Genomic DNA, 72,089 nt, shown 5'->3' on the forward strand with positions numbered 1-72,089 from the left:
TTGATAGGAAACTGCATATTGATCACGGCGCAGACTGATCACACGGAAATTTTACTACATTATTGTATATACTTACAGTAATACAGTTTGGACAGCACAATTTGGCCGATGTACGATGTATTCAATAGTGCTCATGAGACACAGGTGATGAAAAAATATTTGAAGTTAGTGTTAGGCGGAATATTTTTGGGATAATACGAAAACGAGAGCTGAGTGAAAATACATTCATCCTCTTCTTTTAACAGATGTTAAAAATATACCTTACAGCCTGGATATATATTAATTATATTAATCATTTTGATTTTGATATATTTGCGCTTCCTGTTATTTCAAAAGCTACAATTTTCTATATGTCAAGTTAAAAGAAAAGGTATATTTTTAAAATACATTATTTTGTTCCCAATATTGCATTGATAAACGGATTAATGTATAAAGTTGAAACGAGGACATAATAAGAAAATGTGAACTTAGAAAATAACCAGGCGTCGTTTATTATAACAATAAATACCTAAAATGTTTACCATTAAGATCAATATGAAATTTAAAACAATTAGTATGAATACTTAAAACTTTTCTAATATATAATGTTTTTTGCTTCCGAACTATCGAAGAAACATAAGCATGTGTCCATGCGAGAATTCGAAAAAAAGTTTGTCCTCCTACATCAAAATTTCCACTCGCATTTTGCGTTTCAGACCTTTCCGAACTAATATGTTTCCGTGTCTTTCAGTCTGCCTGTCTGTGGCCAATTCTTTCTAATCAGTAAAACTCCGAAACCTTCAGACCAATTTTTATGAAATTTTCAAAGATTATGCGGGTTCGTTCCTATATGGCCCATATGATTTTCATCCCAATTGGATGGACGTTATCTCCTAGATGCGAACGTAAAATATATCACTGAAACCATTACAAGGTTCCAGGAAATTTGCCGAGATTTTGAATTTGATTCTCAACGGATTAGCATGTACATGCGCAAGCGCACAACTATGTACACAGCTATACATCTAAAACCATTTGTTGAATTCTTCTGCAATTTTCAGGGATTATGCGGATTATTCTATCTAAATGATCCCCGATGAATTTTATTACCAAACTGATAAGCATGTGCGCATGCACAAAATGTTATAACGCTTCACCGTTTGCTGACGTTATTTATTTCTCTGAAAGCGTTTTTTAATGATTCTGCATACCTTTTGAAGTGTAAAAGGTGAAAATAAAATTGCCATATTTTTATTTTACTAAAAAAGAAAAATCGGACAGATTTAAACTCAACGATATTTACCCTTTTACTTAAAAATCAGCCGTTTGACACATATAAATGTTTTTGACTGACAGAGGTCCTTTTATCTGGAGAAATGAACAATCAAATACATTACACAATTGGCAACATTATTCATATGAACTCAAGCGTTAATTAAATGTCATGATTCACGTACGTAGCGTAAAAATTATAAAAGATAAAACGAAAAATAAAGTACAAACAACCTTTTTAATAAAAACATAATTTCATATTTCTCAATATTAATTCAAAGTACCGTGCTTTCCTAATTGAATTTAAAAAAAAGGAAATATAAGAATGAAACTGACAAAAATAAATTTAAAAAAATTAACAATGCGTAGGTAATAATTGAAACTGCATTCCGCATCATAAAATATGAAATAATAATTCTAATAATCACAAATATCTTCGCTATTGGATCAAATAATGCAAAACGTTTAAAATAATACATGTGTACATTTGTTTGTCAATTTAGGCGTCCGTGAATTTTTTACAATATAGGTAATTTTCACATACCATATCTTTACACACACACATATATGTATATATATATATAGTTTTATAGTTTTTAGTACACGCGCGCAAAATCTCTCTCTCTCTTTCTCTTGCTCTCTCTCTCTCTCGCTCTCGCTCTCGCTCTCTCTCTCTCTCTCCCTCTCTATCTGTCTATCTATCTCTTTCGCGATATTATAAAGGAAAACTAACGCACTTTAATAATTCTGCCCAACTTTGTCAAGTCTCACTTATTGCCAAACAGCTCAATTCACCAATAAATTTGGATAATGGTCTCCATGGTGCTTGGAACTTAAGCAGACAACAGAATCCATCTAATGAGTTAGACATAGATTGACAAGGATAGCACAAGCAATTAAGTTAATCACCAAGACTTAGTTGAAAGTGGGAAGAATAGTTGAATTTGAAACAGCAATATTTTTATAAATTGCGATATTTTCTGAAGGACTAGGTACGAAAGCACTGTCATGATTTTAAAAGTTTCTTTTTGACGGCAGAAAGAAATTTATATTGTAGTATCAACTCCGAATATTAGGAAGTAGCGTTAACAATCGGTCCAAAACTTATTTGAGCACAATTTCTATCTTGCCGATGATGCCGTCAATTGCACTCGCCAACCACAGGGGTGAATAAATTTCGGTAGGAAAACCAGATTCGCCACGTAACCTGGGCTGAAATTGATTGCGTACAGCGTGACAAGGGAGTCCGTTTGTGAAGTCCTTTAAAGCGGTGTGTAATATCAAACCACGAAGTGCTTTCAATTATCTTAGCTTGATCGAAAGTGTCTCTTGAACGTGATCCTCGACAATGCATGATTGGCCGATGTAAACGTAAGTCTCGAGATCTAAGATGACACATATGTTCATGTACTGTATCACATAACTTTAGACTCGAGTCATGCAATATCGCATTAAAATATAATATAATAAAGAAAAGAGATTACAGAGATTTTATACCGTTCAATCTAGTGTAATTGTATAGTAAAACACAAGACATATAACATTTAAGGTGAAATCATTGTTAAAATATAAATGTGCAAAATGTAAGAACAAATAATATTCTGATTACTTGAATAACTTGTCTTCCTGCTCGCTTTCTATGAGGAGCGAAGGCATAATTATTTACCTATGAGAATACTCCCAACTATCAGGTATTACATCCTAGAAAGCCACGTGGGCTTTGGCCTAAAATAGGGGTGTTAACAGCGTATGGCCGATTCTGAGTGAAATTTACTGATACTTGTGATACGTGCTGTGCCGAAATGTCTAACCTATCAGATACTCAGACACAGGTGTTGCAAAGAACAGGGTAATTTTTCTTGAACTTACTATGGTAAAATATCAATATATGTTTTCGAAGTTCATTACAATACCCTTCATAGAAATAGTAAATTTATGCGTTTTGCAATCTTCAGTGGTAGATCTGTGTAATTTTGTTCTTAATCAGAGATGGTGGATGGTGTAAAGGATGTGTAGTTTAATAATTATGGGGATTTTGGTAATTCTTGGTTTCTTGGGTCTGTCGGACACGTTTGTTTATATTCAGATATGGATCTATGTTTTTTTTATTATTTTACTTAGATCCGTTTTATATTGTGACATGTTGTCGTGAGAGTTGCGGGGTAAGTAATGAACCTGAAACTTGGCCTCCGGTCACGCTGCGGTGATTGAACTGAGAGTCGATTCAGATCATTCTGGACTGCCTATCATCTCAATTTTGGTATGACGGACGAGTTTAACAATCCTCAGTCTAGGTCTGTGATAATTGAACTGTCAATTGGACATTCCTATCATCCTGGTCGTCCTATCTTTGATGTTATTTAGGTCTATCTGACGCGTTCCGCCATCTTCAGTGGTGGATTGGAGTGATTTATAGCCAGATTGCTTTCATATTTTAAGTTTCTTTTAATGCAGATCCCTTTTCTAATTTGAGCAGTGCTCGAGGTCTGCTGGATGATTGTCCAGAACCTTGGCATTTTCCGGTCAAGCTAGGGTAATTGAACTGGAAGTTGGTCTTCTGCTCACCACCCCAAGTAGTGGATCGGAGTGACTTTGTGTTAAGTTTGATATTTTTGTCGTGAGATGTCCTTGAGATTTGTGAGATTATGAACTTCTTGATTAATCCTTTCTGATCATTTTCGTCTTCTTATCATCCCTTATTTGGTCTGTTAAACGCGTTTCTTCACTATATTGTGGGTCTGTGTTTCTTTACATAGAATTTAAACCAATTGCTAGTTGTGTTCGAGGTGATTAAAGTAATTTTATTCCGTTATGTGTTAAATTTATTGGTTTTTTCTTTTTCTATTCCTGTTTGTTCCATGCACTTTTTCTGCAGTAGTACGTTATTGTTTATAATTGGTATTCTTTGCCAAGTGAGTTACTAGTAGTCTGGTCTATGTTACCTTTATTTTTTACTTTAGTACAGTTTTCAAGACTGATTTAGTATGTTTGGTTACTTCGGATGAGAAACTTAAAAAGTCGACTGGTTTTCGACTGTCACAACAATGTTGCATTTTTTTGAAGTGGTCATCAAGGTTGAGAGACCAGAAATTAGTTTCTATGTAGGTATCATATGTTTTTACACAGTATATTAATCTTTATACAAGGCATAGATTGAGTTAAAAAGCCAGTGTGTCAAGAGCGGGATCGAACCCATGACCCTCAGCTAAATACGCCGCTGCTCTACCACTTGAGGTATCGTGACTTCGATCCGCTCGGATACCAACTTCCCATCTAAACCCCACATTTCGAATTTTCCGTCCTTTTTGCTATTTTTATCTCAAGCATGCTTTGTATAAATTAATTGAAAAATGTTATTCGGTCAATCGGACCACGAACTCTAATGAATTTAATAAGTAAAATAAAGTATATCTTCACGAAAGCTCTCCGTGGCCATTTCAATTGTAGCCGAGAATCGAATAGATTACACGTCATTTGAAAAATGGCAAAAAGGAGGGAAAATACGAAAGGTGGGTTGAGACGGGAAGTTGGTTTCCGGGAGGATCGAAGTCACGATGGCTCAAGTGGTAGAGCAGCAGCGTATTTAGCCGAGGGTCGTGGGTTCGAATCCCGCTCGTGGCACTGTCTTCTTTATCTCAAGCAATCTTGTATAAAGATTAATTAATTGAAAAACGTAGGTTAGGCCTAAGAAGTTTTAGTTACGATCAAAATTTCTCCGTCTAGATAAACTCAGTTTTATTTTTTAGTTGCTTAGTCTAAAATGAAAAGTTGCGTTAAAAACCTAATTCGACTTAAGACAAATGTAGGATAGTAAATTAAGCGGTTAAATAATTTGTTTTTAATTGCCGTCAATTTGCCGTCCTTAGCAATCTGCGATTCAACGGCCCGATCTGGGAGCCGGTTTCAAGTCGTGTACAACCCAGATAGGTGCAGGTACTTTCAGCTAAAATGAAACTACGCCGCTTTAAAGCGGATGAGAAAGTGGTCGGCCGCCCTCTTCCATCCCAACTGAAAGAATTACGAGAGATCACTTGAATTTGAAGCACTTTGGTGCTTATGGTGCGCACGTCAATTAGACTTTCTCAAATTAGATCCTCCGTCGAATTTAGGAAGGGAATTATTAGTGTGTACGCCTGGGGTCGAGTGGTCCAGCTTGTTTTTTACCCCATTGGCCTTCCCTGTTCCCTCGCTAATGACCCTCCGGGGTTCGTTTGTAAGCTTTGAACCAAATCGTATAATTTATCGCCCTAGTCGAACAACAACACTTCTTGCGGAAGATATTTTGACAATAAACTTCAATGGACTCCGACTACTTAAGGATAGTAAATATGAAGATTACCCATTTTGTAAACAAACACCATTTCTCGCCTTTTCTTCATATTAATCCAGTTTTATTCTATACGATCCGTAATCGTTGGTGGGAAGTTGGCCTCACATCGTTTGCCTTTTTGAGACGACATGCAACAACAGCCCGCCACCAGCAACTCATGAGAATATGGTGCAGAGAGCGCTTAGAAGTGAATACCAATTGGAATGCTATTTATGTTTACTGATGAGTCGCGTTTCTGTCTGTATAGTGATAGCGCTGTAAAGTCTACCGAGAACATGGGAATCGTGTAATGCCGCAGTTCGTGTTCCCTTGTGCAATTCGGAGGAGGCCGCGTCTGGGCTGAGAACAATACTGGATGACGAACCGGACTTCAGATTATTGTAGGCAACCTCACCGCAGGATGTCATGTCCAAGAAATTATCGAGGACTACATCCCTCAAACCAGGGATCTCATAGCTAGGGATTTTCGATTTTTGAATGACAATGCCAGCCCCTTTATAGGCGTTGTTGTACATCAGTGTGTAGATACTTGGGAATTTCCCATCTGCCACTTCCCATTGACCACATGTGGGATGCGTTGCAGAGTTGACTTGCAACATATGGAGTGAAATTATGATATTAGTGACAACCTTATTAACATAATGCCTAACAGATGCACGAAGGTCATGGCTAAGTGAGGACTACACAGTTTTAATTATTTAAAAAAATTATTGTGTCGAATAACCAAAATTAAAGAACTAAAACTTTTCATTTTGTTATTTTTCAAAATCTCTTAATTTTTCTTTAGTAAAAACATAATAATTTCTAATAAATTTTATCAAAATTTATAATAAAAATAAAATAAAAATGCTAGAGAAGGTAAATACTACAAAATTTGCAATATCCTATATACCTCGTCTCATACAAATCCATCGTAAACCATTAACATTACGGAGAAGTGGAAAGGCAGCAGAAAAATATACAAAATTTAATAAATTGAAATAAACAATCAACTGATTTAACATGCTGAAACTTATGAACTTACAGATGAACAACTAAGTGCAGAATAGAAAAATAAAAGGAATTGACGAAAAACACCAAAGATTGGATTAAACAAAAACAGGCTTATACCGTCAATACATAACAGCGGTTAATGACGTAACGTTTTTACGAGCATATAAAAGCGAATGACCAACAAAATCTTATAAACCAATGTAGTAGAGACTGGTCAGTCTATACAAAATGTAATATGAGTAATATTAGCTTTGTACATTGAATTTATTTTGTACTTGTAGAAATGAATTTTTAATGAAAGCATTTAATTAAACAATCAGTTTTTAATTAGTTATTGTTTTATATTCAACAAGGAAATGATATATGTTTCTCCAATCTAATTATAACTTATGGTAAACATACTTTTTATAAACTGTAAATCGGTTTATACCTAACAAGTTGAAAGAATATAATTCTGTTTAGTAAAATATAATCCTTTTTTTATACAAAAAAAGAGCTGGGAGTTTTAAAGCTGCACTTTTAAATTTGTGGCGTTTTTAAAGAGGTTTACCAAGTTGATTTAAACTCTGTACTAGTTTAAAGTATGTTGAAATGGAGTTGTTAGGATTGTTTCAACGATTTTTTCCAAGCCTTGTCAACGAAGTACGGGTCCTGACATTTAATTATGTTAAGTTCCAACGAAGTGGTCGGGGTGATTGCCGGGGGGGCCCTCGGTCATCCCTCATGCCTAGCCATACGTGTCCTCAGTCCAACATTTTCTTCAGCGCCGGACGTTTTCTTTCAACAGGGCCATTACGATAGTTGCTGTAGTGTTGTTTGACTTCTCTTCGGGTCTTGGGAAAAAAGAATGAGAAATAAACTCCTAACTCCAACCGACAGTTACTTGTTTTTCACGTCCGATTGTTGTTATAATTTTGTTCTGTTTTTGAGCACCGGGGATTAAATGAAAAGTTGATTAATACTTCGGTAAGCATATTAAATTAAGGCTTAAATTTATGTGTAGTAATCCTTTCTCTAAAGTCATCGATTTACGTATTATTCAATACAGTTTCAGCCCTGACTAAACACCTCAATTTTCAAACTTCATTGGTAAGTTTATTCGAAAACCTTTTCACTTTCAAATTAGATATTGTAATACAAATACACACATTTAAGGGAATGGTGGAAGTAGTAAAAGTTCCGAAAATAAATTTTTCACGTTTTGAATTGTGCCCATCAAGAGATTCTAAATATTGTATACTATCGCAATTTTCCTTTATTTCTTCAGTAATTCGTCCCAAGAAATTAATACCTTAATTTTGATATGATTAATATTCAGTCCAAGTGCGATGATTTCCGCACCAAGCTCAATTGAAACATTCAGGGCAGTACTTTATGTTGCGCCATTAGCACAATCTAAAACTATTTCTAAGCCAATTAAACTTCTACGCGGATTTACACAAAAATAAATTGTTGATTTTCAGTTATGTTATATCTTATCTCAAGAAATATTCTCGAAGCTAAAACAAAAAAAGGATTAAACGATTATGTTTATTACAGTACTTATGATGAAAACGATGGCGTGGACCTTATAGGCAAACGAATTTGTTTAAATCTGATGGTTTAGGGCCACTGAATGTACCTGAATAGGCACAGTATTGGTCCTACACCATCAGATTTATACAAATTGGATTATGTATATTTTCATTAAAATTATTGTATTTAATTTAGATATCGGAGAGAGAGAGTGAGAGAGAAAAAAAAGAAGAAGAGAGAGAGAGAGAAAGAGAGAATGTGAGAGTGAGAAAGGGAGAGAGAGTGAGAGAGAGTGAGATAAAGAGAGAGAGTGAGAAAGAGAGGGAGGGAAAGAGAGAATGTGATAGTGAGAGAGAGAGAGAGGAGAGGAAGAGAGAAAGAAAGAGAGAATGTGAGAGTGAGAGAGAAAGAGTGAGAGGGAGAGAGAGAGCGAGAGCGAGTGAGAGAAAGAGAGAGAGTGTGAGAGAGGGAGAGAGCGAAAGAAAAGAAGAAGCGAGAGAGAAAGAGAGAATGTGAGAGGGAGAGAGGGAGAGAGAGAGCGAGAAAGAGAGAGAGTGAGAGAATTGGATTGAACATTTTATTTATAAAAGCTCGCAAAACTAATCTCATAGACCTTTCTTACATTTAAGGAGCATTCGTAAATAAAAATAAAGTTTACATCATTCAAAATAGTTATAGTTTTTCAGATTTAGGATAGTCATATTTTATGTAAATAATAGATTTTATATTAGTTGAAGTTTTATTGATTTGGAAAAGAATGAATTATAAAAACAGTGTGTACGACATAACGGCATTATAAATGTAGTTCGGGAACGTGTAAGGGGAGTGTTTTGTTTTTATTTTAAAATGAGAAACGATATCAAATAGGTATAATGGTTTTTGTATTGTTATTATAACATGGAAAATTGGCCAAATATATTTTAAAAAAATCATCAATTTTTAAAATGGATAAATTATAGTAATTGACTTAAATTCTAGAAACAAAGTGTAGACTACAGATATAGAGAATACACGTATATATGGTTTTTATTTTTATAGCTTAGTTTTTCTAGGAAAAATTAGAACTTACTGCAAGGCTATAAGTTATATTTGGAAGGATTAGTGCATCAAAAGGTTTTAGCTTCATGGACGTACTATTAATATTAAATAGTTTTTTTTAAATTGATATACAATGGAGAGAGAGAGAGAGAGAGAGAGAGAGAGAGAGAGAGAGAGTGAGAAAGAGAGTGAGTGAAGAAGAATGAATAACATTTTATTTATAGTTGCAGAATTTAGTCGAATGTGTAAAATGGTAAAGCGGTAGTGTAAGTTAGATAAGTAAATAGAGAGAAAGAGAGTGTGTCTGCGGGTGAGAACGAAAGAGAAAGAGTGACCGAGCGTTATATATTTCCATATATAATATTCCAATATCGGCCGTCTCACACAACACATTCACTCTTATGGGAAGCGTCGTTAGATAGCCAGATCGCGATGGTTAGTTCAGGTTGTGAAAAGTTTACAGGAATGTTTTAATATTATTTACTGAGATATGTGTGATGTGTTGAGGTTTCTGTTTGGTGCACAAACATATTATTTTTCTTCTCGACTTAACATAAAGCCTATATTTTAATATACATTTATCGTGTTATATTATGCTAATATAATCATAAATTCTAAGTATAAAGCTGGACTGATAATTTTTGCTTCTATCTGTAAATAAGTACTTGACCTATTCCTATCCATGAAACAAGCATAGAACGTACATTTTCAATTTTCTATATGATAAAAAAGAAGCCAAAATTTTAATACGTTGCATATAATTCCCAATTGTTGAGGAACAGCCGATTAAACCGATAAAGCGTGTTGAAGACTTGTAGTACAAAATAGTACACTTCTGATGGCCGTATGTAAAACAATGGCGATAAAATCCGCCATTACCTAACTTTACGGCGTCATTAATTATTTTGTCACGTAAAGATTATATCTAAAATTTGACTTGACTTAATTTCATTTTACGTCTATATTATTTCGTTCGGATTGATGGATCTGGGCCATTAATAATGCTGGTCTTTTGTCTCCTTTTTAATTTTTTCACAGGGGGAAAAATTATGTATGACAGTTCGAAAATGCATCCATCGACCATGTTCACTTTATGGATTGTTAAATTGCACTCTATTTTTTTATGGATTGTACACGTTGTTTCACATTTATTTATGTTTATTTCGTGATAAAGTCTTTAGTTGAAATGTCCAAGAAAACTTTTGTTGTGTGAAAACATAATTTAACCAATTTTAATATAATTACAGCATTTAATCAAATTAGCCTATCATCAATCGATAAATTGTTAATTAACACTAATTAGTTGGCAACATAGCAACCGACAACATCAAAGTGGAAGTACAGGGAATTCTAAAACCTTGCCAAGTAATATTAACCTAATCCGGCTCTCGTGATCATTATGTTGACAATATTCTGTTTTCCTCGTTAGAAATTAGAACATTAGAAAATTTTAAGTATGTACAGGCTTATAGACTGATGAAAATAAGATCACAACAGTCAAAATTTGAAACTAACCTAAATGCTTCACCATTTGTTCTACGCTTGGAGAGACCGGAAAAAACAGAGTATGGGCCAGAAGAGTTAACTAGTTATTTAGTCTAATTTTACGTCTGGAATCATATGTCTTAATAATTGAAATTTAGATAGGATTAAAAGAGGACTACCTTGTTTCTCCTTCTTTAATCTCAAGGCAAACAGAATCATTTTGAAAATAGCTACCAATGACTTATAATGATTTATTTATTACGAAAATGTGAATAAATGATGTTTCAACATGCACAAAGACAAACTTTAAGGCAGAAGTATGAAATATTACCAAACACTTTACAACATCGGAGATAAGGTAAATCAACATAGGTACAATACCAGTCAAACAACCATGGTACCGCAATCGCAACTCAGGAAATCGAAAACACGTGCATCGAACGTGCTCTATAGATTGGGATGCTAAGATTTTTGAAGTCTACAAAAGGAACCCGGTATAAATTGCAGTTTTCAAACTTTAAAAAACTAAAATTTCTAAAAATTTTAAGGGACGATAATATAAACCTAAGGGTATGTTTACAGCTGACAATTATTGCACGATATTTATGCCAGATAGAAACCGTGGCTAATGTAAACAGTGAAGAATTTATGTCAGAGATATATTTCAACCAGTATCTATTTGTGTCGCCATTCTATGCTGTAAAGAGCGGTTCGTTGCAAGTTCAAACTTGTTCGAAACTGTTCTACCATTGCAATAAGTGTCGCGTCAATATGTGTTACAAAAAAGAGTTACTTAAATCGGAAATATCTGAGTTAATTAATATGCACCACAGTAAAGCACATCTTTGGGACGTTAAATGCAACTTTTATAAACACAGGATGCCTAAAAGGAAATGACTAAAGATTTAACACAACAGTAGAAGAGATACAACGAAAACTTCACAACATGAGAAATCAATTTAATAGTGAATTAAAAAAATAAAAAATAAATAAATAAAAAAATAAAAATAAAAATAAAAATAAAAAGAGACCCGGCCAGATGACTGATGATTTGCAATTATTAATGACCGTATTAAAATTTGCTATTTTTCTTCAAGGAGGCTTAGCGTGCAGGCTGGCCATAAGAAATTTACCAATGGTAAATAAAAAAATTTTAAATTTATTTGCCAAAGTTTTATTGTTTAACAAAAATCTACTACCAACGAATTTCCTTTTGGCTGTTTATAAAATGTTCATATTGGTTGTAGGCTACCTGCTGCTAGATCTTCTTGTCGCCAGCTTCCATGCATTATTTCTCCAGTTTCTAAATTTTCTCGGTCGAATGTGCCTTCCTGAGTGTATATAATTTGCAGAATATTTTTCAGACAACCAATTATGTAAACTGCAAGCCGCTAAAACTACAGATTCCAAACGTTCTGCAGCAAGTAGAAAAGGTTTCCTTAGTACTCTACACTCGACATAATACCAAAGGCGTTTTATACTACTCTTCTTTCTCTAGAGAGTCGGTAGTCATAAATTCTCATGGACCCTTGACTATTAAATTTACTAGTTTTTGTGGTCCGTTTGAGCAATTAATATCATTCATTTAATTAAGGTTTTTAGTTGAGATAAAAAAGTCAGTGGCACGTGCGGGATTCGAACCCACGACCTTCGGTTTGATACGCTGCTAAGGAGTAGATCGAAGTGGTAGAGCAGCGGCGTATTTAGCCGAAGGTCGTGGGTTCGAATCCCGCTTGTGTCACTGACTTTTTTATCTCAACTAAAAACCTTAATTGCTTGACTATTAAATCGATATGGTTTTATATTGTGAGGTTGCAAAGGAAAAGCATCGACCCTACAAAAACATGTAGCACGCATAATCTTCTTCCTTGGAGAGGAGTGTTTTGAAGACCTGTTGCTGCATTTTCAGTGAAATCTGCTACTTCACGGCTCTGGAAGTTCCCACGTCTGATACACTCCCATTGCTGCCCACTGTGACGGTGAGAAATTTCGTAGGCGGCATCAACATTTGACATTAAGACAATATTATGCTGCCCTTTATATTTAAAATAATATCTACCACTGTTGTTCGGAGCTTGGATAAGTACATATTTACCGTCAATTGCGCCCAAACATTTAGGGAAGTTCCTTGTAACAAAAATGAAAAATAAATAAAATTTGTAACATGCTATACCTACCTTATTATATTTTGACTAGGATGCTGCAGCGGGAGAAGCCACATTTAAAGCAAAAATCCATTTGACAACTAAGATGCATCATTCGATCAGTATGGGGAAAGGAATCGTTCTGACTTCACACCGATATGGCAAAAAATGAAACTAATCTCAAGAAGAAGAGAAAAATGGAACTTTCAAAAAATGATTTACTCATGCAGAAAACTGTTTGTACAATGAACAAAGAAGAGGATTAGTTGATGTTTTTGGGAGCAGAAAAAGATTCTCTCTTCCGAATATTTACGTAAAAATAAAAGTAAAATTTCAGCAAGTCATACTGGTGATAAATGAAAAGGACTAGATACTATCAAATGCCGCTTCTCCAAGCTGCTAAGTACCTTTTCACCTATTTCCACACCTTGTCAACAATTACCTTAATGTAATCCTTTTTCACTGTTGATATAATTGCTCTGCATATTTCAGGAACAATGAGGCTTAAGGTACAATTTGGTATTCTGAAATAACTTAGGCTTGCGTAAGACTCACCTGTAAACATATTATATTCAATTTCAAACAGTATACTTCTTAATAAACATTTAATAAAATAAATTGTTTATTTAATAGCAGGTACCTACTTACCAGATGCTAAAAATCGCAAAATTATAGCAAGAAGTTCTGTTACACTATAGCTTTTCTGAATTTGGTATCTTGTTTTGGGGAGACCAGTTCTGACTGTTCTAGACAAGCATGCTTTTCAAAATCAGCAGGTTTCATTCTTCAAAAAGTCGAAACTGAACTGGAATTGATTTTAGGCACCGACTATTTCACGTCTCAAACCCACCTAAGAACCGATCTACAATGTATTTTTCTTCCTTTTCAACATTAGAAAGATCTGTGTGGTGATTAGTGACCGTTAATCGATAATTATTCAGAAATCGTGAGATGCGGTCTGGTGTGATGCAGGTTTCAGAAAAACATTTTTTTTATCGTGCCAACGTTTCGATCTTTATTGAGATCATCTTCAGGGCCTGGGATATACAAACATTGTTTACATTTAACAAATACATTTAGGATGTGGAAAAGTGAATTTATACAATGCCAAATATATTTTTTATATTCAATCAAAGTATTTCTAAACGTTGGCACGATAAAGAAAATGTTTTTCTGAAACCTACATCACACCACACCGACCATCTCACGATTTCTGAATAATTATAAAGATCACGATTTTGCGTTTCGATACCTTCCTCATGGCAACATAAAATCAATGTGCAGAAAGACAGAAGTATACTAGTGCATAGGACACAAGTGTACACAAAAATCTACAATTATTCAGAAATCGTGAGATGCGGTGTGGTGTGATGTAGGTTTCAGAAAAACATTTTCTTTATCGTGCCAACGTTTCGATCTTTATTGAGATCATCTTCAGCGCCTGGGATTTACAAACATTGTTTACATTTAACAAATACATTTAGGATGTGGAAAAGTGAATTTATACAATGCCAAATATATTTTTTATATTCAATCAAAGTATTTCTAAACGTTGGCACGATAAAGAAAATGTTTTTCTGAAACCTACATCACACCACACCGACCATCTCACGATTTCTGAATAATTATAAAGATCACGATTTTGCGTTTCGATACCTTCCTCATGGCAACATAAAATCAATGTGCAGAAAGACAGAAGTATACTAGTGCATAGGACACAAGTGTACACAAAAATCTACAATTATTCAGAAATCGTGAGATGCGGTGTGGTGTGATGTAGGTTTCAGAAAAACATTTTCTTTATGGTGCCAACGTTTCGATCTTTATTGAGATCATCTTCAGCGCCTGGGATTTATAAACACTTTGAGTGAGTACAAATACTTTGATTGAATCTAAAATTTTCTTGCATTGTATAAATTCATTTATTTCTTTTTAATCTAAAATTTTCTAGCATTTAAAAAAAATTAAAATTTTCTAGCAAAAAAGTTCTTTTTTTATCTACAATTTTCTACCATTGTATATCTTTTTTCACATCCTACATGTATTTATAAAATTTAAACAATGCTTATATATACCTTGACCTCAAAATAATCTTCAAGCAACGGTCACCAAACACCACACATTTTGTAATAGGTTCAGTATGATCAATTATTATAAAGATTAAGATTCGATCGTTTAGATCATTGTGCTGTTTCAAATTACGAATGGAAAAATCATTTCTAGGTAAAATGTGAACTAGTTTATTGTTTTCAACCAAAAGACCTGTTGCTTCGGCGAATAAATAGCTTGTGGCGAAATTGCGATGACGATAAATCTCGGCGCACCGATACGGTCTTCGTCCGAACTTTAACTCATATTATATCTCGCCCATGTCGGTTATACTTATGGCCCCCCTCCTAGCCAATTTATATAAATTGAAGATTTTCGATCCCGAATTGGTGAGGGCGGGCAAATTTAAATTGATGATACCGGGCTTTGTAACAAATGATGAGGGAGGGATGAACTCCCATCAACCGTGGGTGGAGGGTTAAAGGATGTGAAGGGCTTCTGTAATAGGAAAGGAGTGGAGGTGGAATTTCGGCCGCGCGACTTCGCACAAGCATTAATCAAAGTTGACCCTTTAACAGAAGCATTATTTCAAAGCTTAAAAAAATTACCGAGATTATCACTACAATATCGATTTAGATACTTTTTCCCAAAATATTGAATATTAACGTCAAACATTTACAATCATCGGCTTACATTTGCTAAGAGTGCAACACATGATGGAAAAATTGACGTGAATTTTTGAAGCAAGGTAGAAAAAAAAAAATTAATGATGTTTACATCATATATAAAAGCGACTAAAAAATTCTCTCTCCTGTTATTCCACTTCTGTCATTTTCACGTTACAGTGATTTGCCTTTTAGGCTTGAAATTCAAATACGGAAATCAGTTGCAAACAGAATACGTAAAATTCAAAATGTCTTTAATATCTAAACTCGTGTATTGTCTTTGTTGCATTGTAATTTATTTGCACTCATGTAAAAACACGATGGTTGGTTACATTTGGCAATTTGGTTTTTATTAATTTACTTTCTTTCTACCTTACACTGTAGGTTTACATTCACCTACTTATATACTAATTAACGCGTACAGTTCCATGGAGTCGATTAATTAATTATCTTACTTACTACTCCCTCATTCATGAATTCCCACCCTGAGCAACTCCATAATTCAATTTTCAATCTTTTACTCACCTACACTGACTTATTTATCAGTCAGCTCTGCTGCTGACTCAATTATCTTTTTACGTACTAACGTAAGTCAATTAGTCGTTTATTACCGAAGCAACCATTTAAGTCATTTTAGTAAAGCAAATTCTTGCTCCTTGATACAATCTCACAGTTACATAAATAATCATTCACAATACATTAAATAAACTAACTTTGTTGTTAAGTCACTCATTCGCACACTCACAGAAAAAAGGCTTTAATCTTGCATTGTGTTTTTCTATTACATTTATTCCTTAATGTCGGTCATTCACTCAACTTTAGTGACAATTCAGTTCATTGTACAATAATTTATTCGGTAATTCCCCACTCATTCAAATTGACAGTTAGTAACCTTTTTATTCCATTTGTTTGATAGATTTCTCACTTATGATCGCATAATGACTGTCATTTACTTACATGTAGACAAATTGTCACTTCTTTCATCCTTCCGTAAATAATTCATTCATTCTGTAAGTCGTTAGTCTGTCATTCTACATTTCCATTCGTTAGATCAATTTTTCAGTCACTATCATACGGTACTCATTCACTCCGTCACACTTTAATTAGTTAATGATTATTCGGAGATCGTGAGATGCGGTCAGACGTATTCTGAAGGACATCGCGAACAATGAGAAGAAACTTGCATCGGCTAGCAATCAGAGAACTTTTTTGTTGAAATACAGAAAACACAAGGTATATCCAATATTTCCAACTCACATCAAAACAAACCGCATCTCACGATCTCTGAATAATCATTTGTCATAAAAATTATTAAACTCCACATTTACCTATTAGATTATCACGTATGTAAATAAACATTCACTCTACTTAAAATAATATTAGATTTTTCTCCGATATATGAAAAATGCATGCAACTTTTTTCAAAAGTTGCAGTGATTGATGAAGGGATTGGTTGATTAATCGGATAAGCATGCATCCTTCCCCCCAAGTTTATACAATACACGTTTACGACTCGGGCTAAGTGCTTAAAACTTTAACGATCCGCAAAATCAGTCTTTATTCGGACTCCATCGTAACATTAATTGTATTACTTACAAAATTCATTTGGTGTAGTCAGAAGCGGTTGTCTCAAACAATATAGGTTATATGATGTTGAAAACACCAAGGAATTGCATAATGTGTTCTCCCTAAGTTAAGTGCATTGAAAAACATACACTGTTCTTTACGCATATCGCACTTGGAATAACATAACACCGTCTGCTTTACGGGTTAAATAAAAAATTAACTAGTAATTTTTGCATTATAAAATGAAAAATACATGTTTTTTTATGTATAGTTAAACGCATACATTTTCTATTCATTTCGCAAAAAAACGTCGTTTTTGTTATTAAATGGGATTTCCAGAATGTTTTTTCACCAACCACTGTATTTGACAAAGTTAACGTAATGACGATTATCGTCCAGTTTTTAATTGTTAGCAAACAAATGGCACAACTCGAAATTACACAGGGTATGTCAGGACGAGCCGTTCAACAATAAATTTCCAGCCACCTCCCCAAAATCCTATTTGATAAGTAAACGTGTCCTGCTCGTCAGTGGAATTGCTTTTAGTATTAAACCACAAAGTTATTATGTTTTCCTGAATCGGCCAGCCCCCATTCCAGTTCGTGGACAGAAAATAAATAGAAGACGACTGAGGGGAAAATAAATAGTATTATCGCCCTGTGGCGACTGAAATGTATTTCCCGGCGAATGGTGTGTTCCCAGGCGATAAGTAACTTAAACCCTTCAGATCTCTTTAGTTGCAGAGGAAAAATCCTGGTCCAGTCCACTCTGGACCATTTTTTCCCTTTTTTTTTTTGACAAAGGGAGATTTACAAAAAAAAGTAATGGAATTATTAATTTAATTAAAATAAAGTTTAATAAGCACCATTAGGCTGGTATTTAACGGAATCTTTATTCAGAGATGCATTTATAGATGATTAATTAATAAAACTTTTATAATATGTATAAAGTATTTACCTTAAAATACGAATTTGTAAAATAAAGCACTAAGTCTTATTAAAAAATCATTAATTTTCAAACAATGAATATTAAATACGTTAAACGTTCATTACGTTCGGTCATGTAAATTGATTTTATGATTTTTAAAAAATTAAAAACAAGTACAACATTCATTATTCAACAGACATGGTGATGTGAATAATTCAAAGATGGAGTTCTAGGAAAACGAATCGACTCATTATTATTTCACGCAAATAAAAGGTTCCGTTCAATTTAAAATTCTTTCTCTTTGAATAAATAAACAAGAACGGAAAAAATTTATATTTATCTGAGTTAAAATATTTCACGGCTATGAAAAAATACTAACCTGTGTATTGATAATATATTGGGTTATAAAATATGTCCGTAGTATTTTTCAACATAAGTTTATCCATGCTGTGTTGGAAAGCAGTTGTTATTTAGTTATTATTGTTTCCGTTCGAGATCTTGTATTTTTATTAGCAAGTTTTAATGTAGATAATAGAAATAAGGCATTTTTGTCTTTTACTTTTTTTTGTTTCACCGCAAAAAGAAAACCGCTTTAGATAGCTTGAAAAACGTGCGATGTTTATGGTGATGACACTTTAGGAGAAACCACTGTCCATGAGCTCGGTTTGCGTGAGCTGTTGATGAATAAGCACAGCTCTCAGGTTGTCCTTCAACCACAGAGTAAGTTGAAATTTAAGCTTTTGTCACAAATTATCTACACTCAACGACACCAGGCAATAGCGAAACATTTAAAATATCTCATACGAGCTTTTCAATGAATCTGATAGTTACATAGGTGCCATGTTGGCGGAAACCATGAACTTTATCTCCATCTGCAATTCTCCGTTAAGTAAGGACAAAATGTGAGTCCTTTAGAGCAATATTCAGTCAGGAAAATCTACGCAAGCCACTACCGTTAACAACTCCAAAAAAAAAAAATAAAAGAACTATAAGAACTAAAATGTGGAAAAATTGCAGCATTCAATATTATTTACTTAGATTACCCTTGAACTTCCTGTGCTCATGGGATATGTGGGGCATTGTCTTTTTATCATTAATATTTAACAAAATTTTTCGCCATAAGAGCTTTCAGATGAGTGAATTACGTAGTTATATCCCAAAAATTGATATTGCGCAAGTCGTGCGAATGCAAGAGTGGTTCGGTCATTCTTCCGACCAACAAAACCTCCAATTATAGAGCATTCTGCGGCCTTTTGGAGTAATTAAAGTTCATGACAAAAACGACCGTCATTGGCCAATTGCAAGGGATGCATCAACCAGGATGCTTGTCCCTGCGGGGTTTGTACACTCGCCAAAAATCGTTGGACGTTAGCTGGGAACTGCTACCCTTATTCTGCTAAATTGCCATTTCAGATTTAAGAATTTTGCTTATTCCGCTTTCCGGGAAAAAATAATAGTTTACTTGAGGACTGCAGAAACTCATCGAAGTGATCATTGATCAGAAACCTGAGAAAACGTAATCGAGAAATGATGGGATGAAAAGAGAGTCAACATCAACAAAGAGAAATTCATGAACAACCACTGTACTCTCTATAAACATGCTCTTCATTCTACTTCAAAAATAGTCATCTCCCTATGACAAAACAGGTGAGATATCGTTAACTTTAAAAATAATAACAGATAAAACGACGCAAAGCCCTATCGTAGACAGTTAGAAAAAGTCAAACATCAACAATGATTTACATGTACCTATTGTTTATAGCACAATTATGTCCAAATATTTTAATTCCATAAAACTGTGCCAGTCACCCTTAATTCACTCATCCGAAAACTCTCATCGCGCAGAATTTCGTTAAACACCAATGTTAAAAAGGTAATGCCCCAGATATCTCATGAGTAAATGAAGACGTTATCAGAAAATACATGGGTAATCTAAGAAAATAATATTGAATGATGACAGTTTTCCACACTTTAGTTCCCATAGTTCTTTTATTAATTGTTGTACAATTACCGTTACCAACAGTAAATGAATATTTGTAATATTCCATAAAAAACTAATTATCTTATAGAAAAGTAGGTAATATGTTAAAGAATTAGGTAAAATTGAGGAAATATATTGAATTGGAAATATTTGCAGAAAATTTTTTAAACTTAATATTTCAAAGATGAACTTTTGTATATGAAAATATAACCAAAAGATTTTATTATTCAATATTTCTTACAACGTTTATAAATGTTATTAAAACAATATTTCTTTTAAGCTTGTAAGTCATGCGGCGTAACTGTTATTTATTGAATTATTTTCCAAACCAATGGGCCGTTTTCAGTCGAATCGACCTTGCTACTCTTTGGTCACCGACCGAGTAATAGTTCGGCGATCTGGATGGTTTCACCGGCCTGGTCTTAGAAAAACCTTTCTGCAATAGGATAATTTCTTGTACTTTCTCCACCGATCATAATCGCATCACCTAATTGAGCGAATAACAAAGCAACATTTTTTATCTATTACGATGTGCGATTATTATGCTACTAAGAATCGAGGATTAAGCAACGTTAATATTGAACATCTTTATGATTTAATGTATTTATGGTTCAATTTAAATGAAAAAGTACCACGCAATGTATGTGATGTTTAATTTGAAATGTTTTTGTTTTGTTTGTTTGTAAAATTTTCACCAACAATCAAATGAGCTATGTGGCTCGAATCATCGTTAGATGGTTACTGTGGGGGAAGGCAAAATATCCTAATGTTCATTCCTTCAATACCGTTGTAAAATAAGTGGCAATCATCGCTTATTTAATCTGGGCGAAGTCGTAGCACGGGTGTGATATAATAGTTTATGTTTTATCAGATTAGGTCGGGAGATAGTATGGAATGGAGTTTAAGGCATTAGTTTTGGCAAAGTGTATTACATAGGATTAAGGGTGGCGTAGATTATTTGATTTAGAAAATAGAAGGAAAAATTTATTATCAGCTGGTCGACAATGATAATTTAACTGGGTATGTCCATTCTAGCACATCAGTTAAACATAGGTTCATTGAATCGCAGACCAAGAACCAGCATTTATTATTTTCGGAGGACTTTGGATTGGAAGGAATTGATGCGGCCGAAGTTGAAGTTTTTTCTTTCCCATTGCGTTCTAGTCTTTAAGTCAACACAGTGCAATTAGTGCTGGATAAACTGTTTTTTTTTTCCTTGTGACTCCCTAATATACGTTTGATCAATTTGTATCTCGCTATACCGTTTACACGTTTTAATCGATAATTTGGGGTAGAGTTTAGTTTAATCGTCTGGCTAGGTAAGATCCTAAGGTGAATTTGTAGTTTGTCGTGAGAATATAATATTGATGAAATATTAGGAAGGGTTTTGCAGTATAAGGTGAATCCTAAACGATCGCAATCGTTTCCTTTGACTTCGGACACTCCAAGTGAGAAGCCATGATTCAGGTTATAGAGCGTGTATTGGAGTGAATGGAATGAACATTGTCAGAAAGGGGGAAAACTGTTATATCAAGATTAATTTGAACAAATAATTAAGGTTTTTAGTTGAGATAAAAGAAGTCAATGGCACGAGCGGGATTCGAACCCACGAACTTCGGCTAGATACGCCGCTGCTCTACCACTTCAGCTATCGTGACCTCGATCCACTCGGACATCAACTTCCCATCTCAACAGCACGTTTTCAATTTTCCCTCCTTTTTGCTATTTTTCAAATGTCGTATAATCGGATTGGATTCTCGACGACAAATGAAATGGCCACGGAGAGCTTTAGTGAAGTTTAATGTGTGTAATTAGTGAATTTAATGATTTAAAATGAAATATACTTCACTAAAGCTCTCCGTGGCCATTTCATTGGTCGTCGCGAATCCAATCCGATTACACGATATTTGAAAAATGACAAAAAGGAGGGAAAATCGAAAAGGTGGGGTTGAGATGGGAAGTTGGTGTCCGGGTCCCGATAGCTCAAGTGGTAGAGCAGCGGCGTATCTAGCCGAAGATCGTGGGTTCGAATCCCGCTCGTGCCATTGACTTTTTTTATCTCAACTAAAAACCTTAATTAATTGTAATATATTAATTGGTCATATTGTGGCCAACTCTTTTCTTTCTTTATGACAAAAAATTGCTAAATTTGCACTTTATGCTTAAGACATAACGTTATATAGTTCGATCTGGAGGCCCGAAACAATTGTGAGGAAATTAACTCAAGCTGCTAACAGGGTGTCCCTTTTCCGTAACCTGTGCAAGCTCAAAATAAATGTTCCTAAAACTGAGGCAATATTTTTTACTATGTGACGCCCTATCGTTAGGGACACAGTTTCTGGAAACGACTTAGTGATTGTTTTGTACGAAAATATTAAATACTTAAGCGTTATTTTGGACATCAAGCTTAACTTCACTAGTCTTGTAAATGAAATTATAAAAAAAGGAAAGTTTGCTACGAGGATTCACTTTCCGCTTTTTCTCACAACATTTGGCATGAACATTTGAAATAGACTCCTCACCTCCTCTATGAGAGTACAAAATAAACGACCAATAGGCGAAAATATATCCAAACAAGTGAAACGTCTCACTGCTAACTTCTTTATATAAAATGGTGGAACGCAGAAATCCCACATGAAAACAATTGGATTGTACCCTACAAATACTACTTAGCAACATAGGAGAGTAAAACATATATTACATTAAATATTTAATCTCCAAAATCAGGCCTATTTATATGGCTATACCACCTTTATAACCTGGTGTTGCGCTGGGTATAATAAAAAAGTGTTATTTAACACATTATTTTGAGTATACATATTGCTATTGCTAGATAGGAGCACATATATACAAATTAAATGAACACAATTGAATGTTTGATATCAGTGATTATATTTAGCCATCGTAATAGATATTTATATTTTATCTTTATTTAACATTATATTGTATTTCAAATATTGTATTTATATTGTATATTGTATAAAATTGTCATTAATATTGTATTTCAGCGTTAAATTCATTGCAATGCTCTTCGATATACAATGCTTTTGGTGATTCCATTTGGCGTATATACAAACAACATATCCCCCATCCTGAAGCATGCATGTATAATTATCCATGAGAAAACCATGAATTCTCCAAATTCAATCTACATATTAGCAATGATTGAGCTTGTGATTTGTTTATCAGTATTGCAAAAGCCAGTTTAATTGGAAATTGCAATCATTTGAAGTGAAATGGCACTTCTGTTGGCATCATTGGTATATGTTGTATTAGCACTTCCTCTTCTTTGAATTAGTAAGAATATTAGCATTATTCTACGAACAATATGTTGTCATTTCGGTGAAATTTTAAACAACAGCAAAATGCAATTTCACAACAAAGAGTCAAAAAGTCAGAATATAAGATTAAAGATAATTCATACTACAGGAAAATCAGCTCAATTAATACTGAACTGTAAAAAACTTACAAAACTAAGATAATTTGGTACTTCATCTTGATCTATAACAGTACCTGATTGTTGATTTATATAAGCTTTAATCATCAGATGTTTGTGCATAAACACATACATGTGCACATTTGAGTCTATCACTTCTCGCACCTCGACTTAGACGGTGGTTCGTTTTCCTAGCTACAGCACAGCTGGCTATAGTCAAGGTACAACATCAACAAAACCCCTTCTGTAGTGTTTGCGACCATAACCGATTCTTACGACTACAGAGTGGATCACAGTTTTTGCGTCTATTGACTGTTAGCGCCTCTAAAACGGAATTCGAAAGACGCGGGGAAGGTGTATCACACCAGGAGCCGAATGCCTGATTGGATAGCTTACACTTGAGAAAACAAATGGGAAAATGGACGCCAAGAAATTCCTGATTTTTTTTTTTTTTTTTTGCAAATCCAGAGGCCCATTTTATATTCTCTCTGGGACGGACAAAGTGTGAAAGTTTCATCGAAATTGGTTAGTTTTCGTTTTTGTACATGAACGCACATACGAACATTCATCTTTTATTTCTTGCTTTTCTTTTTGTTGGATATAGATGAGTATCTGGATTATAAAAACTTCGTACGTTTTTCCAACTTGTTATTTTTTACGTAGATGCATTTCGAGGTTTTTTCCTAAGGAAGGAAAAAAATATGCAACCAATATCAGAATTTAATTAGCATATTTAGAGAAAATAATTGTAAAAAAGAACGTAAATGGAAAAAATGAAATAAATATGGCTTCCATATGAAAGAAATACACCAACCGTAGTTAAAAAAATTAATTAATTAACTAATTTAAAAAAAAATGCCAGTTGTTTGTGTTTTTAATTATTTTATTTTAAACGAGGGTTCGCAACAGCAGAGGTCATATAAACCCTCAGGGTGCCGTTGTTTTTGAAAAAAAGCCCAGTTGTAAGTATCTCGGATTCGAATGCAGGGCCTCTGGATTCGAACCCTGGACCTTTACCTTACAGTGATGAGCGCCGTGTCAACGCCTTAACCCTTGCGGCCACCGACGCCCCCAGTTGTCTGTTGACGCTCAAAATGTAAATGTATTTCTCAATTATTAATAAGGTTCAAAAATCTATTTTATTGTTGTTGATTTATACATATTTTAGAAAAATGTACTGAGGAGGAGGTGGAAAGAGCCTCGACATAAATCTACGTAAAAAAAAAAAATAAAACGTAAAACCTTAAGCAGTTTTTATAATTCAGATTCACACTTTATATCTACAGAGATTTGTTCATAGTTGCCTTATTAATTTAAATAATTTATGCATCTGTTTAAATTATTCACATTTCTTTACTATTTATTTGATTTGTTAATTGGTTATATATTGATTCTTAAACTTTGATTAACTAAATGTGGCTTGGTTATTTAAATTGTTAATTGTCATTATATTGGTATACATGTTTTTACAATTCCTGTGACATCGCCAAATTGACTTTACTTATATTCTACCTTATTCAAATTATTTTCATTTCAATAGTTGCGGTTTACTTAATTTGTCCACGACTTGAAATTAGAAGTCAATGAAATTGAGTCTGGGGTTTAAATAGAAATACATATGAAACGGGATATAATAGTGCCCCGCCACTTCCCCTGTAAATGGCAAATTATGTAGTATGTTTGCATATGTATGTAAATTGTGTCAAAATAAACTCTATTCTATTCTGAACATCCGTGTTAAACTATATTTGTATCGCTGTACACACATATTATATATTGGGAAATTACAATACAAAAAGGATGTAATATGCTCCTAAAAATTGAAGTTTGATTAATGAAGTGTACTTAATTGAGCTGAGTAAAGAAAGCACGAGGATACAAAGTATTTTTTAGTAGGTATAAATGGTATGCAATGAAATTATCACCATCAAATGGGAATTCTTCATAGGCTTACGGGATAGGTAGGTAAAAATCCCGTTGTAATGGAATCTTTGGAAAATGGCCCTCCAGAGAAATCCTTTCGTGCAAATTCCCTTTCGTTCGCTCGCTAATGCAACGCTAATATACGAGGGTCACAAATGGCTTTATCATTTCGAATACAACTGCGAAAGCGAAGAGGTTGCTATAAACTGGCCGAGCCGTTGGAAGGGGATTAGCCGGTGTCGGGTTAAGTAATAAAGTTGGACCCGTTCGCTTTCTCCGACCCGTTCGGAGATCGCCCTGGAGATTTTGAGACCTCTCACTCTCTCTCTCCACGTCCTTGGCCTTGAAAGGGAAAGCTCGGCAATCCCGTTTACCGTTCTCTCCGGGGGAACCGAAATCCTGCGTCCGCCGCAGCAAGGTGTGTACCTGGTCTTCCGCGCTTAATTGCTCCCTTTCACCACCATATACACCTTGTTAAAAAATGTTAGACATGATTTATTCATACGTGACATTTGGTTTTGGAAATTTATTATTTAAATTTATTCAAATAGATACTGCTCCTTACATTGTTTTCATTTTTATCCTGACATTTCATATATGGTACCTACATTATACTAAATTCTAGTATTTTTATATTTTACTAATTTTCCAAAATTCGGTCACCAGATTTTTATTTTTATCTCAATATTTTTTCCTGTTTTTCCGATAAACATTCAACTGATCAGCAATTTATTTATCTATTTAATTTATAGTAAATTACCGTTTCTTTAATTAAACTCGATTAACAGGACGCTTCAGATGTAGTCATTCAAGTCGATTCAGCCTGGTGAAAATTTCGGTCCTCAAATATAAACTTAAAGGCATTAATGTTTAACAAACAAAACGTAAACAAAAATTGTATCGTTCTTGCTTGAGGCTTTTTAATAATCCTAATATGATTAAAACGTTTTATTACATAAGTAACATTTATTTCAATTAAGATTCAATAGGGGCGTCGGTGGCCGCAATGGTTTAGGCGTTGACGCGGCGCTCATCACTGTAAGGTAAAGGTCCCGGGTTCCAATGCAGGGCCCTGGATACTTACAAACGGGCTTTTTTTCAAAAACACCAGCACCCTGAGGGTATATATACCCTCTGCTGTTGCCAACTCTCGTTAGAAGAAAAAAAAAATTCAATGCTAGCCCAATCCGAAGGTCTTGGGTTCGAATCCCGCTTTGACATTATTTGCCTATACTTTTTTCATCTCAACCAAGAACTTGGATAAAAAATAATTAATATGTTCAATTATGACCGCTAAAAACATATGGTTTATTTTTGACGTTTTTCGGCTTGCCGACAAAAAAAGTCTCCTACTTTAAAAGAAAAACTGAAGTTAATCTTGATATTTAAGAAAGCGGGCAATGTTTTTTTTCCATACCTTGAGCTATTACGTTCGTAACAAAATATGTATTACTATTTAACCAGGTAGGCCTCTTAAATTATAGTAACTCCTTAATAAAGTTGGCGTTGCGTCAATCTCCAATTAGAATAGGCTTAGGGTGTAGGTGTGGCTGTCGGTACAGAGGACTTGGGCAGACAAGTGTGACGGTGTGCGACGATACGAATATCTCCACAGCCTGGCCGGATCTTAAGAATATTAAGATATAAATGAATTCTATAAAAATTACTTCATCAACTAAGGCGACGGTGAACCCACCCAACGTTGGAGAAGGTGCTCCACATTTTTCTAGAAGCTGGGATTTTCAACATCGTCGCAATCGAGATGCATAGATGGACACTAGTTCTCAGAAAAGTTTAGTTCATTTTAAATTGTTGTTCGAAATCCAAATAACTGATTTCAATTAATTAATTTTTATGAACGGTATTGATTGAAATGAAAAGGCCAGTGTTATGAGCGGGATTAGAACCCACGACCTTCGGCTAAATACGCCGCTGCTACCACTTGAGCTATCGAATGTATTTGAAAAATGGCAAAATGGGTGGAAAATTCGAAAGGTAGTTTGAGATGGGGAGTTGGTGTCCGAATGGATCCAAGATACGATAGCTCAACTGGTGGAGCTGCGGCGTATTTAGCCGAAGGTCGTGGGTTCGAATCCCGCTCGTGACACGGGCTTTTTCATTTCAACCAATACCTTACATAAAGATTAATTAATTGAAAGAAGTTTTTTGATAAGGTTCATTTAGCCTGTAAATTTGTTCTCATTTTGTTATAGTGTTACTCGTAGAAAATTAAGTTATCGTTGTTAAATATGTCAGTTTCCGTAGTAATAAATGCGTCCTTTTGAGTATGTAAATGCTGTGTACTATTTACTTAGAATTTGTTAATTATCCGGTTAATTTGCTTTATGAAATTATTAAGTGTGAGAGATTGACACATCTAGACAGCTTAGTTGTTAGGACCACACAAACCTAGGCGATAATTAATTGAATATTTTTTTCATTGTTTCCATAGCAACTTTTTTCGTAAAATTATTTTACCCAGTTTAATTATTTATTTATTTTTGTTTAGCTATATTTTATCATTTTCTTTAAAAATATCTTGTAAATTACAAAAAAAAAAAAATATATATATAAGGATTGCAAGTAATTACTAAAATAACGAGGGTTGCCATTTGTTTTGCCCCACGGTGTATGTGAAAATTTTAACATATTAATAAAACAATTATTAATTTAATTGAAAATTAAGAGAAATTTATGTTTAATGATGCTAATATATACGTTCTTCGTATGTTTAATATTTAAATTAACAAAGTATTTCCAATTTGAAACATTGGCCATAAATTTATCCATTGGAAATTAAAAAAAAATATTAATAAATCTACTAGATTGATAAAAATGGAGAACTCTTATTTTAAGGCAACCGTAAATATTTAAATAATTTATATTAGATAAACATATATGAATCTATCTAAATTTTAATAAAAATATTGTATGTAAATATTGGAAAATTGTTTTGATCGGTTAAATTTATCAGAAGCTATGATAGCATTATTATTTAATACTCTTTTATAAATATATTTTCACAAATGAAATAAAAAGAAAACAATGTCAGGATCATTGTAGTTTTGTGTTCTTTTATGCTGGTGATGAAGGGAATTTATTGCTATACCATTAATCAACAACCGGTCGTAATGTGTTGAATTTAAACAAAAAACCAAAAGTGTGGAACAAAGAAACAATGTGTAAAAAAGAACAATTGTTTGCCGATCCTGATCCCAGTGAATGGGATGACGTCGAATCTGTTGATAACAAAACTTGAAAATAAAACCGACGATAAATTCAACTTTTCTTTTCAACCGTGTAATCGAATAATTAATTAAACTTCCTTTTTCTATTACAGCTGTGAAAGTGGATGATATTTACGTAAATGTAGACTAGTCGTACTTATATAATTACTAAATCCATTCGAGTTCGTTGTCCGATTGACAAAATAACTTCTTTCAATTAATTAATCTTTATGTAAGGTTTTGGTCGAGATAAAAAACTCAGTGTCACGAGCGGGATTCGAACCATCGACCTTCGGCTAAATACGCCGCTGTTCTAACACTTCGATCTACTCGGACACCAACTTCCCATCTCAACCCACCTTTCGAATTTTCTCTCCTTTTTGCCATTTTTCAAATGTCGTGTAATCTATTTGATTCTCGGCGACAAATGAAATGGCCACGGAGAGCTTTAGTGAAGATATACTTCATTTTATTTTAAATCCGTCAGAGTTCGAGGTCCGATTGACCAAATAACTTCTTTCAATTAATTAATCTTTATGTAAGGAATTGGCTGAGATAAAAGGCTTTTATATAATACCTTTATAAAGCTATGAGTTTAGTATTCGCTGTAAATTATTTTCGAACTGTTACAACAGAATGATTTAATGCACCGATGGACAAAGTAAACGCACCACTCAATTTATTCAGTTTACAAGTAAACCCATTATCTTCATACATGATTTACAGGTAAATAGAAGTTTTCGTAGTCAAAGTAGAGAGTAAACCCTGCAGTGGCAGCTTCGAATTATATAAAAGCAATGAATAAGCCGCATTTGAATATTTTCGAAACCTACAAGAAGTCGATGCCATCAAGTTCCGCGATAATTCCATCTATAGAAAACGTAACATTGGTAACATATGCCTGTTGGACGTCAAAGTTAGACATCTTACGCTGTTTATCGGTATATAATTAAAAGAACTACATTCAACGAGCTTGACAAAAATTATTCCTTAAACCTACCAGGCATCCTGCCGGTCATTTTTTTTTTTGAAGATTTCAAACAACCAGGACACAACAGCGACCTCGTTGACTTCGTGAAAAGTTGGTCTCAGCTACGTGCCTATAGTACACTGGGCACTATTGATCTTATGTTCACCAGACACAATAGTGGTGATATTTATAACTTATATTTTTTATTTTCATATCACAGTACAATGTTCGCAGAATCGTTGTCAGTTATTGGTCGAAGTAAAGTATCATGTACCATTCAATGTGTTCTATGTTAAAATAAAAATTGGTACGCCGTCAATATCTCATTTTTATTTCAATCCAATACGTTAAAAGCGGCTCACTGTTATAAACGATTCATCTTAAACCTACCCGTACGCCCGCACACATTTCTGCTCATTTATACGAGAAATTGTACGATGCTGTTCAATTATGTTCAATTTTTGTTTGAAAAAATTTATGAGTCTGTTTCAAAAGAACTTTATCATCGTTACAATCGTTTTGGACCGTCGAGCATTTTTCAAATAAGTTGTCGACTCAGACGGACTTCCACAATGACAGTCCTATTTTTATAATTATGAGCTTGTTAAATACAAATTAAAAACACGTTAACAAGATTAACGTAATCTTCCAGGGAAAGATTTCGATTTTTTAAATTCTCACGTTGGAAAGTGGGCCCATTTCGTATTCATTTAGCTGGTACAGAGGGGGGAAGATAAGGAGAGCAAAAAAGGTAATTTCACAGCAATCTGTATACTGTCATCGGCGCTCTTCTTAGTCTATTGGGCTGCGACGTGACAAAAGAGCACGGGAAGTTCTCCATTCCGTGAAAGCAACTGAGATACCGAATGGGATAATAGATGCGTCAAGATTAAAAAGAGATCCTCTGTCGGGAAGTGATAACCGGCTCAGAAGCTGTGAAGTGTGACAACCTGTAGATATAACAGGGTGGGAAGAGAGAGAGAAAAAAAACTAAATGAGATTAAAGAGCAATCCTGTAAAAATGAGTTCGCTTTTAGAGCTTGTAAACTGGCTTACGCTTTCAATTAAGATTACGTTTCTAACACCAACCCCTTCAGACTAATCTCCGGAAATCCACTCATTTACTTTCCAATCGCTCAGTGTTCATTAGAAATATTTTATAACGTCCTCTTTAAATTGTAAATACTGTAATTCCGTCCCTGTTTCAAAGCTGATCAAGTCTTTGTTAACATTTTTGATATATTTGTATTAATTGGATTACATTGACAGTGACATTTTAAAAACCGATTACACCTCGTTGATAAACAAATTCGATTAATTAAATATTGGAAAAATCAAAAGAGTAAAAGCTTTGAAAACCGTACATATATATTTTGGTATTTTGAAGCTGTAATGACAGGGAATGTAATCCTCATAATATTCAGAAATTGGGCACACGCGGTTGACACTCGGATTTTTTTAGTCAAAACTCGTATGTCTGCTCATCCATAAAAAAATGTCATTCGTTGGTAACAGACGTAATTAAATAATAATTTCTTGCCTCTTTAGGGAAAGCGTGTGGTGGAACGACATGACAGCTGCACCGCAATATAGCATTGATTTTTTAGTACCTTGTTCAGAGGTTTAGGTAATGTGATGGTATAGTTAGTAAACATTTTTTTGTTTCGGAATGTTTCCAACTTAATTGTAATATATAGTTATAACAGTAAAATTTAAGAAAAAAGAAAATAATTCCGGTTATATAGAAGAGTGCCTCGGACGAAAAGTTAAACAGTTTAGAGCAGCTTTTTCTAATTATTTTCAATCAAAAGTTCAAGTAGTTATATTAGTAGAAATATTTATAGTTATATGTAGTAGTAAAATATAAAAAGTATTATTCCTGCCATACAGAAGAGCTTATCGCCCAAATACCCTTTCGGTGTGCGTGAAATGAAGTTTCAATAATTTTATTTAAAAAGTTTTTAATAGTTTTTCTAATTAATCTAAATTAAAATTCCACGCAATTGTAGTAGTATAAATCACAACAAAAATCTATCAAAAAGCGCCAAGTTCTAGACCCCCTCCAGAAAATGGCTCTATCGTATAATGATACACTGTGGCCAAGTCCGTTCGTTTTTTAGTCCATAACCTGAGAGAACTCAAAAGAAAAAAGTCCCTCCAAAAAAAGTCCGGCTATTAGGGAAGTACCTTATAATTCTGGTAATCAATGATTCGGTCTGTAAAAAAAAAACGCACATGCTGAAATACTTTCATTTTGAAAAGGCTCAATATTCAGCGCTGAAATTTTTACAATATCCTAAGCGTCCTAAGCTTAATTTATGTTTCAAATTTCAAAAGCTCATCTTAAGAGGAAGCGGAGATATGAGAATGATAAAAACCGGTTGATGGATTCGAGAGCTGCTGGACCTTAGCCAGCTCATTGCCGAGAGTTCATATGTCATATGTAGTCATAGGAGTTAAAAAGAAAGTAAAAAGTAATAATAATAATTCCGGTTGTACATATGGCCTTAGATCTAAGTCGGGTGTCGCAGAAAATGGGTCCAAACAATATTAGAATATTTGTTCAAATTATTCGCCAATTACCTTAATTAAATTTCCATAAAGTCATATTAGTACAATATATCTTTATAATAGTGAAAAGATATTATAGATTATATTATGCTGACATAAACAAAAGCTTAACATTCCTGTTTGGTCAAACAACTTAACATTATATTTTACCTTAATATTCTACATTATTCTCAATTAAAATTGCACATAGTTATACTAACATCATTGTAATATATAGTAATAATATTAAAAATACAGTACAATTTAATAACAATTTTTTGTAATTGACTTCATTACCTCATTTGACATTTATCTAATTATATTAGTACAAATGTTAAATATAATTGTGATAGTAAAAAAAAGGTAAAAGCAAAGTGGCTTCTGTCATAAAGGAGGATTTTACAACCCACTACCCCTTGGATATCGCTGATGACGTCTTCAAGTTTTTTTTTAAATTATACTTAATTATTTTCTTTTAAATTTCTGTGTTGTTTACAAGACTAATTTAAATGTAAAATATATACGCAAAAACGGATTTGTGAACTAAGACGGAGTTGGACAGCATTGCTAAACTTTTTACATAGAATGGGTCGATATTAAATAATTAAATTATTCATTCCTTTGACGATTGTTGCCTGAATTGTAACCTCATAACCAGAATTGGTTGTTATTTATTAAGGCTAATAGGTTGCATGAAAGCAGACATAGAATAAATAATAATATTATCTCGTTATAATAGTATAATCACGTTCCATATCCATACGGATAATTATGCATTATTAATTAAGCTAGTTTCTTTTTTTTTCAGACACAAAGACGTAAGTTAACAAACTATAATATAAATAAAAATATTCGAAAGATACAAACGATTATTTATACGTCCGTATTTACGTAATAAAATCAATCCCTTATTGCTAAATTTGATTGATAATTCATCTATTGTATGTTTTTAGTTGGCTCAATTAAACAATAACTATAATTAATTTAATTATTATGCAAAGTATGGTAGGGTTGAAAAATTTTCTAATAAAAGAAAAGAAAAATAAATTTTATAATATTTCCTAAAAGACTGCCAATTTGGTTTTAGTCGTCACACTAATTTTTTAGCCTAATAATTTATTGATAATTTGTACTTGCTTTTGTAATTTTACACTTTTTATCGAGAAAGACATTTTCTTTAATGTTAGTCAGGAACTACGTTTTTATTTTTTTAAATCGAACCAATTTTTTTACTTTTTACTACTTTAGTTTACTTAGTCCTAAATGAAAAATAATCTTCATATTTTCAATGAATAATATATTGTGGTTATAAACCATTTACTTTAATTATCCAAGTTCTCTGAATTGTTGATTGTTTAAATATGTATCTGTGCACTACAATCTTCAACGATGAATTCTTGTCTGGTTCATGTAACAAATTTTGCCGCGTTAGCAACAGCTAACGTGTCAATATTTTTACCATTTTATGTGAGGGAATTTATCGCTTGCAAGTTGTTAAAAAATCATCTGGCATTTCTAACGGAAACGAACTTACATTTTGTGCTACTTTAAGCTTTGAAACCAGATCACAGTTATGCGAGTTCTTAAAGTTTTGTCGTTTAACGTGAATGCCACCCAGGGGGACAAGCATCTCAGCTATCTCTTAACTGTTGTTACACATACTTTAGATTAAAACTGAAAGACCTGAGCGAACTTTTTCCCCTGAAAATACCACCTAAAGATTTTTCCGCCAATTTTCTATTTTCTTTTATTCGATTATTTATATTCCGCCTACCCCAAAACACATTCCAAAACTATTTACGCTCCTTTTAAACAACTTGGCAAAGTTTTTTTTAAGAAACATTATAAAATTTATTCGAGTCAGAAATCATCGAGCAGAGTCCGTTTGTGTGGTTTCACATTTATTATATTATAACGGGTGTTTTTCCATGAGCATGTAGAAAAACATTGTTCCGACCGGTGAAATTCGCGGTCCTGGGTCACGAAATTCTCTACCGGATCTATTTCTTTCTCCTTAAGGATGCCATCTTTGACCAATAATATCTTTTCAACAAGAAATCGGTCAGCTCACCTGCTTCTTTCTTTTTTATTTTTCTATCTGGTCGTTTCATCTGGTGAGAAAGAAGTTTTACCGTTGTACATAAAGGAAAATAGGGCGACACGATGTAAACCTTATATTGTTACACAAATAAAATGCATTTTCTATAATATGCGTAATAAAGTTTAAAAACAAAAACAACAAATATTTCCTAAATTTTTTCTTACTCTCTACTTCTTTTCTTTATCTCTTATATATTTCCCGCACACAAATATAATCTAAAACTTCTTCCTGTAGCATATAACAATTAAACCTATTTTGAATACAAGGCAAATTAATAAGACTTAATGAAATTACCGTGAGTCTGTCTTTTCGGGGAAATAAACATTAATAATGCTCAGCAAACAGGTATATCATAAAATGGTACGCTAATCATAATCGCGACATGGTACTACGCCCAAAAAGTTTTGTTATGTTTCTGTAATATTATTTTATTTATAATTTTTTTGTTTATTTTAGGCGGTGGGAACAACAGCGGTGACGACCGATGATCCGACGACTGTTTATACAACACTTCAGAATCAACAGGTAATCACATTTTGCCCCTGATCCTAGTGTTTCAAAATATTTACCTTCAATTAGGTGTATGTAATTTATTAACTAATTACAATTTTTATTAAATGGTAATTAATCTGAAATGGAGAAATCTAGTGTTATCCGCAAAACGCACGAGAATTTAGGTGGGTCGGACATGTTGAAAAAAGGGGCAAGGATAAACAACCCATTGTTATTTGTTTACCCCATTAGAGTTGGCTGGTATATAAGGTTTAAGATAATTTATCTAAATGGTAGTGCGAGATGAGATATGGTAAAAAGTACTTCACTTCTATCAACTGGAATCTTTCTTCTTTTGCTAGGTCCTATCTTTCTTACACCACGCTATTTATACACAGATTAAACTACAAATGTTTACGAATCCGCAGGAATGTTAGTATTTGTTCATTAAACTTTAATATTTTAGTAATGTCGAGACTGAAACATCATCAGGAAAATGTTTAAAAATTCAATACCTCATGCTGTATTAGTATCTTATTATGTGTTTCAATTTCAAGAAGAAAATAAAATAGAAAATGTAGAAAAACAACAATTAGAAAAATGAAATTTATGCGATTTCATTCACTCCATTACATTTCGTGGTCCGATTGACCAAATAACTTTTTTCAATTAATTAATTTTTTGTAAGGTGTTGGTTGGGATAAAAAAGTCTGTGTCATGAGCGGGATTCGAACCCACGACCTTCGGCTAAATACGCCGCTGCTCTACTACTTGAGCCATCGGGACTTCGATCCTATCGGACACGAACTCTCCATCTCAACCTACAACCGTTCAAATTTTCTCTCTTTTTCATTTTCAAATGTCGTGTAATCAGGATTCGATTCTCGACGACAAATGATATTGCCACGGAGTTCTTTAGTGTATATATACTTCGTTTACTTATTAAATCCATTATATTTTGTGGTCCGGTTAACCAAATAACTTCTTTCAATTAATTGATCTTTATGTAAAGTATTGGTAGAAATAAAAAAGCTAGAAAAAGCGGGATTCGAACCCACGACCTTCGGCCACTGCTCTTGAGCCATCGTGACTTCCATCCACTCCTGATTACATCACATTTGAAAAATGGCAAAAAGGAGGGAAATTCGAAAGGTAGGTTGAGATGGGAAGTCGATGTCCGAGTGGATCGAATTCACGATAGCTCAACTGGTAGAGCAGCGGTGTATTCAGCCGAAGGCGTGTGTTCAAATCCCGCTCGTGACACTGCCTTTTTATGTCAACTAATACCTTGCATAAAGATTTCATTAATATTAATAATGTGTTGTTTATTTACATATTCGTTGTCGTGAAGTTACCGTTTTCGATTAAACACTTTTAGTGATACTACATCAAAAATATTAGTCAGGTGTTCAAGGGTACCGTCCAATGGGCTCACAACAAGTAAACAAATATTTTAGTTATAAAAACGATTAAAAATTTCGCCCACAAAACTGCCACTGCTCACAGCTCATTCAATTAAGTGAAGTGAAAGGGATTGTAGCAAATCGTAAAATGTTAGTACATAGAGAAAACCCCAGAAGCCAGTAATAAAATGTTTAATATTGTGGTGTACTCTGGCTTTGCAAAACGTTAAGAGTTAATTTCATTTGTGAATTCATAAAAAAGATTCCAAATCTATTTCCCTTACTATTTTTATTTCATAGTTCATTTCAATATGTATAAGGACATAAATTTCAATGAAAAATTCAGTACGGTCATAGGAAGCGACATCTGACCAGGATTATTGCTTATAAAAATGATAGAATTGTCAAACTACTTTGGCCAACTTGACATTTCCATGTCATGAGCATAACTTATTATTTATCTATTATCTAAAATTTATATTTGTATCGGTTCAAAACAAAAGGCAAAAAATATATACTTCATTTATTTATTATTGAGCCACGTAAAAGTTGTATGTTCCCTTCCAGCCTGTTGGAAAAGTTCTGAACAGAGTTTCGGACTGCTATATCAAAGTTGTCAAACTTCTCAAACCCAGCGTGACGACAAATACCATATAATACAATATATATAGTTGTAGTAATAATTAAAACACATTTATAATATTTTTTCCTTCATAATTTTATACACGAATTATGATTTCATTCGGGAAAAATGGCGAAATTCAGGGTTTTTTTCACAACTTCCTTTCCACGGGGAATAATAAAACTCAATTACCAATTTTCCATGTTTCACTTCTGGCCACTCGAAGGCTTACTGAAGAAGACGTGATTTACATTCGTTACTTTAACGTTTCCATCATTACTTTCATACGGCTCATTGCACACAAAATAAGGCACTTGATATCATATATCAAAGAGAGTATTTCACGATAGCTCTTCAAACTCTATTTACTTAATTGAATACTTCAAAGAACGCTCGCAATTAAATTGTAACTTTTTATTTAAATATTTCTTAAGTGGAATTAACTCATGAAAAATGGTTGCGGAACAAAAGTATAAAATTTGGTACCATAACTGAGCATTAATGTTGATGACATTATTGGGAAACTAAAAACCATGCAATGGATTTAATTATATTTGACTCGAAGTCGTACAACTCATTAAGTAATATAACTATTTTCTTACTCCAGAACATTTTTAATCAATTGGTTTGAGGATTTATTTTAGAAAAAGATTTATTTATAATTCTTATTCTGAAAAAGCATATATTTATTGATAGATAGATAATGTGTTTATAATTTAAGCTAAATACCTTTTTTTCACTTGTTATGACTAAACACTTATATCACGAGCATGTAGTCCGTTCAGACAAACATTTATATTTATGATAATTTTTAAATATAGGATTAGAAAACTGGTAATTATCCAACCAAAATGCATTAAAAATTATTTAAATACAAAATTTTTAAATGAACAATATTGAAAAACGTTAAGGTTTGTTTGTTTCAAATTATTACGTTTTGCTGTTTATGTTCTAAAATACGTACAGGTTATCCCATTGTACAAAATATAGACTTTTTTAAATTTAATCTTTATTTTCAAATTTTATGCGTTGAACATCTAGCAGGTGAACTGCTTCTACGTTTTCATGGCCTTTAGACTTTCGGTGGTAGACTAACGATTTGTTTATTTATCTAGACAAGAAAATAATAAGCAGGGTTCCATTCAACGATATTAGACAGTTGAAAGCTTATAAAAGCTAAAATGTTTCTTCTGTAGTAGACAAAAATCACCTCTTCCGAAGATCCTCTGAAAAGAACTTCTTGTATCCAGCAGGTCGATAATCTATTTTCATCGTTAAAAACCATTTGTTTGAAACATAAGAGCAATAAAAGAGTTAGCAATAAAAGTATACAGTTTGTACTGTATTACATAAGGGGAAATTTTTTATCTGATATCCTGTTTACCACAAATTAATAATTTATATAAAACTTAGTATCTGCATAAACTTAAAAATTAGTATCCAATTTTTTTTTAATTTCACGAATATCTACTTTGGTTTTTGCAAAACAATTTTTTTTAATATTTAGCTTTATAAATTCTTAATTTGTGAAATACCGATGCACTTCCGTACATAAATTAGAACCTGCAATAAAAATTAAATATTTAATGAGTTTTTGTTAGTTGATTATCACTTTCCTCACTTATAATGATAAAAAATCTTTTCCTTTCAAATGCCTCCTTGCGAAAATCACAGAAATGATATCGATGCTTTTTTTAGAACGAAAGTTTATATATACGTTTTTTAGTAAGTTTATTTGATATCTACAACTACAAATATTGCATTAATTATATATGCTTATGAACACTGAATTTGTCATCTGTGTCTCTTGTAGGAGAAGTTGCCCAGTGGTAACACTCATTCACACTGATAACTCATTAATCTTCCCTCAATCAGAAGGTCTTGAGGCCACTTTCGCTTCAATCTTCTACGAAGATTTGGAGGATTTTCAGGTTGGGTTGGAAGTGATAACTGTCGTACTAGAAGATTATTCTGGACGAGGGGTGATTCAAGAAATATTTAAAGAGGATTTTGATGAAGTCATGTACAAACGGGATTTGTAGGTCATAATGAATATGGAAAGAAAAACGAAGAACTAGTACGAAGAGGCATTTTTAAATTCCAACTAACAAAAATAACCAATCGATTTGATTAATACTAAATTTTTAATTATTTTTTTCAGTTTCTACTTAATTATATAAATACTCAATTAATTATACACAATTTTTTCGAAATCAAAAATTTTGACACAGGCCGGATTCGAACCCACGACATTCGGCTCGATTTGACTTATTCCCAGATAAGAATGATTTTTTTTTGATTCCATAAAATGAAAAAATAAACAAACAACAGTTGTTAAGTGTTGGGATTAAGTACATTCACCTACTCATTGATTTATTTCATACTAAATTCATTAGATTTCGAGGTTCGATTGACCAAATAACATCTTTCGATTAATTATCTTTACATGAGGTATTGCTTGAGATAAAAAGTCAGTGTCACGAGCGGGATTCGAGCTCACGACCTTCGGTTAAATACGCCGCTGCTCTACCAGTTTTATTTCATACATTGAAAGAAGACAAATGAGGCGTTCTAACGGTAGTAATAAAGTGTAGTATTTAGTGTCCATTAATAAATGATTATTTAGAGATCGTGAGTTGCAGGCTGGTGTGACGTAGGTTTAGACAAATATTTTCTTTATCGCGCCAACGTTTCGATCATTATTGAGATCATCTTCAGGCTCAAAGTGTTTGTTTTCCGTGTAGATGTGTCATTATTGAGGGACTTCTCATCACGACGCACAACAATGATTCATCTACACAGAAAACAAACACTTTGAGCCCTGAAGTTAGTAATAACATTGAATCTGGATAAAATTCCGTGGTATTATGAAATTTTAAGTGAACCATACAATGGTAAAGAAAAATTGTCTCCAGCTAAACCAGCACAAAAAGTTTATTAATTTCTTTCATTTATTAAATTTTGTATAATACTGTTTTCTACATTGCCTAAATCTTGTATGAATTGGTTTTACATAGACAATGAAGGAAATAAACCATATTTAAATAAAAATAGTTAAATTACAAAACTATTTTATTTTTTCCTCCTAGGGCCTACTGGAAAAGAATTCTTGGCGATTTGTCTAGTTTATTTCAACCTATTCATGAGTAGGATTTGAATTTTGGTTTCTTTGATAATCCTTGGTTTACTTGGTGCGCATAATTTAAATTAAACTTCTTCGATAAGGAAATTTTCACCATCCTATGAAATCATGGCCTTCACCCTTATACGGAGGACGAATTAACCCTCCCAATCTGTCAAGTTGAGTGATAACCTCTACGAGAGTGGACCCGGAGAAATAATAAGGTTGATAGAAAGACAAATTTCTTAAGGCTCATCACGGGTTCCACCTTCGTAAAGGTCACATATTGCCGAAGGACGAGGAGGTAAATTTAATATTTCTAAGCGACCCTTTTGCTAATAACATTTATCAAGGTAACGCTCGGAAAGTCGATAACACCTTCTCCCCTACTGGGACTTAACACTTCAAAAGGCCATTGTTTCGCATCTTAGCCTGCTGGGATAAACTAATGAAAATTCAATGGACAATTGCGTACAAAAGTAATTGAAAAGCCCCATTTCCATTTTAATAAAGAAGTAAATTGAAGACGTACGACACTTTTACTGCGGCTCGAGAGAACAACCTTCTTAATGCACCTAAGTGCAGTTACGCAATTATCGTTTTATACTTCCGGTCGTAACGACTTATTGTTAACGGCAGAGTGGATGTTTTTTTTTGGAAGCGAACCGTGTCCGCGACGCACATCAATCCGGCGGAAAATTCAGTTAGGCAAGCCGAAGAATGCAAGAAGCAAGAGCGTGTCGCGATTTTAGATATTCTGATTGTTTACATGTCTCGGTTGTTGAGCAATGGGCTGTTACTGAAAAGACGTTTTCCCTGTTTACGGATATGCGTTTGTAGTTTGTGAACGTTTAGCGCTTCCTCTTTCCGAACAGTAGGCCTTATTTTGAAAATAAAAAACAAATTTATAAAGTAACGTTGAAACTCCATTGACATTCAACTTTAGTACAATCGCTAAAACTAAAAAGCTTGATATTTTATTAATTTAAACGTAATGCTAGATTAAAAAACCACATAAAACGAACAGAAAAGTGTGAAAATAATATGGGTATTTTGTACTGTATAATACAAATCTCTGCTTATGAACGATTATAATTTTTTTTAGATTAATTCAAACTTTTCCCAAGAAAATTGAACATTTTCCAGGCCAAAATAATTTTTTTAGACTAGTTGTAATTGTTTGGATTTTACAATAATATGACGTTCGTAAAAGTAATCAGCCACTAAAATTATTTTCATGCAGTATTTTTCATTTTTCAGTCAGGTTTCTACAATTCCAAAATTTCTAAAAATAAATTTTTATAATTTGTTTTTTAATTCAATTTTACCCTAACATCATGCAAAAGTTTATTAAACGTCCCCTTGAATGCCAGTAGAATTGTAAATATTATTATTATTTTTTTAAAAATCACAAAATCATGTTGATTAATTTCATGTTGAACCAGCATCGGGTTACTGATTGGGTCCGTGTTTACTATAATATATGTATATAATGAGAAAGAGAGAGAGAGAGAGAGAGAGAGAGAGAGAGAGAGAGAGAGAGAGAGAGAGAGAGAAAGACAGACAGACAGACAGACAGAGGCGGACAGAAAATAGATAGATAGAGAGATGGACAGAAGGAAAGATATATAGATAGATAGAGAGAGATAGAGAGAGAAAGAGAGAGAGAGAGAGCGAGAGAGAGTGAGAGAGAAAGAAAGAGAGTGAGAGAGAGAGAGAGAGTGAGAGAGCGTGAGAAAGTGAGTGTGTATAAGAGATTGTGAGAAAAGAGACAGTAATATCTAATATATAAATACATAAATGAATGTACCTAGTGAGTTATTATTTTCGAGTTTTTTTATTTTCACTAAAAGAGAAGCTATTGTTTTGTTCATTTATTATTAGATTAATTGCGTATCGGGAGAGCTTTATTTTGAATGTTTGTCTTTTATGCTCGTTGCAATTACTAGATCGTCATTTAACCAACGTTCAGGGATGGGGTCAATCACTAAGAAAACACATTGTTTCTATGTCGAGCCATCGAGGGGAAGTTCCCATTTTTCAATATTTTGAAAATTAACAGTTTAAAACAAAGTTCAGAGAACGAATAAGTTGTGAACGATCTTCTGTTATGATCGCAAGATCCGTCAAAATTGCGAATATAATTTAACATTTGAAATTCGTAAAGTTTTGGTTTCCATACGCGGACAAAGATGTTTATTAACAAAACAGTATGAAGGAAAAGAAATGAAAAGAGGAGGGTACGGACAATGGATCATCGAATTTAATGGATGTTTTCGGTAAAATTAAGTCGAAATATATTAGACAAATATCGGAGTGTTTTTACCAGTAAGCCTTAGGAGCAAAGAGAAAAGTAGATTTCGTGATTCAACTATTTTAATTTAAATATGGTTTTCTGCCTTTGTTCTGCATATTTCAAGTTTATTGGTATTTTTTGATCGAATAAAAAATCATATGTAAGATTATATTAAATGTTATTGGATATAAGCATATAGGCAAACATTTTTTTGTAAAACCAATTCATATAAGTTTTAAACATTATAGAAATTTATTTAATACGAAATTTCATCGAGAAAAGTACTTAAAAACCTTTGGTCTAGATTAGTTGGTTACAATTTTTCTTTAACCCATGTTTGGTGTTTCCCTTAAATTTTCATAATAGCGTGAAATTTTAACTAGATTTACAGTTATTAACACGATTAGAACACATCATTGGTCTTCTTCTTTCAATGTATGAAATAAATATCAAAAATATGCTGAAATGGTTGAAACAAAAAAAAAGCAATTCAGGTTCGTTATAAGTACCATTTTTATCTCTGAAATAGCAATTTTAATAGTAAACAAAAATGGTACATTAATAACAGGATCATCCATAACCTTCCATTAAAACACAAAGCCACGAAATTCCTCGCAATATAAATATGTATAAATAAATATTTTTGGCCTGGATTAGCCTTGGGGGGGGGGGCATTTTTTCCGATGTCCCGTGTTCCACTTACAAATTCATAATACCTCTGGATTTTATCCAATGTCGATATTACAACCGTTGGAATGCCGCAATACATATTTCTTTGAGCCTATATCAACCATACACATATACACTGTCAAGCTAACTTACCTTCTTTAATTTTTTCGACTATAAAAAATTCACCTCTTTGTTTTTCTCATTTTTACCTGTTTATACTGTGTTATAAGTTGGGATTACCAATGCAGAGGTAAATGTATTTAACCCTAATTGTTTACTTCGCATTTTTTGTTTATTTTTTCACTGATGGAATTTAAAAAAATTCAATCTCGTATTGATTGTTTATGGAACGATGAGCTGGGTTATCGACCTGCTGGTCGATTGTTTATTTTTGATAGTTCGAAATTTTAAAAATGCCACGTTATGCTAGTTATTTTTGTTTCTTTTTTACATCTTCCATATTCATAACCACTCACACATCCCGTTGACCGCATCAAAATCCTCTGTAAAAACATCAAAATCCGCTGTAAAAATTTCATAAATCACTGAACGTCCAGAATAATCTTCTAGTACGACAGTTATCACTTCCAACCCAACCCGAAAATCCTCCAATTCCTCAAGACGATTGAAGCGAAAGTTCCTTCGAGACCTTCTCATTCAGAGAAGATTAACAGTTTCCGTGTGAATGAGTGTTACCACTGGACTACTTCTCCACAAAAGACACAAATGGCAAATTCAGAGTACATAAACATATTTAATAATTGCAATATTTGTAGTTGTAAATATCAAATAAATCTACTAAAAAAAGTTTACGTAGCAATTTTAATTTAGGTTATTGCTTGTTGAAACAACATAACACAGTATAAATAGGTTTAAAAGTGAGAAAAATTAACGGCATTGTATGTACCTAACTCCTCTCAGTTTAATTTAAATTCAACGTTAGTTCAACTGTCGGAAAACTGATTATGTCTTCTTTCAGGCTTTGTATACAACAAATTTTAACTCATTATAAGTGAGAAAATTTAGGATGAAATTTACAAACACTCCGAAACGTTTTATTTGATATCATAAATTGAAATTTATTAACGGATACTATATTGGCGCCATTAAGTGTATGGAATAGCTTTCTAAGTTGTAAATTTTCAGTGGAGTGATATCATTTTTGTGATTTTGTAAAAATTCGAAGTCATTGGGAGGTAATATATACAGGGTGAATTGCTACTCGTGCTACAAACTTCTCCAGTAGATTCTTCACCCTAAAATGAACAAAAAAGTTCTTATTGTCCATGGTCCGATTCTCAACCATTTCAGAGTAATTTCGCTTTTTATCGATTTTGAAAGATATCACGTCCTGGCGTCGGAAAATCGTGATATCTTTTAATCTAAACATTTCTCTGAAAATCTAATAGCACCGTTGAAATTCCCGTTAATTTTTCAATAAGAAGATGACGGTGGCAAAATGTTTGGGCTAATTTTTTGTGTTTTATTTCAGCCAGAACTACAAAAAGAGTGGAAAATTGTGTAAATCGGAAAGTGTATAAAGTAATCCAGAGTTTCTAATTTTAGTCTCAGAAGGCAGCAAATTTGAGGAAAACTACCTGATTTAATAACGCTTCCAACGCACTCGTCATTTTCTTATTTAGTGGTTGTGAGACCAAGATGTTGATGACAAAAAGAGAAAAAATGGTGGTTCAAGGATTGCTAATGTTTGAGAGTGACTTGCTACTCGTGCTACAAACTTCACCAGTAGATTCTTGACCCTAAAATGAACAAAAAAGTTCATATTGACCATGGTCCGATTCTCAACCATTTCAGAGTAATTTCGCTTTTTATCGATTTTGAAAGATATCACGTCCTGGCGTCGGAAAATCGTGATATCTTTTAATCTAAACATTTCTCTTAAAATCTATAAGCACCGTTGAAATCCCCGTTAATTTTTCAATAAGAAGATGAAGGTGGCAAAACGTTTGGGTCTTTCTTCCTTGACCTTCTAGCTGTTTGTAAACTTCTTAAGCATTACATACTAAATGGGCATTAAATTAAATTAAAAAATTTCAATGGAATTATGATTTTGATTCTCTCTAAAAATTAACGGGGATTTCAACGGTGCTTATAGATTTTAAGAGAAATGTTTAGATTAAAAGATATCACGATTTTCCGACGCCAGGACGTGATATCTTTCAAAATCGATAAAAAGCGAAATTACTCTGAAATGGTTGAGAATCGGACCATGGACAATATGAACTTTTTGTTCATTTTAGGGTGAAGAATCTACTGGAGAAGTTTGTAGCACGAGTAGCAATTCACCCTGTATATATATATATATATAATAAGTGAGAAAAGAAATAATGAAATAACAAAAACTGTCCAAATGTTTAATTTTTATGCTATGTTCTAATTAATTTACAGAAGCCAAGTGATGATCACGGAGGCCTACAATGTTTTGCATTAGACATAGCGACGTGTTTTGGCACTGTAAGGTAAAGGTCCCGGGTACGAATCCAGTGACCATGTATTCGAACCCGACATACTTGCAAACGGGCTTGTTTTTTCAAAAACACCAACACCCTAGGGTTTATATGATCTCTGCTGTTGCTAACCCTCGTAAAAAAAGTGTTCCCACGTGCTTCTCAATAAGTGATCAGCTTCCCCGTGTGAGTTTTCTCTTTCAAATATGCCACATCCTCGATCGTTTATGTTATGTGAATATGTCTTTCCTATTTTCGGAAAAAGTAAATAAAAATACTAAACTTCGTTCTGTCTCGCACTTTGTCTAATGCAACATTTTTTTTCAGTTTGTATAATTAATGTGGATTATTATTATGATTAGTAGTTACAATTTAATTTTACTTGGGAGCAAGTTCGAGATTATACTAATAAACGATATTTTCATTAAATTTAATAATGTTAATTATATGAATTGTTAGTTTTAAATTTAAAAATAGTTCTGCTATATTTTTTTTATAGGTCACGTAGATCAAGTTAGTTTTATCGATGATTCCGATCTAGAGTGTTCTACGTTATGGTCGTTTTACCATCTGGCATCTGTTATACACGCGGTTCAGCCGACCGCATAAAGCGGAAAAGGATTATGTCACAGAGAAAGAGCGAGATTTCGCGGATACAAAGGTCAAACGTCGGACATGGAGAGCACACGGCACCACGTCGAGATGATTTGCGGTCAACAATAACGATCTGGTGTACCTTCCTTATCTGTATCGGTTATGTAACTACACATAGATAACAATAATTCTCTTCGATAAATAAACATTTCAAACTATCTTTGTATGTAATCGTATCGACGAACATAATCAATGAAATATTATGTAGAAATTGAAAGTAGTTAGAAAATTGAAAGTAGTAGAAATAAAAATGAATGTTGAGCTGAAATTGTCAAACATATGCACAATATGCTGATATTAATTCATGTTAAACAGTCTAACGTAAATAGTGCGTAAACGAAGCGGAAAATGTGTTGTTCTGATTTACAAATATATTACAAAAAATCGTACAAAAAATATTACAATTGTTGGTTATTAAATTTATTTACTTTCACAAACAGTATATGTTTGTAACAATTCTTTTTGCTTTAAAAGTTTTGCAAAACAATTATCTTGACTTTGACAAACGTTGATACAGAAAAGAGAGGTTAAAAAAAATTTGGTTATAAGACTTTAGCATGTTTCTTGTCAATGGGAAATTTTTTATTTATTTATTTATATATTTATAACTACAAAACCAATTGTCTTTACTATACTTTTCAATTATTCTAAACGAATAACTACTACAACCTTCCATGGAGTCATCAATTCATATAGTTGCTGTTTTACACCCCCTTCCTTCCCTAATATCCAAGTCCCAAATGGTTTCGAGAAACATACAATTTAATATTGCATTTTATACTAGACAATTGTAGTTTACAATAAAAACTACAATAAAAAATATTTACATATTTTCGACTTCTACAAGAACGAGTATTAATTTATGTAAATGGTAATTGCCATCTTTCTGAGGTTGCTTTAATACGCTTTTTTACTTTTTCCACTTGTATCAGTGTATATCTTTCTGTTCGTTATATAAATCGCCAATTTTGGGCTTGAACATAAGTATTCTTTAACTGATCCGGACGCTCTCTCACACCCATCAGTCCATTCAAACTTTACTTTCTTAATAGCTTATGCCACAGTTGCACTGAATTATTAATGCTTTTGTGATCAAAATTAATTTTGCTTAAGCATTGTCTTATATTTTTTTTGCAGGTTCTCAAATTTTTATGTAGCTAAAAGATTTTCTTTAAAAGGTCTGATTTTAATTTTTCAATAACATGATCTAAATATTTTACTGAGTTTTTAACAAAAGTATATTTTAATAGTTTAAATTTAAAGCCTTCCTTTGTTATTGCATTCATAAAAAATTCAATATGCATCAAATGTTTTAGGGAATATTATAATGTCATCTATGTAATTAATGACAAATTTATTTAAACCATTTCTTCTGCTTATTTTTGCAATGATTCTTTGCAATACGAACTATGAGATCTTTATACCAAATGGTAAACAAGCCCATTGCCAATTACCGTTTTGAGAAAGGAAAGCTGTCATTTTTGTATCTTTTTCTCTAATTGGAATAGACGAGAATGCTGAGTTGATATCAAGAGCTGAAAACCAGTTACAGCTACCACCTTTAAACATTATATCCTCAATCCGTGAAAAAGGTTGGGCCTCTGGCACGACTGATTTACTTAATTCTCGAAAGTCGATACATAAACGATATCTGTGACCGACTTCCTTTTTGAATGACATAGTAAGAGGTGCGGGAGATGGTAATTGTGATTCTTCAATTAAACCTACTTGTAGTAGTTTAAACATTTGAATGCTAGTCACTTTCTGATCTGGTAAGCTGCGTCTATATGTTGTTTTTTATGAAAATCTATTTTCTGTTAGTCGTACTTGAGTTTTTCATTTGTCAGACGACCGACGACATATTTATTCTAGCAAAAGTGGAATCGTGTTTTTAATAAGTATATTATATGTTTCTTTGATAGCTAGTTAAATAATAGAGATTATTTTTAAATTCATCAATGTGATGTGTTAATTTATGTTCATTGTTACTAATTATTTCATTATTACTGTTAATGTGCTGAAATATTCTTAGATTTTCTTCCTGCATTAATATAAAATTTTGAATGGCGTCTAATCCAATCAAAAGGTCATACGAAAAATTGTTATTCTCGACCACATAGACAATCAATCTTATGAGTTTTCAAATGCTGTCGAGTCCGGCTTTGAATAAGATCTACACCATTTATTGTTTTAAATATGCTTTTCGCTGTTGGCAATCAAGACTCGTTGACAAGTTGTATAAATCGGCTTGCAAACTTTTGATTTTTTTAAATTTCTGGCCATTTATGGCATTGGAACTTTGGAATTAGCATAATGATTTTAACCTGTCTGGACATTCTGAATTTCCCTTCATTGCAATTCAAAAATGGGCGAAGAGGAACAAGAAAGTGATTGAGTGAGTGGAAAAATTTTTTTGGGAGAAAGCTACCTGGTCCACTAATTGCTAACAGGGACCAGAGGAAAATGCTACATATCCCAACTACTGTGCGTGCGCCAATCCCTACAGACAATCAATTTCAAATATTTTCTGACACTGAAATGTCCAATAATCCTATGTCCAATCCAAAGTATTACCGAAACAAAAGATATCTAGCCTCCGCCGATTTACATTAAAAACGTAGTGAATACTCATTCACATGGGAGTCGTCAATTCCTTCATCATAAAATACACGAAAATTCTCTAAAACTACTCGCACACAAATTACAAACGTACAGACAATTTATACAATTTTTGGAAAAAAACTCAACCTGAATTTCATACGTATTAACTACAAAGAGAAAAAAAATTACATAATTGTATTAAAAGGTCTACACTTCTCTACCCGCCAGGATTAATAATTGAAGAATTCAGCTCAAAGGATACAAAGTTGCTAATTACATTAAAGCACTATCACGATTTAAACTTTCATTGAACAAAATCTATGATATCACAATGATGTATTCGCTTTTTACACAAAAATTGAAATTGACTGAAAAATCTTTTAAGCGGAGACAAATCGACCAATGCACACGGTGCCAAGGCATCGGGCATACCAAAACCTATTGTAGATATCAGCATCGATGTATTCAATGTTCAATGTGGAGATCAACACGGATCTTGAGGAAAAAGGAGAGATACTAAATCGACATGGGTAAACTGCGGAGGTGATCACCTTGCGAACTACACAGGGTACAATGTCTTTAACGACTTACCAAAACGGACAACACACGGACAAGCCCAAAAAGGAAAGAAGAACAATAGTAAATAATTTAAACCACCTTATCTAGATGAAACCAATTTTCCGTCGTTTTTATCAATAAGAGCGAAGCTCTACCACTACCAACATGGGTGATGACTCAAACAAGAACAACAGAGAATCAACGGGCTGAGGAACAACACCAGTTGGTATGCCTGGTTTCCGAAATTTCCTAACTCAAATGAACATCCTCTTTTCAATATACTCACCAAAATCATATGATCCAACCCCTCTGTACACAATATGGTAATTAATACTCCTACAGTTGACACATTATCAATTCTTTTATGGAATGCAAATGGCCTCTCACAACGTAAATTGGAACTGGAATTTAGATTACAGCGAGATCGAATCGATATTGCCTTGATCTCGGAAACCACACGAAATCCAAATCTCGTGTTTACGTTACAGACTGCATTATATATAGGACTGACCACCCAGATGACACGTCTCACGGTGGCACTTCTGTGATTATAAAATCTTCACTTTTACATTACGTCCTACCGCCTTACACAACACCATAATTTCAGAGTACTTCCGTTTCTTTACAAAGCTTCAACAAGATAATTGCTTTCACAGCTGTGTTTGAACGTAATACATGTACAGTTGTTGATAAAAAAATATGCTTTAATTTTGCATTAACGTTGTTTTAAGATGTTTAGTTTTTGATTAATCGAATTTACATTGGAGTCACTACCATAGACCCCTTTAACATTTTTATGTTTATTAACCAATATATTTAATTTAATCAAGACCAACCTTTTGTAGCAAAAACTAATAGATATAATTCTGTCCATTGCGCTGAATCCTCTTGACTCAGCTTTAATAAATTGTGGTTGTTCCACTCTTTTACATTTCCTTCTAAAACAGTACTTAGCTCCTTATTTCTATATTCTGATGTTATATATTTAATTTTTTTCTAATATTTGCTGATTCTTGTGATTGTTCTTTGAAGTTCAACTGATTTAAAATAAAAACACTTTGAGAAACCAGGTATTAAAAAGCGACTTCGTCTGGCAGATACACCCTGAAATTTTGAAATTGTCCTTCATTTGATATAATACCGCAACCTCCTTCATGTTGCAGATTTTGAACAATTCTGTGTGGCCATTTTCACACTGAGGATCCGCTGGAAATAACAATATATCATATTTCCCGTCATGTTTTAGATCGTGTGAACTAAATTCACCAGGTTATTGTGTATTAAATCCATTATATTTAGTGGTATGATTGATCAAATTACTTCTTTCAATTAATCAACCTTTTCATGTAAGGTTTTGGTTGAAATGAAAAAGTTAGTCACGAGCGGGATTCGAACCCACGACCTTCAGCTCAATACGCCGCTTCTCTTACCAATTGAGCTATTGTGACTTCGATCCACTCGGACACCAATTCCCCATATCAACGTACAGCGGAAAGTCGTGGGTTCGAATCCCGCTCGTGACACTAACTTTTTCATTTCAACCAAAACCTTACGTAAAAAGGATGAATAATTTAAAGAAGTTATTGTTTATTTTCGTTTTGGGGAAATTTTATTTTACTTACTTAAAATTTATTTTTACTAGCGTTATTATTGACAAAAATAAATAGAATTGTAATTAATTAAACAATTAATTGTAATTGCAATTTATAGTTTGACAAAATAATCATGTTGACTCTGTAAATTAGGAATTCGATTCATTATTACTTTTACAACTGAAAATACCAAACCAATTTTTTTTTGCTATGTTTTACAATTGTACTAAACGAATAACTACTACAACCTATCTTAAAGGTCAGAATTTGTTTCTGTTTTATAAAAAAACTGTAAAATACATGAATGGTATCACGCTCGAAATGTTTAATTTATTTTAGTACAAGTAATAACCATTATAGTCTATGATTATTTAAAAATCGTGAGATACGATATCATTTTCTTTATCATGCCAAATTTTTGATCTTTATTGAGATCATCTTCATGGCTCAATGTGTGTTTTCTAAACCACATAAGACCGCATCTCACGATCTTTAAATAATCATTACATAACGGTCACTAAATATTACACATAGTTTACGTTCAAAACTTCTAACTTTAATATTAAAATAATTGTTATAGTTTCAGGAGACGACGAATCCTTCCGTGGATGATTATAACGTGACAAGTACGGCGGCTACTTCTGAAGAGGAAGAGCGGAGGAGTACAAACAAGCTCCAACCCAATGCCGAATCACTTTCCACTTTTGTGTTCGAAGTGGATGCGGATCATGACGGAAACCTGCAGGATATCGACACCGAGGAATCGAAAATGCTTCACAACCTCTTCATACATTTCGACCCGCGGAAATACTCCGAGGTTCAGCCGGAGCAGAAATCCGAACAAGACGACCACGAAACGGCCGGATCAGCTGTGCACATCACGTCTTACATAGCAGACAGCGAGACCTCCAAACCGATGAGCATGGAAACCGGCCTAATGTCTATAAAGAACAAGACAGAAGGAGCCGACATGATATCCGCCTTCTTCGTAGCACCGGATGACGAGGTGAACGAAATAGACAAAAAAAAGTACAACGGAAGACCCATCGTCGTGACCAACCTCCGGGACGATTTAATCAGAGAGGAAAGATACTCTGGACAAGAATCAAAATCATTGACGAACAACATTTTAGCTCCGATACGAGCTGCGGTTTCCCTTTCTCAAGACAAAGAAGAGCCTATGATCGAAAAACAAGAAATTCACGAAGAACCTGTTTACAAGACGTTCATCGATATTCAAAAATCGATACCTTATGAGCTAAAAGAAATAGAACACAAAGAGCAACCGTTAAATAATGATATTCTACATCAAATGAACTACCAGCGACCTCAGATAAGAAATCCTTTATACTATAGGTATCCAATGTATTACATCCCCCAGAGCTACATCGGTAACTATATAATGCGACATTCCCACGAAAACACCGGATTCAGGTATATTAGACCGGCGTTTATACCACTACAGTACTACCTGCGATACCACCAGATGCCTCAGGTTCAACCAGTGGCTCACATCCCTCAAGTCTACAGCGGGATTATCCTTGGCAACCCCTACTATTTGCAGGATCAGACTGGCGAGACGGGCTACGAAACGGATCAAAATGTGTTGCAAAGCGTGCAGACCGAAAATAAGATCAACTTCCAAGTGCAGCCACAGCAACAGCATCAACAAACGCACCACCTTCCTCCATTCAGGCCAAGCCATCCGGTCTTCACTTCTCAATACCCGCCTTATACATACCGCGTTCTGTCCACCATGCGAGGCCGAGGTGCCAGATCTGCGACGAACAAACAACTTTGCATAGAATACGGTGGATTCAAACCGCCGATGGTACCTTCCTTGCAGATCGAAGAAGGCCAAGAAGAAGATTCCGCCCAAGAAAAATCTTCAGAAGAAGATAGCTCTGAAGACAATTAATCTTTATAAATGAGGTTTATATAATATGGAGTCGTTTATTATAAAAAGGCTATTTTGTTTAAACATAATTACTTCGAATAGTTTATTTAATAACCCCCAAGATTTTTGACAAAATAGCCTATGTTATAATAACAATAGTAACGCTCAATACTTTGTTTATTTTTTATTGTAAATATATTTAACATGTAAATTAAACCTTTTTGTACATAAAAAATTCAATATTTGTATTTGTTTACACAATCGAATATTGTTGTTTTGTTGTTATTATAATAATTATAACATTGTTTGTATATATCAACAAATGAAGATAACATTGTTGTTTTGAATATGACAGATATATTTGATTTTTTTTAAATATATATTTTATAAAAACCCAAAAACTTTTATGATTTATTAATTGTTTAATACCAAACAAATAATAAATTGCAATAATTCTATCCCTATCCCTCTGAGGCAAAAATGCAACAAAAACATGATGAAAAGAGAGTGGCAGTGTCAATCGCCCAGATCGGCAGAGAAGTCCTCACGTCAACAATACCATGGTGGCCGTCGGAATATCTGAAGGATCAGAATGGAAGAAGAGGGACCATATTCAACCAATTAATAATAAGAAATGAAAAAGTTGAAACATGGACTCTTAGTTTAATATTTTTGGCGAATATTTGGAATCTTGATTTTAGGAAGAATGAGGTCATAAGCAGCCGTCGGAGTACCTGGAGGATCAGAATAGAAGAAGAGGGACCATATTCAACCAATTAAGTATAGGCAATGCAAAAGTTGTAACATGGACTCTTCGTTTAATATTTTGGGCGAGTATTTGGGATCTTGATTTTAAGAGGTTAACACATTTCCTAGCCAATGAGATAATAACAAAACAAATATCGGTTTAAATATCTGTCGGAAATGGGAAGGCAGTATAGTATTGAAATAAATAGAAGCACTCTAATGACGCTCAGTTGTACAAATTTGCTAAACAACCTAGAGGTGAAACTAAGAAATGGTATAGTGACTAAGGCTAGGGATAATGTTTACCACAGATTATACGCAAATTTAGACTTAGAGCAAGGTAAGCAATATATAAACAAAAATATAAATATTTAGAGCAAGACATTACTATTTAGAGCGAGGGGAGAACTCTTGCAACTGAACAGCCAGCCTTAAAGGAGCGATTTGAATTTTAGTTGCTCAATGTGCAATCTCAATGTTCCAGAGGACACTGTGCACTTTTTGAGTAAATATGCAGTGCTGGACGAGTTCAGGAAAATATATTTAGGGAAAGCACAACTGGATACAACCAAGGTAGTAAATATCCTTAATGGCGGAATTGATTGGGTTCATACAATAAAATTTCTCGCACGAGCTTTGGAATATAGAAGATATATGATTGCAAATTTAAAAAAAATTAAGTATATAAATTAATTTGGTAATTTAACAGCAACTCGACAAACGGTCACTGCCATTGTCATTCATGCTTTTAAATATATATCTTGTAAAAAAACAATTTATTTATTGTACAAAATAGCATATTATTCATTCATTTAGTACCGACACATATTGGGTTTTTAGTTTTCTTTTGTGTAAATTGAGAGTAGATAGTAGTGTTTATTAGCATGCCTGTATAGAGAGAAAGCACCAATGATAGAATGACTATTAACTACCCTTATAGACCCAAAATTAGATTAGTTAGATATAGATAAGACGAGTAAAATGTGATAAAAGAATATAGTACTACAACAGTACTACTACAATAGTACTCAACCACCCTAATTGAGGGAAAAGTATGCAAATAGGAATTGAAGAAGAAGTTTTAAAATTGATTGCATTGGGTGATGAAATTCCGAGCTGTTGAAAACCCTGGATTCTAACATCGAAGGATGGACGAATAAGACCGAGCAATGCCACCGGTCTGACAAAACCCAAGGTAACTAATTATCACCTAGTGCATCAAGGAGTAATAAGTTCGATTCTATCTGTGTATGTTTGTAGAACATAAGTGTGCAAAATGGAGATGATAAAAATTAGTAGTAGATAAGAATATCTCCAACAATTTTAACCAATGCAAGTAATTTGTGTGATTGATATACCTGCTAAAAGGTGGTAAACATTTGCAGTTGAACAGATTTTAATTAGTGATATTTATATAGAGTAAAGTATTGAATTTTATGACCAACACAAACTAGCACATGTTAACAACAACAATACTGACATAGTCAGCATTAAAATACTTGTAAAGTATATAATTTAACAAAAAATATGAAATATGGAAATACAATAGAATAATCACAACTAAAACTTACCTAACAGTTATTGATCTTGCAAATTAATTTTAATTTGTCCTTATATAAAACAAAGTGGTCAATACGTCTGACTATGATACGTCCAACAAAGATAAATTAACTCCTAGTAATACATGTACATTTTAAAATAAATACAATGAAATGTATAGATATGCAGAAGATTTTATATTAAAATTTAAAAAGTTTTAGTGTAATGAATTTGTCAAAATACATTGAAAGAACAAACACAATAAAAGAACAAATAATAAACAACTATTTAAAAACGCAAAAACGAATAATAGTCCTTGATAGTTTCAATGCAAATAATTCAAATAAAGTTAAAAATTTACAAAGTAAGAGGATAAACCTATATTAAAATTACAATGTAGTAAGCGAAAAAGATATTTTTTTCTTGGTTATTTTTTTAATTTTAAAGAAACTGGTTTTATATAACTTTCACGTTTTGATGGCCGCGTTTACTGCGAGCTAATTTGTGGTTGCTCTAATACGATATAGCTTTCCAATCTTTCTCTCAAGTCCGAAAGCGATGACAATTTTTGTTTTTACTTTCTTAAGGTGTGCCAAAGATATCGCAAATATTAGCACAGAAGATTCGCCTGTAATAAAAAAATAATTTGTGCTTTCCTGAAAATACTCAAGATCTTAATAGTATAATAGATTTATTTTGCTCACCACGAAACGATAAGAATACAAGTATGTACATTACACGTTACCATAGCATGATGATGTTTAAACAATTTTTACCAAATGAACACCCGTTTTCAAAAATACAGGAAAATGCCGTCAGAATAAACTCAAACACGCTAATTTTAGCAATCCAGTAAACAAAAAGAACGTATGCATCACTCGACAAAATGCCAGATTTGGTTAACACACACATAAACACATTTGCTTGGAAATAAAACACACGACTTACTCCGCCATCCCTACGGTCAATAACGGTATTAAACCAAATGGAAAGCAGAATCGATTATATTTATTAAAATTTTAAATATCATAGGTTATACCTACCAATGACCAATAAAATATTACATGTAAAAGTAAATAATTAAATTAATGAAAATTTATTTAATTGGCATAGTTTTAATAAAAGTTATATGAAAAGAAGGCAGTGAAGGCTTGTTGGATGTCAAATGGCCACTTCAAGGGTATTATTTATAAAGTGAGTACCTTCTGGTTAAACAAGAAAAAAATGAGCAAATGATATTTTTTAAATTTTTGGGTAATTATTTGTTGAACAACGTCAATAAATTCAGAATCCTTGAGGGAAAATAATCCACATGTTCCCAGACAACTTAATTTTAATTGTGAAAAAAATCTTAAAAATATTTTAAAACTGTTTGTCCCTTCAATGCCCTCCAGTTTGAATGGAATTATTAATGGGAATTTTCCAACTTTTAATTGTTATAAAGAAACAATGCGTTTAGTGGCGTTTTATCTGTCAAATTATTATCATTACATTAGATTAATTTCAAATGATAAAGATTTGATATTGTTAATAAACTAGACGAAAAGTTAACATGTAGTTTGAAAGTTAGGACGCTTAATTAATTCATTAACGCTAATTTTTTTATTATAATTATGTACTGTCCTTTTTTTCACGGTAAATTGACTATAAAATTATACGAAAAACAATTTCAGGTATTAACTAATTATATAATCAAACGTAAAGAATCTTAATTATCACCGAAAATTATTTTTTGAATGAAATTACACCAAGTTTCATAAAAAATATTTTCAAATAATGAACCGTAAAGTATTGGTGTTTAAGTATTTATTAGCCCTACTAAGGTATTTAAGTTACGAATTATATTGAAACTTCAAATCACCAGTAAGGACATTTATAAATATAATTCCAATAAAATAAAAATGATGAAATGGTTTAAACTAATTTTCTTCATTTTAATTTGAACATAAGTTAATAAAAGGTGGGTAAAAAATAAATTGTTGGATACATTTGTGACATCGTTACTTTGAAATTAAGGCCGCATTAGGTCCTTTCCCCTGGCATTAGCTTGATGGTTGATTTTTTGTCTCCAATTCTGACTTTAAAAAGGATCACCGTCATCACTATATTTTTACATATCTAAACGAATATTTCATTACTTTTTTTTTATAGTATTATCTTACAGTCGTTGCAGTTTTCATTAAACTTATTATATTTTAAATTTAATGCGTAGCCATTAAAGCAAAAAGATGTAGTACCAAGGTATATTTCATTAATCTTTTTTGAAAACATGAACAGTTGAAAGTACTCAATAAGGGCTCGTTAAATTGCAAAAACGGCCGTAATCGATATCAAATTATAGCGAATTATTATGAACTACTGACGACTTATTTGTTTAATTGTTTATTTTCAAAACTCAGGGCAGACACTTTGTATAAAGTTGTATAACAGCCCCAGCTGAAGCAACTTCATAGTAAGTATGCATTTGGCCTTTAGTTGATAAGCATGCGTCGTATTTCTATAATACTTTCAATATTTCCGATTTTATATTGTCATCTTTTTGGTAAAGGCGTTCTTTTGTATTTCGTACGTCCCACGGCCGATTTACGTGAATAGAACGCCCTCTACCTTGAAAGATTGTGTGTTAACTTAGATCAGTCCTTTCTCGCTATGCGTCGCTTGTCTTTAAATTTCTTTTCATTCCTTTAAACGTTGTGACAATCCTTTAACTACTACTACCTTTATGCCATTTTATTTTGTAAATAGCAATTAAATTATTCTGATAAATTTTAATATAAAAGTGTACATAAAAATCTCCCAGTTTATTACGATTCATATACAGTTTCCAGTCACGTCATTATTTCAAGAGGTTACTATACATGTCCAATTTGACGAAAAATTCCCTATTCTTCATATCCTGATTCTCACTCAATTTTATTCCATATTTTTCGACTTTTCTGGAAACTTCTACCCTTCATATTTTTATAATCATAACATTTTCATAAAGTTCCCCGTATTTCATAAAATTTTAATCTAACTGTAAATTTGTTTACAATATGAAAATCCAATAATTTATATCTCTTTTACTGTAACCTTAAAAAATACAGAACTACTCAAAAGATAAACTTTTATGAGCTTTTCTAAGTCCTTTCTAAAATTTAAATAAAATTTTCTTGGTACTGTAAATAACGAGAGATGTGGCATATTCAGAAAGGTTCCCTTTAATAATTAATAAAAAATAAATGTTCCTAAATTCTCAAAGATTTGTTTTCACCAATGTAAAATTAACGTTTCTTTGATATATTTTTATATTTCGTTTCAGAAAAGTTAAAAAATATTATCATTAAGAGTTATTTATTGAAAAACAAAGAATTAATAAATAAATGAACAAAAAAGAGCTATTTGGTAAAAAATTTAACCTAATAAACGAAAAAAACACGCATTCTGTAAAAGTATACATTTTTGAACAAGTAATTGAATTTTTTAGCGCTTTTTGTTTTATCTTCTGTTAAGATTTTGAGATACGGTAGACTGTAATAATGAAACTACAGTAAAGTTGTTAAAAGTAGAACCTGAAAAGTTAAATATCTCGAATACGAACAAGCTTTACTTTTTAGTTCATATTGCGATCTAGGATAATCTCTTGAAGTATTGACGTCTGTTCACGGTTCATTTTCTAAAAGTCGTAATTTTAAAGGAATTTCACATAGAAGGGAGTGTCTGTACCAAGATCACCGATTTTGAATAAACTTCGTAATAGGCCAAACAATTTAAACACGTGCCCGACCGTTCATGCCATGGTCCCTAGGAGCCGAGAAAATACAATTTTAAGGAATAAGTTTTAAAAAATATGATTTCTCACTTTGTTGTGCATGTATTTTAAGGTTATAATATATCATTTTATTCGGTTTTTGTACGTAAGATAAGAAAGTAATAGCGAGCATATAATTAAATAGATAGTGTTACAGTTTGCTAGTGTGATGACTGGCCCTTAAAATGGCTTTCGCTTTAATTCGGCTGAAAAGAAAAGAACATTGGAGAGACAGCTCAACGTTTGGTAGAAAAATAGTGGTAGCCAGTGTTCGTTACTGAAAGGATTCAGAATAAGATTGTTATAAATATTTTTATTTTTATACTAACTTAACAACCATTAAACAAAAGGGGGAGAGTTTTTAGATTAGATAAGTTAAAAGAAAAATATTTCCATACCTTCCTTGGCCACCTCTTTTAGGGAATGGAAATCGTTAAATACCGTAAGAACCCTTAATTTTGCAAACCATAGAAACTAATTTAGTGGCCGTGGTATGGGGTCTCCCTTAGGTACGGCGGGGAGTTGGATGAGAAAAAGAAATCAATCTAAGATTTCCCAACTTAGGGACTTAATTAACCAAAATTCAAATAGCTTATATAAATTAAAATTGGATTTTCCTATTTTTATTACGGATAATAAACTTCCTACCATACAATTTAATCTCATTATGTTCAATCAAGCCGAACTATTTGTAATTATACATTTTTAATATCAAATATATTTATAAAAAATCAATGATATTGTCATAAAGTGGATCACAAAATTTAAAAATATCGAAAAAACAAGTACGTACCCATGAATAAGAATTTTTATGGCAATAAGAAAATCTGTGGGCTGGATTAACGGGAGAAAATTTATTTTAGCCGAGCCGACCTCCAGAGGACAACTCCGAACTCACAACATCTTTGGACTTTTTTTTTCTTTTCTTTAACGAGGGTTCGCAACAGCCGAGGTTATATTAACCCTCGGGGTGCCGATGTTAAAAAAAAACAAAAATTTGGAAGTAGTCGGGTTCGAATGCAGGGCCGCTGGATTCGAACACGGGACCTTTACCTTAGAGAGATGATCGGCGTGTCAATGCCTAAACTGGTGCGGCCAACGATGCCCTCTTGGATTTTGTTAAAAGTGACCTTCATCATAACAACTGGAAAGTTGAAAAATTAATCTTTTTTAGTCTATTGAATAACAAACATATATTTTATGAATTGGTGATGAATGTCATTTATAAGTGAGATAAATAAGTGTAGAATCAACAAAAACATCTAAAACGTTTCATTATATATCTTTGATTTTAATTTATTCGAAGTCAAAGTTGGCGCGAATGAATGTACATTGTTTATATAGTTCTATTATATATGTAGTGTATTCTTTTGATCAGTGTTGTAGTTTCAAAATTGCACAATTTTTTTGTGAATTTTGCTAAAAAACGAAACCAAAAATTATTTTGCTTATCCCTAAAAGTTGTACTCATTTTTTAGGAAAAGGGAGTATTAATCTTGTTTTTTGCTAAAAAAAATTAAACACTTTTTGCTACGTCCCACGGTCACCAATGTCATCAATGTCTACGAAAATAGCTACCTGCGAAATATAATTTTGACCAAGTGATCATCGACGTTGGTTAATATACATACATTTTTTTTAGTTGCTAACATTTTGACGTTTCTTAAATTTAACTGAATTATTTGAACCTGTTTCAGTCGTGTTACAAATCCTTGCAACATGTACTTTTAATGGAGAAGTCCGAAAGACACCGTTTGTTAACAAGTGTATCAGGGTTTTGCCTGTTCGTAGAATTAACCCCTCGTTTAGTTTCACGACTAGGAATCGAACTCGACCTTGATCCCCAAACTGAATCTGATACCTGTTGCATGTAAAGTTTTACAACCGTTTAAATGCCTTAACTCTAGCTTCTTTTCATGATGGTCTATCTCATTATTGATTATTTAAATCACATCATTTTACATAACGTGTTTGGGAATATGGTACAAGCTCACATACATATATGTACAGAATGAACGTTATTATATAGCCCCAAGAATCACCTACTTTTGTATTGACAGTGTGTCCGACCCTAAATATGCAGTTTTTTGTTGTTAATCATACCCGCATTCATTCTTAAATAATCTTTCATATTTGCATATCATACCCTCAAGTAGGATGGTAGGGTACTCAATATTCCTCTTTAAACATACTGCACAGGGTGAGTAATTTTTTGGAGCACCATATGGACAAAACGTTAGTCGCGGTCAAATTTCATTCACGAGTGCTACGACCTAAAAATAGAGGTGAGTCAGATTTTGACATATCGTTGAAAAAAATGCTTTGATTTTTATATGCTACTTTTTTTGGTATCTTACTGGGTGTCATTTAATGGTTAAAACTGTAGTTCACTTTATTTAAACTGCATTAAAAAGAGTTAAATTTTATTCAACATCACTTTCATTTAAAAAATAAAAATAAATTCCAAATATGTAAATCAGTTTTAAATTTTATTATTCATTATTTTCGCATGGATTTTACAATAAATTAACTACATTAGATCCAATGGAGCGTGTAAAATAACTTCTACTTCAAACAAGAAGAAATCAATTAATTTCTAAAAACGAATTCCATATTTTACATAACTTTTAATTTTCAAAATTTTTTGTAGCAATAATATAAAGATTTAGTTGAGTTTGTTGTAGACATTAGTTCTCAAGTCAATTAACCCTTTTTGTTAATCTTTATATTATTTATTTTGCATCCAAATACATTTAAAAGAAAGATCTTGATGTATGCGGTTAATACAAGTTACAAACAGAAAAAACTTGGATGGAGATTGTATTGAAAAATTAACAAAAATTTAAATCATTTTTCCTATGGTGCGATGAAATCTGATTCATCTCTATTTTCACATAGGTGAAAAAAGGTGGATCAAATTTACACGCAACTAACCTTTTTTCCATATGGCGCGTCCAAAACCGCCTCTCCCACACACAACACTCTGTACACTTAATGTCATTGATTTTCGATGGGGTACACAACATTCTGCCATCGGCTCGCACTCACTACAAATTCATGGTAATAGATACATTCAACCTGCATTGTCACAATCACACAGTATATAGAAAAGGAGATATCTACTAAGTATATTACATAGTAAAAATAATCGTGTTTTCTTCCAAAATCCGATCAGGGTCCCAAATTCCCTGCTCACGTACAATTCTTATTTCGGGAGACATCCATATTCGCCCTCTATGGAAATCAAGGAATGACACCCATCAATTTATTGGGACAATTCAAAGTCAGGTTATTATTTATGTTTTCATGTAAATACAAATGTGAAGTATTCAGTGAGCGTTAAGTAATGATTATTTAGAGATCGAGAGATGGGTTTGATGTGATGTAGGTTTAGAAAAACGTTTTCATTACTGTGCCAACGTTTCGATCTTTATTTAGGTCATCTTCAGGGCCTGTGATTTACAAACATTGTTTGGCTTACACAAATATATTTAAGATGTGAAAATGAATTTATACAATGATGTACGCAATATAGAAATTTTAAGTTTATTCAAAGTATTTGTACACACTCAAAGTGTGTGTTTTCTGAGTAGATGTGTCACAGTTGTGTTTCAGGAGTGATGGTGTAATAATAATGTTTTTGTTTATATATGTTTGATTTTGAAGAAGTGGGGAAGAAAATAGGGATAAGAAATTCATTTTCTATAAAGGGTCGGTTTCTTTGAGGTAAAAGGGTCCGACAATGGTAAAATGTAATGGTATGTCATTACCCCTAAGCAATTTGATAAATAATATTTTTGATTAAAGATAAAACTACACAACACTGTTTTATTTTCGAACACAATTTAAAAAAGCCTGCTCTTGTGTTTTGTACTTCTATTTGGATGCATTTAGTGAAGACGTTCAGCGAAGGGCCAAATTCAATTTTGTTTTTAATATTTCCTGGGGATACTGTTATCAGGAGCGTTCTCTATATATTTGGAAGGGCTCTACAGCTCTCCATTTTCCGCAAAATGAGCGCCCGAAGACAAAAATGAAATCACCCCACGACTGGGTATGTAATATGAGAGGCCACCCCTTGGCACGTAGGGCGAAAATCGTCGCGAATTCCAAGATAGGACTGCTCCGTTGGGTTTATTACAAAGACTGAACGTGGTGAATTGCCCGCCCGACGAACCTCTGTGACCAAAATTTGAAATTTTGACGGAGACGAGGTGTAACCCAAATTCGATTGAGACATATTGGCTGATTGCATACCTCACAAGAAGACTAAAATTCTTCTACATTTAAACGTACTAAACTTAATAATAATAGTAATAATAATAAGAGAAAACACAAGTACAATAATTAAAAAAACAAATTCTTTAACGCTCATGTATCCTTGTAATAAGGACAATAACGTTTACATTTTATAATCAATAATTATCTTATCATCAATCAACTGTAACGCGTGTGCTTTTTCTTTTTTATTATTTTTTAATGTCTTTTGTACTTAATGGGCTATGCTATTAACAATAATGATGTCATATTGAGTGATGTACACGCGTTTAATTAACTAGATTTAGTAATACATACTGTACAGTCATATGACACTTTCATCTAACATGTAGATGGTATCAAAGCGATCCTTTTATCTAATGGTTACTCTCTTAAGTTATATTTCTCCTTTTCTTTTACATTCTGTTCGATAAAATTAACATTTCAAAAATAGAAATGCAAAAATTAACGGTTAAATTAATTTTCTAACTTTCTACAAACATTTATATTTTGTAACCTCTCTAACTGATATAAAAGAGCAAATATCATGAAAAAGTAAAAAATTAAATTGAATCAACTGTATAGTAACATGGATGGGTGGAAGTTCTCGTCCACTCTGTTATGCTAAACTAATAAATAAAATATAGTTAAAGCCATAATTTCAAATATTGTACGTAGATGTTTATACTTGACACCGTGTAAATCTTTAGAAATATGTATTCAAAGTAATATATTCCAATAAAGAAATTATATTGACGAAAGTGATGAGCTTTCTCTCTTTAAAACTCATTTGATAACTGATATTTTATATAAAATTGTAATAAAAGGCTCATAACATTCAAATAAAATAATCACAATTTCACTGGTATACCCAAGTGCTTTTTTCAGATGTGGTAGCCATACTACTCGCTCTCCATATGGAGCCAAAGCGTGACGTGCTTTAATCAAATTGGACACACTGAGTCTTCTTTCCCTATCGTCAACACGAACATTGGCCCTGAAGTTTATTTTGTTTTTGGAAAACCCCTTGCAGTTTTTATTTTTATTGCATGAGATAAATATTGGATATTTATGTTCTTTCTAGTTGTCGGCTCCTTTTCGGTTGACACCAATTCAAGGAATAATGTAAACTCAATTCAGTCCCGTTTATTATTTCAGCCGTACCCACGCCTCGGCTAATTTTTTAAACAAAGGAGTAAAAAGGTTGAGATATAGGTTTTGTGGTGGAAAAGTAGAGGCACTCCCGTAAATATAAGAGGCAAAGGTGAGGGCGTGTTAATATATTATTTGGAAAGAGGTGTCACCAGCAACCCTGTCCCAGGCTATAAATATAAAACAGCAGGGACGCCTGGACTCCTCCCGGTTATAAACAATATACCGGTTTATAGAATATCTTCGTTAGCTGTAATTAGATTGCCACGGCGACAGGTCACTAATTATAATAGAATATAATTCCTTATTTAAACACTTCGTGCCATTGTAATAGAGGTATAATTAAATTCAATTATTTATTTATGATACATATAAATCATGCTGAAAAAGATTCAAAAATTTAGCAAAAAGTTAAATTTAAAATAAATGCTAATAAATTATATTTTTTCCAGCAATTAACAAGTTCTATAAAATCTTGTCGGTAATAAGTTTGAATAATATCAGTGTATTTGTCCAAAATACACTGACAGGCAAAAAATCCCGCCCCTTTAATATAACATGATTTTTATGTATTTTTATATATTGATCAAAGTTTCACGTTTTTAACGTTTCATAATATTGAGACTTTGTCTAAAATAGTAAAAACATATAAATTGCTACGGAAAATGAAAATTAAAAAAAAAGTAAAAATGAAAAAGATGGACATATAAAATTTGTTTTAGATTTTTAATTAACATTTCAATAGTGCTTACTTCCTCCTCCTGCCTTAATTTCATCTGGAAGACGCCTCGACTTACTTTCTACCGGTCTGGAAATGTATCTTTTCTGAAAGTTAGCACATTCTTCACGAAGGGACCTTTCAAGATCGTAGAGCGTATCAGGAAGTGATGGACATGCTCTTATTCATCTTTTGAAGTTATCCCACAAATGTTCGATGGGGTTCCAGTCTGGAGAATGGCCTGGCCAGGTTAAGACCCTGATGTTACGCTTTTGAAAGATCATTTGTACTAAGCGAGAGACATGTGGACGGGCATTACCGTGCATTAGATAAGATTGTTGCTGATTACATCGAGGATAGGCAACGATTGATTTCCCAAAATTTCATCCACATGGCGACTGGCCGTCAAAGAACCTCACGAACAACAACCAACCCTGTGCGACTCTCCATTGAAATTCCCGCCCAGACCAACACAGACCAACGTTGAAAAGGTTGGCTCTGGGAAAAATTACAGGCTTCATACCTTTCATTCGCCTTCTCCACACACTTTCAACCCCTCTGGAGATCCTAGAGCAAATCTACACTCATCTGTAATAGGTACAGCAGACCAATCGTCCAAAGACCAGTGGCTGGCTGTGTTGTCGAGCAAATGCGAGCCGTGCAACTTTGTGTTCTGGTCAATTACGGTCCTCTTACGGGTCGAAAAGCAATCTGTCCATATTGATTTAATCTTCTTCGAGCAATTCATTCAGAAATTAGGATACCTCGAACTTCCTGGAACTGATGAGCTTGAATTATAGTAAGGTGCCAGTTTCGCAAAATTCTCAAAGTCAAAAAACGGTCGTCTTGTTACTCTTGTGCGTCTAGAACCGGGCCTTCTATGGAAGAACCCAGTTTCGCCAAAACGTCTAACGGCGTCTCGCAGAGTTTCGTGAGGAACTCCTATGGCAAGCCGCATACCTGATGAAACACCTATCATCAGTAAGTGCCACACCACGCGCAACATTCTGAACACTAAGTGGCATTTTTAAGTTTAATAATTGAAATTAAGAAAACAAAGAAGAAAATTAAACAGTTTATTGCTTCAGAATTCAAATGAGACTGCAAACGTAAAAATTAAACATTGAAAACTCCTTTTAGGATTAAGGATTAAGTGTGTTTACGTCTAATTGATATTCCCAATTTAAAACATAGCACGACCAAATATTTATTGATATAAACAATGAGACAAATTGAGGGCAGAATTTTCTTTTATTGAGAAAATGAAAAAAAATCTGTTGGGTGGAATTTTGGTCAGTATTTCAAACATTCAGCAGCTTGATAAACTGAACAAAAAATTAAATCAGAGTGTGCATGAACTACAATCTACTTATTCATTCGAAAAAGTACTGACTTTTCACGGGTTTTAACAAATCGCACGACGAAATTCATGTACGTATACGAGTTTATATCATAAATAAATTTTAGATAATACAATCAAAAGAAACCGTTATTGTGAGTAATGTTGACATTATTTTTATTTAGACACAGTACTCAATATATCTTGTCCAAACCCAGAAAATCAGTTGCTTCGTACAACTTATAACGGAAGTAATGAATGTATTTATAAACGTGAATGTGTAGTGGTAGTGTCCATTGCTGAATATTGACTAACCCATTGAATTTGATATAATGATTTGTTGATAGGCTCTATTATAAAAAAATAAAAATAAATAATATAATATCAATAATACAAGGATCTGAATGTATTTCTTAGCGTAATAGTGCAGTATGAGAGGGTCGATAGCGGAACATGATGAACGGTAATGGAAGAATATCGAATAACTTACAGTACACACTGAGTGGCGTGTAAATAGGACAGGATGTTAAGAGTGAGTGAGAGTATGAGTGGGTTCGGACCTATAGACTGATTACGTTGAGGGCTGAAATGACCTAGCTGTTGACCGCACCGAGAACCCAACTTCAGTTGCTGGACGGATAATACCGAGGTAACGCAAGTGGGTTATTTACAATGGAATATACTAATAACTACTTACTGTAATACTGAACTAGTTGATAGGCTAATCAATTAATCTTAGAGTATTTTATGACGTGTAAGTTAGAAAGATAAAGATAAGGACGAAATTAACTCAATCTCATCACACGTTTTATTTTATACAGCAGTTATTTACGCAGATCAAATATTTGCCATTTGTCAACAACAACCTTGAATACAAATTTTGGGAAACTATAATTCCCAAACCTTTTGCTTTCGAAATGTTTTAAAATTAAAAAAACTGGTTATAACTTTGAAATCATTCAACCACTCTACTGCAAACTTTCCTTGGACTTAGAGACTTTTATCATATACCTAATGGTACAAATCTAATCTGTTTAGATAAATTTCATAAGAAGACGTGTATTAAAAATAAGGTTAACGAAGTTTAATCAATTTCAACTTTATATTGTTAACTTATAGTTACATAAAATCTGACCCTTGTTGATATAATATAAAAAAAAAAAAAAATTTCGAACGTAGTATTTGGATAAAATTCAAAGATGTTATGAATTTATAATTCAATACTGTCCATCAAGAAGAAAATTGCTCCCTCAATCCAGTCAAATCAAGTCAAAAACATTCTTTTTTATTCTTTGGTTTAAAAAGATTTGGAATTTATTTTCTAAATGACGGTTTTGGCGTACTTTACTGGAGGTTTCTATTCGTTTTCGTAATTTTTTATCCACTGATCTACTGGAGGAACTAGCTAGTGGTTTAAAATGCAGTATACATTTTGTAAAATATCTAAACATAAATTTGTAAAAAGAAGGTAATGTTTAAATATAGAGCTGAACTCAAAAGTAGAAAATGTAAATCTCGTATTTTATTATGTACTGTTTGTTCGTTTGTGAGGAAAATAATTGCCATTTAGAATGAAGTATATAAAAGATTTATACTTAATTTAGTTAGCTTTTTGTGGACGAATTTTGCTGAAAATTGAAACTTATATTTTTACAATATTTTATTGCAATTTTTCTTATTTTACAATGCAATATAGTAAAACCTACTCACTGTAATACTGAACTAGTTTATCCGTTAATCAATCAATCTAAGAGTATTTTTATTGAAAATTTATATAATATTTTATTTACTTTTACAAAATTCATTACTAAAGTGTTTCGTCTACTTTAAAATATATTTGTACTATTGTATAATTTTAAAAAACAAGAAGACAAAAGCTATCGTGATAAAGATTATTTGGACAAAATATGTTTGGGTTTTTCTGCCAACCTTAAGGCCAGATATGTTTGCTAATTTTATTTGAATGTTGCGGACGCATTTGTTAGAGGTAACTTAGGGTTGCTGTATTCTTAAGAATGAAGTTTTCAGGCAAGACTAAATCAGCTTTGTTAGTCGAATATTCTGAATGCGTTAACTCATACATGCCATTCTTAGCTTTGTTTAGCGTTGGAGGCACGTGTACTTTCATGGATTTGATCGAATCGCCACAAAGTTCATGGAATTACGCAACATACGTGGAATGGACAAAACACCTCTTGAAACCCTACGCTGTAAAGGTTTAATTAAAACACGTAATTAACGTTGTCACGTGAGCCAAGAAATCTCACAATAACGAATTCAATATCTAACGACAAACACACTATGTACAATTTCACCGATCCTGCTATTTCAATTATGTTGAAATCCAAAATTTCCGTAGAATAAGAGAGAACTAAAAATTTTTCACTAACAAATTTAACAATAAGTAGAAAATAGATTGATAGGTAGATAGAAATTCTTTAATTTACAACTTTGTCTACATCATGAAACATATTAATAAAAGTATATACAACATGGAATTAAATCCGTCTTTCGTCGGAAATCGTTGTAAATTGAAAATGAAACATAAAACTCTGGATATACATATATTAATTGTAGAACATAAAAAGTATAGAAATAAATATACATAAAAGTAATGAGTTTATCTTCCAGATCATTAACTTTTTTATGATTATGGTATTTAATAAAGGAAAGGCGTATTCGAAATTAAAAATTAAAATCCTGGACTAAAGTCCTAAGGACTAAAAGATAAATAACGAATTTAATGTCTATAGACAGACGCACTATTATGTACAATCTTGCTATTTCAATTACGTCAAAATCCAAAATTTCCGTTCAAATTATTATTAATTATATAAATCACATATTGAATCACTAAAACTGAGTTATAAGAGCAATTAAAATAGTTTAACAAGCGTTATATACCACTTGGCTTCGTCAAAGCAGAAATTACACTGCCGTTTTCTTTTGACGACCACATCCCTTCGGCCTTAATGTCAGATTATAGCCGAGTAGGGTGATAAATAGGAAATCCGCTGAAGGATAAGTTTTAATTTAAACCCGGCCATCCATCAGGAAGGCTCCATGAGTTGACGTGTCGCTTTATATATCAAATCCATTGGCGGTCGGGAGCCGGCTAATGACCCATCTAGGCTCACCTTTTTACGTGTTGCTTTGTTCCCGGCCTGACAAACGCGGTCCCAAATCTAATTACGTACGTGTGAGAAAACCCGATTGAAAAGCACTAGAACTATTTTCTATGGGGGTGTTCGAAATGAAACTGGTTCGACCACAACATGGTTCATCATGTACTGCGTACCCGTACAAGAATGCGGACATTCTGCTAATTCATTCCTAATACTACGCTCAGTAAAGCGTTCCTGTTTTAATAACGTTATTTAATAAATAAGGGTGATTTTTGTAAATTTTACATGCAAATAGCGCCCTGACAATGTTCATATAAAACTGTATGCAAATGTAAAACATATTATGTTAATTAGAAAGATTTAATTTTTAAAACTTTAATAAACAAAGTCGATTTGTTATTTTTTTAAATATAAAAATTGTCTTCCTTCTTACTCCATGGATTAGGCTTGCAGCCTGATTCGTTTTTAGGTCCTTCGTTGACCTAGTTTTCCATGAACTTTTGATCGTTTGATGTTTATTCGTCAGGTTCGTTTAAGGTCACCAATTTTTAAAGTTTGCCTACTTCAAAATGAAAGAAAAATAGTCCTTTTTCTAATTTTCTGTATGCCACAAAGGGAAAACCGCAGTACGGAGGTAGGAACATTTTTAATGTATACATATAGTGAGGACGATTGAGGAGAAAGCACTTCGTCAGTGATTCACTTGGTTCAGAAACGGAAATTTTGTTTATTTAGAACCATGTTGTACACCTTCATCTGCGATGCCCTCATAAAACGCAATGTAAACTACTAAAATAATAAATAAAGACAATAAATAAAATATCAACAACGGACAAGATGTTGGTCCGTTACACTTACAAGTTCAGAGAGGAAAATCTTAGAGAACACGCAGCTACCCACCACCACCGTTAACAATTCGAAAAGTTAGATTACATCCGAAGAAATAATTTTTTGTGTTTGAGATTGGAAGAAGCTTCTTACACTCAAACTTTAGGGTGATTTTGGTGTGTAGATCATACACTCGGAGTGATTAAAGTCAGCAGTTGGCCAAAAACCAACGACATTGGGTAATCGCAATGAGAGATTTCTTCACCTGAAAACAGTCGCCCCCATATGTCTTGCCAGACGGGCCCGAAATTATTGGATCTTGGCGTACTTACCTGACAAAGCCCTTTCAGATTTTTACTTGTCGATAACACGTCATGTCGTTCATGCTCAAAACTTGAAGAGTTCTGTATTGACGGAATTACAAACTTACGTGGAAAATGACAACAGTTATTGGAACAACATATATTCCTGATTTAATTTATTTACAGTTCCTGAAATTGTCTGTCACTGCATTCGCCATCAGAAAACGCTACGGATTTATTTTGCCATGATATGTCGCATGTCATACGAGGGAAGTTACCCTGATTTGATCTCATTACACCTAACATTCACGAACATCTCCTCACAAAAGTAGTAGTATTACACGTCCAAAATATATTTTAATGCATACAGATCCAATACTGCCAATCCTGAAAAAAAGCCCCTGATACTCATTCTAAGGCACACTCCATGTACCTAGAATTCTTGAATATCATCCCCTACCACCGGTTTGGCTTTTGTAATCGTCACTCCACTACACAGCAGTGAAATATCCGTTGAATTTGTCATCAAAAAACAACACTAGTCCCATTGTAAGAATTTCAACTGCTTTTGGACTCTTCCTCCTCTGAGACACCATGAAATTTTATAATTTGGGCTCTTATTTTTTCCATGTGCTCATTGAAAGATGCCACACTTTCTTTGGAACCGTTCAATTAATTCTTAGTGCCCATGTCATTGCCTCGGAAGTTTAAGTGCAAATCTATTGTCATCAATGAAGATATTCAATTGCATCAGGTGCGTGACGCAAAGACCATTAACAATATTAAAACAATTCGGTTTTGTCCGGGGGGATTGTCAAGCCATATCCTAGTCTAGCGAAAAAGTGCACGCTTCAAATCATCTTACGTTTCTATGCTTGACAGTCCGTAAACGGAAACGTGTTGGAACTGGGCTATTTGGATTGTTGAGTATACGAGGAGTTATTATTTCACACTGCCATCGATTGACCAAATCGTAGATTTAGATGTTAAAAAGAACAGGTGATAAACATTATCCTTGTCGGATAGATATATCGGCCCCTTCTTCCCAGTACAGACGAAGACTTCGGTCTTTCATTACATTTAGAAATGCTGCTTGAAAGCTATGGTTGAGGCAACGATGTGGTCCTTTTAGTCAGACACCTTCATATCCATACACGAGCTTGAGCTTCAAATTTTACTTCTTTTGGTTTATCTTTACATTATGTTCTCTTTTCAAATATGTTAAATTGCAGTAACTTTGTCTAACATTTTTCGAGAAATAATTTCATTGAAATCGGTAATCCCAAGTCTATAGCTTTTCATTGTTTATTTATAACTGCAATAACAATTGCCTGTGTAATTCTAATGAGCAAATTTTAAGTTTTCTCATTATTTTTTCGTAAGATAGTATTAATAAAAATAAAAAAAACGATTACTTTTGAATTCCGTTATATTGCGGGTTCAGTCATGTGCTTTGAAAAATTAATTATTTTTTAAATCCATTATTTTTAGTGGTATAATTGACCAAATTACTTCTTTCAATTAATTAATCTTTTTATTTTAGGTCTTGGTAGAAATGAAAAAGTTTCCGTCATAAGCGGGATTCGAACCCACGACCTTCGGCTCAATACGCCTCTGCTCTAAACACTTGAGCTATCGTGACTTCGATCCATTCAGACACCAACTCCCCATCTCAATTATTTTTTAAGTTAATAAACACAACATAAACATTCCACTCAACATATGATATACGAATGATTTTAAAAATACTTGATCTATTTAATGGTAA

The 72,089-nt window shown here is 33.1% G+C and overlaps 1 protein-coding gene and 1 pseudogene across 1 annotated transcript; one reads left to right on the forward strand and one right to left on the reverse strand.

Moving 5' to 3' along the window:
• Positions 1–12,530: 12,530 nt before the first annotated feature.
• LOC112127888 lies at positions 12,531–13,539 on the reverse strand (annotated as a pseudogene).
• A 20,942-nt stretch (positions 13,540–34,481) lies between these two features.
• On the forward strand, positions 34,482–52,740 carry LOC106666683. The gene is made up of 3 exons (XM_014394039.1): positions 34,482–34,496; positions 34,608–34,676; positions 51,208–52,740. The coding sequence occupies exons 1-3, from the start codon at positions 34,482–34,484 to the stop codon at positions 52,543–52,545; spliced, it is 1,422 nt and encodes a 473-aa protein (XP_014249525.1). The 3' UTR covers positions 52,546–52,740.
• The last annotated feature ends 19,349 nt before the right edge of the window (positions 52,741–72,089 follow it).

Source organism: Cimex lectularius, unplaced genomic scaffold (genome assembly GCF_000648675.2).
Source record: "Cimex lectularius strain Harlan isolate CLEC.00 unplaced genomic scaffold, Clec_2.1 scaffold404, whole genome shotgun sequence".
In the NCBI taxonomy this organism is placed as follows: domain Eukaryota; kingdom Metazoa; phylum Arthropoda; class Insecta; order Hemiptera; family Cimicidae; genus Cimex; species Cimex lectularius.

What these genes read in the sequence shown, in the direction of transcription:
- LOC106666683 (XM_014394039.1), top strand. An exon ending in CAACACTTCAGAATCAACAG is followed by an intron (nt 34,677 to 51,207) that starts GTAATCACATTT and finishes TAATTGTTATAG; the next exon opens with TTTCAGGAGACGACGAATCC.